Source organism: Phyllostomus discolor, chromosome 9 (assembly GCF_004126475.2).
Source record: "Phyllostomus discolor isolate MPI-MPIP mPhyDis1 chromosome 9, mPhyDis1.pri.v3, whole genome shotgun sequence".
Taxonomy (NCBI): Eukaryota; Metazoa; Chordata; class Mammalia; order Chiroptera; family Phyllostomidae; genus Phyllostomus; species Phyllostomus discolor.
The window spans coordinates 60146819-60207766 of record NC_040911.2 but is presented as its reverse complement, the minus strand read 5'-3'; the positions used below and the strand labels follow the sequence as shown (position 1 = coordinate 60207766).

At 40.8% G+C, this 60948-nt stretch overlaps 1 protein-coding gene and 1 pseudogene across 1 annotated transcript; both read left to right on the top strand.

Annotated features, from left to right (window-relative positions):
* Nucleotides 1–4125: 4125 nt before the first annotated feature.
* CST8 (cystatin 8) lies at nucleotides 4126–28618 on the top strand. The gene is made up of 3 exons (XM_028523578.1): nucleotides 4126–4356; nucleotides 7492–7605; nucleotides 28535–28618. Exons 1-3 carry the CDS (start codon nucleotides 4126–4128, stop codon nucleotides 28616–28618), a joined length of 429 nt encoding a protein of 142 aa, XP_028379379.1.
* Nucleotides 28619–52062: 23444 nt separating this feature from the next.
* Nucleotides 52063–52685, top strand: LOC114506851 (annotated as a pseudogene).
* Nucleotides 52686–60948: the final 8263 nt, after the last annotated feature.

Here is a 60948-nt window from a genome sequence, read left to right as displayed (position 1 = left end):
CTCCAGCATTGTTTCAGGCTTAAGGCATTGTTTCAGGCTTAAGTCAGACAGGGGAGTAAGGCAGCCAAGAGATTAGGATACTTCTTGCAGACAGAATGAGGACTCAGGCTATGTCAAAGTTGAGGGGTGAGGGTCCATCACCCCTTTTTTCTATAGCCCCCCAACTCCTTCCCTCAGGGCCCCTTCATGACCATGCCTGTCTTAGGTCATCCCTCTTTTGAAGAATTTTACCCATCATTGGCTAACCAGTCATCCACCCAGGACCAAGCAGGGTGAAGAGAAAGGGGTCAGAGGTGGTGCCCCTATAAGAAAGATAAGCTTTGTCTCCTAAGTGGCTTATGGTCCCAAGGTCCTTTACTGAGCCTTAGCCATGGGGGATTACAGCTTCTGAAACCAGGCAGGGCAGTTCCCAACAGGGTACCTGCCACCTTAGGAGAAGTACAGGAAGTTTGTGAGATCTGTGTTGTCTGCTCACAAGAGCATCCCCGGAGGCCTGTGGGAACTACTGGGCAGGTGGTGCAGGGATGGGTACCACTGACCTAGTGACAGGTTGATGTAATTGGATCTCTGCCTAGTTCAGAGGGGTATAAGTATGCAATCACATATATGGTCATGACTACTGGCCTTTTAGCTGCTTACCCTGTATGTTACCTGGATGAGAACGCAGTAACCACTATGCTGGGGCATTTATGCACCACTGCTTATGGGTGACCCTTGATCATAGAAAGTGATCAAGGGATGCATTTTACTGGGGCCTTGGTGGAAGAATGGGCCCAAGACATGCAGAATGATGAAAGTTCCATGTGGCCTATCACCCCTAAGCTGCCATAAGGATTGAACAGTACAATGGTCTCTTAAAGCAGGGCCTGTGAGCCATGGCTGCCACCCCTACATTGGGGGGTTGGATGAAACACTTATGGACTGTCCTCCAGACTCTAAGTTAGAGGAGTAGTAGGAGGGCCCATCTTTGATGGAAGCCTTACTCCACTGGACTGCTGCTCCAATTTAGCTGCAGGTATAGACTAAGGATGCTTTGCTGAATCCAGGCATGGGAAAACAAGGAAATATTCTATTACCTTCACCTTAGGGCCTGGAGTGAGGGCAAATAGCCACTTGGACGTGGTATTTGGGAAATAAAAGCCCCCCACATGCATTCGGTGGCTCTTGTTGCCCCTTGGGGACAAGGGGTAGAAAGAAACTTGCAAATAGTGTCCTGGGTGATTGGGACATAGCCCACAATCTTAAAGGTGACATACCCACCAGGGCCAACAGACTATGAAATGCTTCTCTGTGGCACCTTTGTGATATCCTTATGGCCCACTATGAGTCCTCCACTGTTGTTGCAAGTAGATGCTGAACCCCCAGTTGAGGCTTGCAAGGTATGGTATTCATGCCCAGGAAGGCCCCCTCTGCCAGCCACTGTCTTATCAGCTGACCAGAAACTTGTTTGTATATTGCCTGAGGGTTGTGATTTTCCATGGCTAGTTCCAATAACTGCTTTGTTTTTTTGCCCTTATGGTGCAAAGTAAGACTTTAGTGGACTGGGTACATACCTATGCCTCAGTGACTAACCAATCTTCATGCTGGGTCTTCACTGAAAACCCATAAGCACGTCCTCCAGCCTCCAATGGCACATCTCTTCAGCTTCTCTGTCTCAAAATGTACTCGGTTGTACCACCAGTGGAACAGAGCACATCCCTTGTGGAATGAGACCTGGACTGATATCTATGCTGGGGTGAAGCTGTGGTATGACTGGTCCAGGCTGTTGGTCAGCTACTCCACATGGGATGGCTTGGGGTGGCTCATGGCTGAGGCCATGGAGATAGCTGGACTAGCTCTCCTTTGTATTGAGAACCTGAAAGTACATGCCCAAGTGGGCTGGACTCCAACAGGTCTGTGTCAGAATCAGATTCTAAAGCATTCCTGGGAGGTGTGGAATGATTCATGGAATGCAGTTCCCACTGGGGTCCTCTGGGTGTGTGGCTTACATGGATGGCCTTATCTGCCCAAAATTGGATGGGCATTTGTATCTAGGGATGGCCCTATTTGCCTGCTTAAGTTCAGAAAACTGTGGCAATCCAGCCAACCAATTGGGAAACATTTAAGGTGCAACATCAGGTAAAATATACACCCTGCTTGTATTACCCATTAGCTATTTTTTCTACTCAAGCTGCTTCTGTACTCACTGAAACTGAGATAACTGCTTTGACTTTGCACATTGCTCATGTGTTGACTGCAACACATGATTCTTTAAGCCCCTTAAATGAGGAAGTGTATCAATTAAGGAAAGTAGCCTGGCAAAATTGTGTGGCCTTAGACATATTTACTGCCTCACAAGGTGGAGTGTGTGCCCTACTAGGGACTGAATGCTTTGTATACCATTTCTGATGTCCATCACAGTGTTATCCAAGCTCTTTGGATATTACTTTCTGAGACCCATACTATCAAACAGGTGATCCCCTTCAGAAATGGTGGGCATCCCCAACTACTGATTGATGATAGGCCTTGTCTTGGGCAGCAGAGCTGGTGTTTTGGTCACTTGTTGCTGTAGTCTATACCGCTATTGTGGTATATGAGTGCAGGGCTTTGCCTTCCTCTCCAAAGGACCCTTGTGGAGGACACCCTCGAGTAGATTGTATGCAGTAGATTGTGTGCAGTGGATTGCAGGGGAAATGCAAACAATTGCAGGGGAACCTACAATCCATTGCATTTGTATGATTTGTATGATTTGTAGATTGTATGCAGTGGATTTCAGGGGAAATGGAGTCAGTCAGGCTCCCTCACCTACCTGATAAGCAATATTCCCATAGCCTTGAAAATGGGCCCACATGCATAGAATCATGCTTTGTTATATAACATCTTGGCATCATACCAGCTTTGTGTACATTTAGTATATAAGGGAGTTGGTACTTCTGACTGTCCAACACTTGGCTTACACTGTGCATGGATTGCCCCACCCTTGAATAAGGTCATGTCAGGCATTAACACGACTCCATGAAATTTCTTCCATCTGACTGAATCCCAAGTGACCCTGCTTGGCCTTGAAGGGCTGCAAGACACGACAAAAACATCCATCCAGAGGCAGAGAGTATAAACATAATACAGTATGCCCACAGTCCACAGCTTCATACCCATTTGTTATTTCCTACACACTGTCTTTCCTAATGGTCAAGAACCCGTTGATCTTTTCACCCTGGGACTAATGCCCACCTCTCTGTCTCTCCAGTAGTTTAATGGAGACCAATTTAGGATTTTCACAGAGAAACAATTTCTGCGAGCTCAGGGGTTGCATGCACCACACAGGATGAGCTATGTTACCTGCTCCCTGGAAGGACAGTGGAGAGAGTTGCTATTGGCCAGAGGGAATCCAGAGATCATGCATTTAGCAAGCCAGGGTCACAGCACAAGTGAGCAGGGCACCTTTGAGGGACGCCCTCTTGAAGGGCAGAAACAGGAAGCTTGCCTGGACTGAAGGTCAGTGGCCAGAAGGTTAGAGGTGCCCTCCCTAAGGCAGGGTCACAAGTGCTGGATTACATCATAAAGTGTGATCTTCCTGCAGGGGAATGGATTCAGAAGGTGAAGAGAGACCAGAGATCAGGTGTGAGAGAGGCCCCAGACCAGGATATAGGTGTGAGCTGAGTGTGCCAGAGACTCAAGAGAACTACTGGCTGGTACCTGGGTCAGAGCCTGGCTATAAGGAAGAAGAGCCAGCTGGCAGTGGGGCAGGTTTATAGAGGGCCAGAGGCAGTAATCCTTGGGGCAGCAACATTTTAATAGTCACATCTTATAGATCTGAGACACAGAAGCAGGATTGGGTGGTGAGGTGTACAGGGTTGGTGTTGGTGCATCTGGGCTAAATGCTCTCCCTAGAACTGTAGGCCACATCCAAGATAAGGAGAGGGGATGCCTTGGGGCAGAGACTACTTATGGCTTCTTGTGGGTGGTTTTCCGTGGAGGACAAAGGTTGTCTTACAGGTGACCCTAATCACTCTGTCTTGAATCCAGCTGGGCTGATGCTGTCGTGGTAAGATTTTTAACTATAGCACCAGCTGCAGCCACCCTGCAGCTGCAACTCCAGCCCTGAGAGGACAAACAGGCTCACTTGTGACCCTGGATGGAGAGACCATGACAAGACTCTGGGGGTCCTGCATGCTTCTGCTCACCCTTCTGGTGGCCCTGGTGGCCAGCACAGACCCAGACAAAAATAAGATCAAGCTCTTAAGGGAATTAAAAGTTATCGATGCCTCAAATGCCAATGTGAAGCAGTGTCTGTGGTTTGCCATGCAAGAGTACAACAAAGAGATTGAAGATAAATACATTTTCCAGGTGGTCAAGATAGTGAGAGTCCAGCTTCAGGTAAAGGTGTTCTCTCTCAATATATATATTTGCATATGATGGTATAGACTGAAGTCAGTCTGAAATATTGGGAACATGAGAAAAATAGTGATACGTGAAAATCCTAAATATGTGAGTGCTCAAGCTCATGTACACTTTTATGTTATTATAATATAGTATACTTTTCTATATACTTTTGGACTGGAATTCTAAGTACTTTACATATATTAACTAATTTAAACCCCAAACCGCAAATCAAATGTCCATGATTTGTGTTTGCTAAGGTTATTGGGAGATAAACTGAATATTTTGCAATAATGCAGCCACTGGCAATATTTCAATCTAGTCACATAATGTGGAAGTTGAAGAGAGACATGAGGCACACTATCTAACGTATAGTTAGATACTATATGGAGGACAGTATCTACGTATAGTAGATTTCGGAGGACAGATATCTATATGGAGGACAGATATCTATACAGAGGAGACACTAATAAAGTGCCTCCTTCTTTCTTTTAATATAATCTTTTCTTTTTTTTCTTTATATTCTTTCTTTTAATATAACATTTATGTAATGGAAGTAGAGACATTATGATTTTCTGCTTATAGAAATGTATCTGTTATCACAAGGCCATGAATTTATCAACACTAGGGAGTGTCACTGACTTGGATTCTAATGTAGGTGATTCTCCCTGAAGTTTCCAACCATGTTTGAGAAATGGCTCTTAGTGTTGGAATTCAGCCTCAGTAAATGGTTGGTGGTGTGCCATGAAACTTGTGAGAATAAGTTGTATAGAGACCCCACAGATAAGGTTATTGTTGGCAGAGTATTTTTCAGCTTTTATACTTTCCAGTCTGTCTATGTTAGCAGAAGCTGGGCCACTTTACTTGTTCATACTTATGACCTTATCTCTTGGGAACATGAGCACCATGAACACCATATTTGCAGTACATTATGCTGATGGTGCAGCATGATTTATTGATTGGGCACATGCCACAATCCATCTGGAAGCATACTTTTGTAGCATTTTGAGATAAAGGAATGTATCCTAGTTCTTATAATTTCCCTAGCACCCTTCGCAGTTTGTTTGTTTGTTTTTTTTGGTAGCCAAGTAGTGTACACATTTAGCAAGTTTCTCCCAAGCCACTTCTATGCTAGCCACTGTAGATGGATCAGTGAGATGGACAGAAATGATCATAGCCTTAGGGATCCAAAAGCCCAATTAGAAAGAAAAAGTGCTAAACTAGGAATGAGAGTTGCGATGTTCGTTCCAGTGGCATGGTACACAGACAGGGTCTGGCGAGGAGCAGGGCCTTAGAAACTCGGGAGCCAGTGTTACTGGCCAGGAAGTAAACAGTGATCATCATGCCTGTACTTGTAAGCCATGGTAAAAACTTTTATATACTCTATTTTATGAGTACTAGAAAGTCAGAGAACCATGAGGTCGGGGTGCTCAGGATCCAGGTTATTAGCTTTGGGTTTTAAAACTGTCATTCTAGTTTACTTACATTTATTTCTTTTTTCTTTAAATTTTTTTTCTTTTAATTTAATTGTTGTTCAAGTACAGTTTTCTGCCTTTTACCCCAATCCCAGCCCACCCCCAGCCCTCCCCACCTTCCTCCCATTTCCATCCCCCCTTGTTTTTGTCCATATGTCCTTCATAAGTATAAAGAGTTCTTGCAAACTCTTCCTCTTTTCCCCTGAAATTCCCTCCCCTCTCCCCTCTGGTCCCTGTCAGCCTGTTCTCAATTTCAGTGTCTTTGGTTATAGTTTGCTTGTTTGTTTGTTTTGTTGATTAGGTTCCTGTTATTTACTTACATTTAGAAAGAGGTTATGAAAATTCAATCAAGGTGTCCATGTAACTGGATGCCCCCAGCTTTCCCAGAAATCACCACATAGCAATCCTCCGCCCCTCTGGCTGGATGAGCAGAGTGGACAGAAACAAGAGAGGAGGAGTGAAAATGGTGGTCAAAGATGCAAATTCTCTTGCCAGGGCTCCTGTTTGAGCCTTGGATTGGGGGGATTGCTAGATAAATAGTTATTTAGTTCCTCTGTGCCTCAGTTTCTTTACCTGAAAAAAATGGAAGTGACATCCTTACCCCAGAAGTTTGGCATGCAGGTTAACTGAGTTATTATGTGCAGAGTCCTAAGAATGTGTGTGACATAGTGAGCATTGGTGAGGGTCAGCAAGTTTTAAGACAAACAGGAACTCCTGTTGGTGATCAGGTTCACCTCCATGATATTTCTGAGATTCTCTAAATACAAACTTAATTTCCAAACCCAAGGGGCAGCCCTGCTGGTCACTTCTTGATGTTGTCTAACCATCTTCTCCCAGACATGCCATATCCCTTGTGAATTCTTTGTAAAAAAGCCAAATTTAATACAAATTTATCAAGGTTTAGAGATGGCAATGGGAAATGCGATGGAAAAATGGGGAGTCTAGGGGAATCTGGAACCAAGCTGCAGATACCCATTTTCATATCCTGCAGACTTAAATAAACACCATGAGTATCCTTCACCTTCACTGTACTCAATCATTAATAAATTCAGTAAATACTAATGCCTTGCTACAAATTTACCACTGCTCTCCTTAGCAAACACTCAGTAGAGGACAGAAAGATAAATTCCCTTGGCATGGCTCCTTTAGGACTGTTTGCTGAGGTGGTAGGAGGGGCCTTGGGTGGAAAAGCCTCAAGGGGTAGAAGAAATAACCAGATGACAGAATCTTTGGGGATGTCTGTGCAGGAAAAGAGACAGGGAGGGTGTCCAATGTGGTTAAGGTGCCTGTACTCTTGGCTGGCCCACATGAACATGTAACATCTTAAGCCCAGAGGAGGTTCCATTGACTTTAGTTTTCTCCTTTGACCCTTCACTAAGCATGCAGCATGCCTTATGATTTGGGACAGAAAAATGTAATTAGAAGGCCTTGCTTTCCAGGAGGACCCACACTGGAAAGCTCCAGGTATGGGCTTCATAACTAGCTTTAGTGTGCAAAGGAATCCAGGTAGTGGGCATCATAGGAGAAAGAATGTGTAACAGATAGGGAGACAAAATGAAAGTGGGAGCAATTTTTTTAGTGTTTGCTAAAACTTTTTAAAAATAAAACATAAGTTTTTGAATAAAATTGCACAACTGCTACAATTGCTTATTAATAGGTCACTGACCATTTGGAATACTTTATTGATGTTGAAATAGCCCGCAGCAGTTGCAGAAAGCTTTCAAATAATAGTGAAAACTGTGTCATTCAAGAAAACTCCAAACTGGAAAAGGTAAGTGATAAATCAACTTATATGTGATGGCTTTTGTTATTCTGAACCTCAGACAGAAGAACCTGGGGTGCCCAGACTCTCTTTGAAGTCTACATTACTCCTAATATTTAGCCCCAGAAGTTGTCAATCCTGTGGCTTTTAGAACAGAGAGTATAGGGCAGCACAGTGTGGTGGACTCTTCTGAGTCTTTCCCCACCCCTCATCCTCAGGACAGCATGCTGTCAAAGTCACTTGGATTGTGACAGCTCCATCAACTCTGGAGTCTTGGTGCAGGAAAGCTTACTAACACATATTTACTGAAAGTCTGCTCTCTTGAATCTGGACAAGCAACTCTGCTGTTGCTGGCCCAGCAGTTGCTTATCCTGTTGAAGACACCACAGAAAATTCATGAACTCACTCATCTACTCATCAAAGCTTACTTTCAGTAGGTGCTATTCTGGGTACTGTACATTAAGCAGTGTCCCCATCCCAGGCTTATAGTTGATTCTTGCCAAGCTCAGCCATAGTTTGCATGAAGGTCTAAAGACTCCCACCAAAGGGCTGATTGGCCCAGGGGCCTTTGGCCCCAAGCTTATATTTTTTATTTCAGACACAGAAAGAGCCCAGGACTTATCTGAATGCTTAGTATGAGATTGGTGAATGCTCCAGGCTTTCTGCAGATTTTCCCAAGAGGCATATCTTTGCCCCTTTATTTATACCAGTGGTTCTCCACATGAGTGGGCATCAGCATTAAAGGCTTTGATAAGCCCAGATGGCTGCATCCCACATATAGATTTTCTGATTCATTGGTCTGGAATGAGATCCAGGAATTTTCATTCTTGACAAGTTCCCAGATGCTGCTGCTGCTTCTGGTCTTGGGTACAGGAAATTGCAAGAGCCCATTAACAAAGTGCATTCCCATCATGTCTAGAACTGCCTCTGCATGAGCAAACTGAACAAATTTGATCACTTTCAATTAACAATAGTAGCCATCAACAAAAATATTTAAACAGTGAGCATTTTTTGTCTTTTTAGTATTTTTTTTATTATTGTTCATTACAGTTGTCCCCTTTTTGCCTCCGTTACTCTCCCCTGGCCTGCCCAAGCTGCCTCTCTGACATTCAAACCTTCCCCCCATCCCAGTGTCCTTGTCCATGAGTCCTTCATACATATCCTTGACTTAATCCTTCCCCTTTTTTCTCCCATTATCTCTTCCCCCCTCCCCTCTGGTCACTGTTAGTTTGTTCTTTATTTTGATGTCTCTAGTTCTATTTTGTTTTCTTGTTTGTTTTGTCGATTAGGTTCCACTTATAGGTGAGATCATATGGTATTTGTCTTTCACTGCCTGGCTTATTTCACTCAGCATAATACTTTTTAGTTCCATCCATTCTGTTGCAAAGGGTAGGGAGTTCCTTTTTTCTTTCTGCTGCATTGTATTCCATTGTGTAACTGTACCACAGGTCCGCCCCCCCCACATTTTTTAATGTTGTTCAAGTATGATTGTCTTCATTATCCCTCCATCAACTTCCCCCACCTCACCCACCACCACCTCCTACTTTCAATGGTTCCCTCCTTTGGATTTGTCCATGGGTCCCTTATACATGTTCCTTGATGACCCTTCACCTTCTTTCCCCCATTATCACTTTTCCCCCATCTGGTTGCTGTCTGTTTGTTCTTTATTTCAATATCTCTGGTTATATTTTGCTTGTTTGTTGCTTTTGCTGATTAGGTTCTGCTTACAGGTGAGATCATATGGTATTTGTCTTTCACGACCTGGCTTATTTCACTTAGTATAACACTCTCCAGTTCCATCCTTGCCGTTGTGAAGAGTAGGAGCTCCCTCTATCTTTCTGCTGTGTAGTATTCCATCATGTAACTGTATCATAGTTTTTGACCCATTCATTTGCTGAAGGGTACTTAGGCTGTTTCCAGCACATGGCTATTGTAAAATGTGCTGCTAGGAACTTTGGGGTGCATAGCTTGTTTCAAATTGGTGTTTCAGGATTCTAAGGGTATAATCACAGCAATAGAATTGCCAGGCCAAAAGACAATTCCATTTTTAGTTTTTTGAAGAAATTTCATACTGTTGTCCACAGAGGTTGCACCAGTCTGCATTCCCAACAACAGTGAACTAGGGTCCCATTTTCTCCACAACTTCACCAGCACTTTTTTTTTTGTTGATTTGTTTATGATGTCCATTCTGTGAAGTGGTGTCTCATTGTAGTTTTAATTTCTATCTCTCTGATGGCTAATGATGCTGAGCACACTTTCATATGTCTTTAGGCCCTCTGTATGTCCTTTTTGGAGAAGAGTCTGTTTGGGTCCTTTGCCCATTTTTTATGTGTATTGTTTCTCTTCCTGGTGTGGAGTCATGTGAGTTCTTTATATGTGAGTTCTTTATATATATAGAAAATATATATTTTTATAGATCAAACCATTGTGTGAGGTATCATTGGCAAATATATTTTTCCATATGGTTGGTTCTTTTTTGATTTTGTTGATGTTTTCTTTAGCTGTGCAGAAGTTTTTTAATTTTAGGTAGTCCCATTGTTTATATTTTTTCTTTATGTACCTTGCTCTAGGGCAGGGGTGTAAAACTCATTTTCACCAGGGGCCACATTGGCCTCATGGTTGCTTTCAAAGGGATGAAATAATTTAAGGACTGTATAAATGTAACTACTCCTTAACTCTTAAGGAGTTGAAATTACATTCTGCCTGCTCTAGGGGAAATATCAGTGAAAATGTTGCTGCATGGAATATCTGAAATTTTCCTGCCTATGTTCTCCTCTAGGACTTTTATGTTGTTGAAACTTATATTTAAGTCTTTTATCCATCTTGAGTTTATTTTGGTGTATGGTATAAGCTGGTGATCAAATTTCATTTTTTTGCAAGTAGCTGTCCAGATCTCCCAACACCATTTGATGAAGAGGCTATTTTTACTCCATTTTATGCTCCTGACCCCTTTGTCAAATATTAATTGATCATAGAGAACTTGGGTTTATTTCTGGGCTCTCTATTCTGTTCTATTAATCTATGTGTCTATTCTTATGTCAGTACTAGACTATTTTGATTACTATGATCTTGTAATATAGTTTGGTGCCAGGTATTGTGATCTCTCCTACTTTGTTCTTTCTCAAAATTTATGTGGCTTTTCAGGTAATTATTGTTGCATATAAATTTTTGAAATATTTGCTCTATATCTGTGAAATATGTCATTGGTTTTATAATAGGGATTCCATTGAATCTATAAATTGTTTTGGGTAGTATGGACAATTTTTATTATAATCCATGTACAGTTGTCTCCATTCCCCCCCTCCACCACTCCCTTAATCCCAGCCATCCCCACTTCCCACCCTCAATCCTACCTCACTTTAGTTTTGTTCATGTGTCCTTTACAGATGTTCCTGAAAACCCTTCCCCTCTTTCCCCCCCATTATCCTCTCCTACATCTTCTCTTGTTACTGTTTCGATGATGTTAATTCTTTCCATCCATGAACACAGTACCTGCTTCCATTAATTTCTTTCTTCAGTGTTGTGTGGTCTTCTGAGTATATATCTTTAACCTCCTTGGTTAGGTTTTTTTTCTTTTTTAAAAGATTTTATTTATTTATTTTTAGAGAGGGAAGGGAGGGAGAAAGAGAGAGAGAGAGAAATATCAATGTGTGGTTGCTGGGGGTTATGGCCTGCAACCCAGGCATGTTCCCTGACTGGGAATCAAACCTGCGACACTTTGGTTCACAGCCCACACTCAATCCACTGAGCTATGCCAGACAGGGCAGGTTTCCTATAAGTACTTGATTTTTCTTTTTGCTATAATAAATGGTATTTTTTTCCTAATTTCTGTTTCTGATATTTCATTGTTGATGTACAAACATACCTTTGATTTCTGAATATTGACTTTGCATGCTGCTGTTTCGTAAAATTCAATGATTAGGTTGAGTAGCTTTTGGTGGAATCTACAGGGTTTTCTATGTACACTATCATGTCATCTGCAAACAATGATAGTTTTACTTCCTTTTTCTCCTTTCCAGTTTGAGTACATTTTTTTTTCTGGTCTTATTACTTTGGCTAGAACTTCCACTACTATGTTGAATAGACATGGTGAAAGTGGACACCTTTGTCTTGTTCCTGATCTTAGTGCAGCAGCTTTTAGTTCTTGCCTGTTGAGTATAATGTTGGCTGTAGTTTTCTCATATATGGCCTTTATTATGTTGAGGTATGATCCATGGACTCCCACTTTGCTGGGTGTTTTTATCATAAATGGGTGCTGTACCTTATAAAATGCTTTCTCAGCATCTATTGATATGATCATGTGATTTTTGTCTTTCCTTTTGTTTATCCAATGGATTATGTTTATTGATTTGCAAACATTGTACCATCTTTCCATCTGTGGGATGAATTCCACTTGATCAAGTTGTATGATTTTTAAGTATATTTTATTGATTATGCTAGTACAGTTGTCCCATTTTTTCTCCACTTTATCCTCCTCTGTCATGCACTGTCCTCCCTCTAGTATTCCTCTCCAACTTAATCCATGTCCATGGGTCACACATACAAGTTCTTCGACTTCTCCATTTCCTATAATATTGTCAACTTCTCCTGTTTATTTTGTACCTACTAACTATGCTTCTTATTCACTGTACCTCCCCCCCCCATTTTCCTCTCCCATCTCAACTGATTATCCTCCATGTCATCTCAATTTTTGTAGTTCTGTTCCTGTTCTAGTTGTTTACTTAGTTTGTTCTTGTCTTTATTCTTTTTTTTTTACGTTCAGTTGTTGATAGTTGTGAGTTTATTGTCCTCCTATTGTTCATAGTTTTTGATCTTCTTCTTTTTCTTAGATAAATCCCTTTACCATTTCATAAAATAAAGGGCTTGGTGATAATGAACTCCTTTAACTTGAGCTTATCTGGGAAGCACTTTATCTGCCCTTCTATTCTAAATGATAGCTTTGGTTGTAAGTCTTTGCTTTTTATGACTTTGAATATTTCCTTCCAGCCTTTTCTTGCCTGAAAGGTTTCTTTTGAGAAATCAGCTGAAAGTCTTATGGGAACTCCTTTGCAGGTAATGGTCTCCTTTTCTCTTTCTGCTTTTAAGATTCTCCCCTTATCTTTAATCTTGGGTAATTTAATTATGTGTCTTGATGTGTTTCTCCTTGGATCCAACTTCTTTGGGACTCTCTGAGCATCCTGTACTTGCACATGTATTTCCTTCACCAGTTTGGGAAAGTTTTCCTTCATTAATTTTTCAAATAAGCTTTCAACTTCTTGCTCTTCTGCCTCTCTTTCTGGCACCACTAATATTTGGATGTTGGAACATTTAAAGTTGTTGCTGAGGTTCCTAAGCCTCTCCTCATTTTTTTTTTTGAATTATTGTTTCTTTACTCTGTTCTTGTTGGATGCTTATTTTCCCCTTTTGTTCCAAGTTGTTGTTCTGAATCTGATTTCCTTCCCTTCACTATTTGTTCCCTGTATATTTTTCCTTATTTCACTTTGCATAGCTTTTACTTCTTCCTTTATTTTGCATCTGTACTCAGTCATTTCTGTGAGTATCCACAGTATCTGTGTTTTGAACTCTGCATCTGATAGTTGGCTATATTCCTGTCGCTTGGTTCTTTTTCTGAAATTTTGATCTATTCTGTCATTTGGCCTATATTTCTTTGTCTTGGTACAACTGTGATGTTATTAGAGGTAGACCCTTAGGTATTTGATTGAATGTATCAACCCACTTCTCTGTGTTGTGGCACTGTATTTGGGGGAGGGGTCAGAGAGGGAACAATACCACTTCCTAGACTCTTGCCCTGCTTTCAAGAGACTGGCAGTTTTTACTGCTGCTACAACCCCACAGGTTTTTGGAGCTAGAGGTTCTGAAGCTTTACTTTCCCCATGCTGGAACCATGGGTTGTGTGGTCTATCTTGCCCCCTGATTTTTCCTCCTGGTTTATCTACATGGGGGTGTGGGGACACCTAGTTTGCCAGTGCTGCTTTGCTCTGTGTCCTCTCTGCCCTGGCTTCCCATCAGAACAGGTAGGTTCTACCAGTCTGGATGACAATTTCTTCTGTTAACTCTTTGGTTGTCAGTCTTCTATAAAGTTCGATTTTCTGGCAGTTCTTTATTTTAATTATATTTTATTGATTATGCTATTACAGTTTTCCCAATTTTCCCTCTTGATCCCCCCTATAATGAGTACTGCACCCACCAACCTTCCAGCATCCCCCACTTAGTTCATGACCATAGGTTGTAGATATAAGTTCTTTGAGTTCTCTGTTTCCTATACCATTTTTGACCTCCCCCCATCTGTTTAATGCCTACTAATTATGCTTTTTCTTCCCTGTACTTTTCCACTCTATTCCTCCCCTCCCTTTCCCCACTGAAAACCCTCCATGTGATGTCCATTCCTCTGGTTCTATTCCTGTTCTAGTTGTTTGCTTAGTTTTTGTTTTCATGGTTTTCCTTTCTTTTATTTTTTTAGGTTCATTTGTTGATAGTTGTGAGTTTGTTGTCATTTTATTGTTCATATTTTTGATCTTCCTTTTCTTAGATAAGTCACTTTAATGTTTCATATAATAATGGCTTGGTGATGATGAACTCCTTTAACTTGACCTTATCTGGGAAGCACTTTATCTGCCCTCCCTCCCATTCCAAATGATAGCTTTGCTGGAAAGGGTAATCTTGGATTTAGGTCCTTGCCTTTCATGACTTCAAATACTTCTTTCCAGCCCCATCTTGCCTATAAGATTTCTTTTGAGAAATCAGCGGATAGCCTTATAGGCACTCCCTTGTAGGTAACTCTTTCCTTCCCACTTGTTGCTTTAAAGACTGTCTCTTTGTCTTTAATCTTGGGTAACTTAATGATGATGTGCCTTAGTGTGTTTGTCTTTGGGTCCAACTTCTTTGGGTCTCTCTGGGCTTCCTGAACTTCCTGAGTTTATTCAGGAAGTTTATTCCCCTCACCAGATTGGAGAAGGTTTCCTTCATTATTTGTTCAAATAAGTTTTCAATTTCTTGCTCTTCTTCTTCTTCTGGCACCCCTATAATTCAGATATTGGAATGTTTCAGGTTGTCCCAGGGATACCCCAGCCTCTTTGCATTTTTTTGGACTTTTGTTCTTCATTATGCTCTGGGTGGATGTTTATTTCTTCCTTTTATTCCAAATTGTTTATTTGAATCCTGGTTTCCTTCCTGTCACTGTTGGTTTCCTGAATATTTTGCTTTATTTCATTTTGGGTATCTTTCATTTCTTGACCAAGCTCAATTAGTTCTGTGAGCATTTTGATTACCAAGGCTTTAAATTCTCCATCAGATAGATTGGCTACATCCTCCTTGCTTAGCTCCCTTTCTGAGGTTTTGCAGTCTTCTTTCATTTTGGCCCTATTTCTTTGCTCAGAGCCCATGATAAGTTTTAAGGGGGCAGGGATTTCAGTAGTCACCTAGACAGGGCAGACCTCCTTGCTGCGCTGTGGCATTACCTGTAGGGAGGGGCCAGAGAGGGAACAATGCAGCTTGCCTGCTTGTCTCTAATGCATTTTTCAATGAACTCTTGTGTGATACTGGGAGTTTCTTCTACTGTGGCAACCACTGTAGTCCACAACCACCTCTGAGTCTCAGTTTCTTTTTAAGTCAGCCTCACCAGAGCAGCCTGTGGCTGTGGCTGTAGCCGCCCCCACCCCCACAGTCTCCCACCTCACCATGGTTTCTCTCCCTTCACTTCCTTACCAGTCTGGTTGTTCTATTTGACGGTTTTCTTAATTCTGTGGTTGCTGGAGTTCAGTGCAGTTTGATTTTCTGGCACTTCTGTTTTTTTTTTTTTATTGATTTTAGATTGGTGGTTTTTCTCCTTTCAGTTGTGCAAGGAAGTGAAGGGTTTCTGCCTAAGCCTCCATCTTGGCCAGAACTCCTGTTTTTAAATCATTCATTATCCATCTTTTGGTTGTGTGAGGAAGTTAAATGTATCTACCTATGCCTCAATCTGGTACTGCTGGCTGCAGCTTTCATATATATATATATATATATATATATATAATGAATTTGATGTCTATGTTCATCAGTGATATTGGCCTATAGTTTTCTTTCTTTGTTGTGTTTTTACCTGGTTTGGAGAATAGGATGATGCTTGCCTTACAAAAAAGTTTGGGAGGCCTACCTCTTTTTATATTATTCTGGAATAGTTTGAGAATTATGTGGATTAGCTTTTCCCTACATGTTGTATAAAATTCTCCTGTGAATCTGGTGCAGGACTTTTGTGCGCCAGGAGGGTTTTTTTGTTTTGTTTTGTTTTTAATTACTGCTTCAATTTCATTACCTGTTATTACTCTGTTCAAGCTTTCTGCTTCTTGATTCAGTTTTGGAAGATTATGTGTTTCTAGAAATTTTTCAATTTCACCCAAGTTTTCAAATTTCTTGGAATGTAGCTGTTCATAGTAATTTCTTACAATCCTTTGCATTTCTGTGGCATCATTTGTAATTTCTCCTCTTTCATTTCTGATTTTATTTATTTGGGTCCTCTAATTTTTTCTTGATAATTCTGATTAAAGGCTTGCTGATTTTTCTCATCTTTTCAAAGCTCCTGGATTTATTGATCCTTTGGATTATTCTCTTATTTCCTATAGCATTTAATGCCGCTCTGATCTTATTTCCTTCCTTCTACTCATAAACTTGAACACTTCTAAAGCCCACGTAGTCTTTTATGTTATGTTATGTTATTTATTTATTTGTTTGTTTGTTTAGAATTGTTTTTAAGTATCATTGTCTCCATTTCCCCCCATCCCCTCCACCTACTCACCTACTCACACCTCCCAACCTCAGTCCCTCCCTTCTTTGGCTTTGTCCATGGGTCTTTTATACATGTTTCTTTGATGACCCTTCCTCTCCCCGCCCCATTATCTGCCTCTCTTATGGTTACCACCAGTCTGTTCTTTATTCTGGTGTCTCTGTTTACTGTTAGCAGAAGCATGGTCATTTTATATTTATATTTTCTACTGGGCTCATTGGAGATATATCGAAAGTTGTTGCTTTTTACCTGTTTGTAAAATAATATTAATGAGTATTAAAAAGAATTTTCCTCAAGGAGCTCACTTTTTTTATCTAAAGTTTCCATGCACAATCTCAGTTTTAAGGTACATGTTTTTAAGTACATATTTATCAACAATGAAAAAATTGTTTCTTTTTTTCAAGTCTTTGGGATAATGCTGAAGCATAACAATGGTGAGCAGTTGTTCTTATTCCTGCTTTGATGGAAATTTTTTTTTCTATTTTTTAATTTTAATCATTGTTCTGATGGAAATTTTTTCAGTACTCATGTTCTGTTATATATTATATCAGGTGCTGATGCCTGAAGTTCATCCAATTTCCTTTATATGAAGTGGTATTATTTTTGCTGTTTTGATAGCTGTTTGTTTGTTTAGTGCTGTTCAAGTACAGTTGTCTCCATTTTCCCCCCACTACTCCCCACCACTGGTGCAGCCACTGTGGAAAACAGTATGGAGTAATCTTGGAAAACTAAAAATGGAACTGCTTTTTGACCTGGCAATTCTACTGCTGGGATTACATCCTGAAGTGTTATTTTTTAAGCAACCTAAGTGCCCATTAGTAAATGAGTGGATTAAAAAAACTATGGTACATTTACACATGGAGTACTACACAGCAGGAAGAAAGAAGGAGCTTCTACCCTTCATGACAGCATGGATGGAACTGGAAAGCATTATGCTAAGTGAAATAAGCCAGGAGGTGAAAGAGAAATACCATATCGTTTTGCCTATAAGTGGAACCTAATCAACAAAACAAACAAGCAAGCAAAATACAACTAGAGGTATTGAAATAAAGACAAACTGGAGATCTAAGATGGCGTCGGAGTAGGAAGGAGCAGATTTGGCTTTCATCTGCTCAGGGGAGAGAGTCCTGACCGATCTTTGGAGTGGAAAGGCAAGCAACCAACATATTTCAGCATTTTTGAGAACGGAGGACCAAGGATTGTGGCAGAACCAAAAGAACAAAGAACAGATCGCTGCATCAAGCTGTGAGCGCGCAGGCTGCGGACAGGCCGCGCCCGCCCGCGCGCCCGCCCGCGGGGGCACCGGCGTGCGGCAGACGGCCGTGCAGGCAGCAGACAGGCCGCGCCCGCTCACCGGAGCGCGGGGAGCGAGGGTCGCGCCGGTTGCGCCGGGCAGCGGATGGGCCGCGGAGCCAGTGCGAACCCCACGGGCCTAGGAAGAAAAGCCAAACAAGTCATCCTTCAGACTGCCTCAGCCACCAAGAGCAGAAAAACCGGTTTGGCCACTTTGAAATCAAGAGACTTTTTAATTTGATTCTATTTTTTTAACAATTTTTAATTTTTTAAGTTTTATTGTTTTTATTCTCTCTTGATTTCTTTTTCCTCTCTTACCTGATTTCTTGTTTTATTCCTTCCTCCTTCCTGTCCTCCAATTTTATCTCTTCTTCCTGACTTCGTCTGCCTTTTCTATTTTTTTTTCTTTTTTAAATTTTTTCCTAAATACCTACAAGTGAGACAAAATCCTGGAACGGTGAAAAGACCAAAGTTGAACCCAAAGAAGGGGCATCACAACAGCTGGGACAGTGAGATAAATGTCACTCTGCTATTACAGAGAACCTGCAAGTTATTGCAAATTTGTATTATTATTATTTTTCCAGTGTTCCTACATTTTTTTTAACAATATTTTTATATCCCTCTTATTTTTGTATAGCCTGCTTTGCTAGGCTGGTTTTATTGTATGACCTGACAGCTTTCCCCTGATATCTCTTTCTATACCGTATTACTAATCTACTGTCCATTAACTCACCTGTGTCCTATCAGCATACTACTCAATGTTCGGTACTCCATATCCTTATTACCTAGATTTCATAGACTCTGCCATATGAATGTTGCCATAATATTATTGTAAATAACTGCTGTTCCATGCAAGTGTAATTACTTCACAACCCCCCCCCCCCCCAGATCATAGCCCATTTCAAAGTTTCCTGAACTCTATTACTGTAGTGGTTAACTCTATTCTCTCGCACACTACACCTATTTACTACCCTTTACTCTCACCTTACCCCAGAATCTGACCGCCCACAACCTCTCTGCTTTATAGATCCAACTCACAATCCTTCCTTCCCCAACAAGAGTCTTATCTTCTTTCCATCCTTTCTAAAAATCAGCTAGCTGGGTGAAAGACCACAGTTAACACTATACATAGTGAAAGGATCTCCTATATCTTCCCTACTTGCTACTACTGTAAATAGCATAGAATTCTCGGTTGCTGTCTTAAACCATTTTGCCCTCCCCTCCATCTGATGACAAAAAAGAATAGGTGGAGGAGGTGAACACCAGGATACCCACTGGAAGAGGAAACCCAACAACTAAGGAACCACTAACAGATAACAGCAGAAGAAGGTGAAGGAGGGAGTAGTAACCACACAAACCTCAATCCAGGGCTTATCTGGAAATACAACTAAACAGTAGAGACAGTACCCAATACAAACAACTGAACAAGATTTCTTTAAACCTTGTACACACAGAAGAACCAGCCTCAACACAACCTGCCCTCACCAGCACAACAAAATATAGAAGGTGGTGGACAGAGTGACCCACATTTAACCAGCTGGCGGGAAGGAACCACCAAAGAAAGACTCAACAACAATCAGAACCCAAAGGCAAACACAAAGCCAACTTAAACAACAGCCCAAGACCAGCGAGCTTGGGGGGTCAAGGAAACAGTACCACTGAAACTCACTGCTACTCTACTAAAGAAGTTCACATCATAAACCCAGGGAGCCAGAACAGATCAATATAAGAAGCTGAGGTGAACAAGAAGAGTCTCACAAACAATGGGAAGACAAAGAAATACTCCCCAAATGAAAGGAAAGGAGGAAGCCTCAAAAAGAATGCTAAATGAAACAGAGGCAATTCAACTATCAGATATTGAATTCAAAGCAGTGATTGTCAGGAAGCTCAATGAGCTCACAATGAGCTACGAGAAACTACAGGGAAGCTACAATGAACTCAATGAAAACTACATCAGCATAAAAAAGGAAATAGAAACTCTCAACAAGGGCCAAGAGGAAATGAAGAATACAATCTCTGAAATGAAGAAGACAGTAGAAGGAATGAAAAGCAGGATCGATGAAGCAGAAGATCAGATCAGCGAGCTAGAGGACAAAATAGAAGAAAACACCCAGAAAGAGCAAGAAAGGGAAAAGAGGTTCAGAAAGAATGAAGAGGGATTAAGAGAAATGCAAGACAATATGAAACGTAATAATATCCGTATAATAGGGATACCAGAAGGAGAAGAAGAAGAACGAGGGATAGAAAACCTAGTTGAACAAGTGATGATGGAAAACTTCCCTAATCTGATGAGACAAAAAGTCACACAAATACAGGAAACACAGAGAGTCACAATCAAGAGGAACCCAAGGAGGCCCACCTCAAAACACATCATAATTAAAATGGCAAAATTTCAAGACAAAGAGAGAATCTTAAAGGCAGCAAGGGAGAAGAAGGAAGTAACATACAAGGGGGCCCCAATAAGGCTAACAGCTGACTTCTCAATGGAAACACTCCAAGCCAGAAGAGAATGGCAAGAAATAATCCAAGTAATGAGAACCAGAGGCCTGCAACCACGACTACTTTACCCAGCAAGGCTCTCAATTAAGATAGAAGGCCAAATAAGAAGCTTCTCAGACAAAAGAAGTCTAAAAGAATACACCTCCACTAAACCAGCTCTGCAAGAGATGCTGAAGGGACTGCTTTAAGGAAAGAAAGGAAAAGAGAGAGTGAGAGAGGATCACACGTACATAAAAGGCAATGAATAAGTACCTATCAATAATAACCTTAAACGTAAATGGACTAAACGCTCCAATCAAAAGACATAGAATAGCTGATTGGATAAGAAAACATGACCCACACATATGCTGTCTACAAGAGACCCACCTCAGGATAAAAGATCTGCACAGGTTGAAAGTGAAGGGCTGGAAACAAATTTTCCAAGCAAATGGACAGGAGAAAAAAGCCGGGGTAGCAATACTCATATCTGACAAAATAGACTTCCAAAGAAGATCCATAAAGAGAGACCCAGAAGGTCATTTCATAATACTCAAGGGAAGAATTCACCAAGAAGACATAAACATAGTAAATATATATGCGCCCAACATAGGAGCACCTAAATACATAAAGAAAATCTTAGAGGACTTCAAGAAAGATATGGACAGCAACACAATTATTGTGGGGGATTTCAACACCCCTCTATCAAAAATGGACAGATCTTCCAAACAAAACATCAACAAAGATATTGTGGCATTGAACAATACCCTAGACGAGCTGGGCTTTACTGATATTTACAGAACCCTCCATGCCAAAGAAGCTAAATACACATTTTTTTCAAATGTACATGGAACATTTTCAAAGATTGACCACATGATAGGACACAAAACAAGCCTCAACAATTTCAAAAAAATTGAAATCATACCAAGCAATTTCTCGGATCACAAGGGACTGAAACTAGAAACCAACCACAAGGAAAAAACCCCAAAACACTCAAATTCATGGAGATTAAACAGCATGCTATTAAACAATGAATGGGTCAAGAATGATATTAGGGAAGAAATCAAACGGTTTTTGGAAACAAATGAAAATGAACTCACAACAACCCAAAACTTATGGGACACAGCCAAGGCAGTCCTGAGAGGGAAGATCATAGCGATACAGGCCCACCTAAAAAAGTTAGAAACATTTCAAACAAACAACCTAACCCCACGTCTACAAGAACTCGAGGAACAACAACAAAGACAGCCCAGAGCAAGCAGAAGGAAGGAAATAACCAAGATCAGAGCAGAATTAAATGACATAGAGACTAAAAGCACAATTCTAAAGATCAATGAATCCAAGAGTTGGTTCTTTGAAAAGATAAACAAAATCGACAAGCCTTTAAGCAGACTCATCAAGAAAAAAAGAGAGAAAACCCAAATAAACACAATCAGAAATGAAAGAGGAGAGATTACAACAGATACCACAGAAATACAAAGGATTGTAAGAAATTACTACAAAGAGCTGTATGCCAAGAAATTTGAAAACCTAGATGAAATGGACAAATTTCTAGAAAAATATAACCTTCCAAAACTCAATAAAATGGAAGCAGAAAGCCTCAACAAACCAATAACAGCAAAAGAAATCGAAGCAGTAATCCAAAAACTCCCAACACACAAAAGCCCTGGACCAGATGGTTTCACAGGAGAATTCTACAAAGCATTTAAGGAAGAACTAACACCTATCCTTCACAGACTATTTCAAAAAATCCAAAAAGATGGAAGACTCCCAAACTCTTTTTATGAGGCCAACATCATCTTAATCCCCAAACCAGATAAAGACACAACAAAGAAAGAAAACTACAGGCCAATATCGCTGATGAACATTGACGCTAAAATCCTCAACAAGATACTGGCAAACCGCATCCAACAGTACATTAAGAAGATCATACACCATGACCAAGTTGGATTCATTCCAGGTATGCAAGGATGGTACAATATACGCAAATCAGTAAATGTAATACATCACATAAACAAAAGCAAAGACAAAAACCACATGATCATATCGATAGATGCAGAAAAAGCATTTGATAAGGTACAGCACCCATTTATGATAAAAACACTCAGTAAAGTGGGAATAGAGGGAGCATTCCTCAATATAATAAAGGCCATATATGAGAAACCTACAGCCAACATTATACTCAATGGGCAAAAATTAAAATCTTTTCCACTAAGAACAGGAACAAGACAAGGATGTCCACTTTCACCACTTCTCTTCAATATAGTACTGGAGGTTCTAGCCACAGCAATCAGACAAGAAAAAGAAATAAAAGGAATCCAAATCAGAAAGGAGGAAACAAAACTGTCACTGTTTGCAGATGACATGATAGTGTACATAGAAAATCCTATAGACTCCACCAAAAAACTGCTTGACCTAATAAATGAATTTGGTAAAACAGTGGGATACAAAGTCAATATCCAGAAATCAAAGGCATTTCTGTACACCAACAATGAAACAGCAGAAGCAGAAATCAAGAAAAAAATCCCATTTGAAATAGCAAAAAGGAAAATAAAATACCTAGGAATAAACCTAACCAAAGAGGTAAAAGACCTGTATTCAGAAAACTACATAACACTGAGGAGAGAAATCAAGGAGGACACAAACAAATGGAAACATATACCGTGTTCATGGATTGGAAGAATTAATATCATTAAAATGTCCATACTACCAAAAGCAATATACACATTCAATGCAATACCGATTAAAGTACCAATGGCATATTTCACAGACATAGAACAAACACTTCAACAATTTATATGGAACCATAAACGACCCCGAATAGCTGCTGCAATTTTGAGAAAGAAGAGTAAAGTAGGAGGAATCACAATACCTGACATTAAACTATACTACAAGGCCACTGTAATCAAAACAGCCTGGTGCTGGCATAAAAACGGGCACATGGACCAATGGAACAGAACAGAGAGCCCAGAAATAAACCCAAGCCTCTACGGTCAATTAATATTTGAAAAAGGAAGCAGCAACATAAAATGGAATAAAAATAGCCTCTTCAACAAATGGTGTTGGGAGAACTGGACAGCTACGTGCAAAAAAAATGAAACTCGAGCACCAACTTACACCTTATACAAAAATAGATTCAAGGTGGATAAAAGACTTAAATATAAAGCGTGACACCATTAAAGTCCTAGAAGAGAACGTAGGTAGGAAAATCTCAGATATTTCACGCAGAAACTTTTTTACTGACTTGTCTCCTAGAGCAAGGGACATAAAGGAAAGAATAAACAAATGGGACCTCATCAAAATTAAAAGCTTTTGCACAGCTAAGGAAAACAGTATCAAAATAAAAAGAGAACCAACTGTATGGGAAAACATATTTGCTAATGATACCTCAGACAAGGGTTTAATCTCCAAAACATATAAAGAACTTACGCGACTCCACTCTAAGAAGACAAGTAACCCAATTAAAAAATGGGCAAAGGACTTGAACAGACAATTCTCCAAGGAGGACATACAGAAAATCCAAAGACACATGAAGCGATGTTCAATATCGCTAGCCATCAGAGAGATGCAGATTAAAACCACAATGAGATACCACTTCACACCAGTCAGAATGGCCATCATAAACAAAGCAACAAACAAGTGTTGGAGAGGATGTGGAGAAACGGGGTCCCTAGTGCACTGTTGGTGGGACTGCAGACTGGTACAACCATTATGGAAAGCAGTTTGGAACTTCCTCAGAAAACTAAAAATGGATCTGCCTTTTGACCCAGCAATTCCATTGCTGGGACTCTATCCTAAGAACACTAAAACACCAATACAAAAGAACCTTTGCACCCCGATGTTCATAGCAGCACAATTTACAATAGCTAGGTGCTGGAAGCAACCTAGATGCCCATCAGTAAATGAATGGATCAAAAAACTATGGTACATTTACACAATGGAATTCTATACAGCAGAAAGAAAGAAGGAGCTCATACCCTTTGCAACAGCATGGATGGAGCTGGAAAGCATTATGCTAAGTGAAACAAGCCAGGCAGTGAAAGACAAATACCACATGATATCACCTTTAACAGGAATCTAAACAACAAAACAAAACAAAAAAAACCTAGCAAAATATAACCAAAGACACTGAAATAGGGGATAGTCTGACAGTGTCCAGATGGGAGAGAAGAGGGAATTTCAGGGGGGAATGGGTAGGGATTACAGGAACAAATTTGGAGGACACATGGACAAAAACTAAGGGTGGGGGGTAATGGGGGGAAGGGGGGAGGGTTGGGTGGAGGGGCTGGAACGGGAGTAGGGGGGAGAAAACTGTACTTGAACAATGATTGAAATAAAAAAAAAGAAAAAAAAAAGAAATAAAGACAAACCCACAGTAACTGGAGAGGAGAGGTAGATGATAATAGGGGATAATAAGGAAAGGGCCATCAAGAAACATGTATAAAGGACACACAGACAAAACCAAAGGGGTACATTCAAGGGCTGGAAGTGGGGATGGGTGGGGTGAGGTCATGGTAGGGTGAAATGGAGACAACTGTACTTGAACAACAATTAAAAATAATATTTTTCTATGTATTATTCTTTCAGTATCTACCAAATATATTGAATACTTTTTCTTCTGTGACCCACTAGTGTAGTAAACTAAGGTAATATATTTCCTACTGTTGAATCATTTATAGATTCCAGACTATGGTGCAGTTGTATTTTTTGTGGTTCTATAACATTATTTGGTTATTAGTTTTCACCCTCATTTACTGTAGGTCTTTGAAACTGGTGAGAAGTACATAGATGGCCAATGTATAAACTTGTTTGGTGAATCTTCATGTTCATTATATTTTTACATTTCTTATTTGATTGACAGCTTTGCTGAGCCTGGTGTTGATGGACACATCTGGCTTTCCTATTTCTTTCACTGCAAATTTCCAGCTCTCTCTGAGTGCTCTGGTTGGGAGGGTGGGAACTTGTTGAAGGACACTCCACAGATGTGCTTGTAAATATTGATGGTGTATTCTTAGTCATCACCACATTGATGGCATAAAGCCTCTTCTCTATCAACTCCAGGTTGGAAAGAAAGAGTACAACAGATTGTGTCTGTACTCATCTGTTAGAATGCAGTGGGAATCAATATACCAATTCTTTTGAAAAAATAATATTTTATTGATTATGCTATTACAGTTGTCCCATTTCCCCCCTTCACTCATCTCCACCCTATACACACTCTCCCACCCATATTCTCCCCTTTAGTTCACGTCCATGTGTCATAAGTTCTTTAGCTTCTACATTTCTCATACTATTCTTAGCCTCCCCCTGTCTATTTTCTACCTACAATCTATGCTACTTATTCTGTGTACCATCCCCCCGCCACTACCCTGTTGCTAACTCTCCATGTGATCTCCATTTCTGTGGTTCTGATCATGTTCTAGTTGTTTGCGTAATTTCTTTTGGTTTTGTTTTACGTGTGGTTGATAATAATTGTGTTTGCTGTCATTTTACTCTACATGTTTCTTTTTATCTTCTTTTCTTAGATAAGTCCCTTTAACATTTCATATAATAAGGGCTTGGTGATGATGAACTCTTTTAACTTGACCTTATCTGAGAAGCACTTTATCTACCCTTCCACTCTAAATGAAAGCTTTGCTGGATAGAGTAATCTGGGATATAGGTCCTTGTCTTTCATGACTTGGAATACTTCTTTCCAGACCCTTCTTGCCTATAAGGTCTCTTTTGAGAAATCATCTTGCAGCCTGATGAGAACTCCTTTGTAGGTTACTGTCCCCTTATCTCTTGCTGCTTCTAGGATTCTCTCCTTCATTTTTACCTTGGCTAATGTAATTATGATGTGCCTTGGTGTGTTCCTCCTTGGGTCCAACTTCTTTGGAGCTCTCTGAGCTTCCTGGACTTCCTGGAAGTCTGTTTCCTTTGCCAGATTGGGGGAGTTCTTCTTTATTATTTGTTCAAATAAGTTTCAATCTGTTGCTCCTCCTCTTCTCCTTCTGGTACCCTTATAACTTGGATGTTGGAACGTTTAAAGATGTCCTGGAGGTTCCTAAGCTTCTCCTCATTTTTTTTGAATTCTTATTTCTCCATTCTTTCTTGTTTGGTTGTTTCTTTCTTCCTTCTGGTCCACTCTTCTATTGTTTTGAATCCCAGTTTCCTTCCCATCACTATTGGTTCCTGTGCATTTTCCTTCATTTCTCTTATAGTAGCCTGCATTTGTTCATCTAATTTGCAACCAAAATCAACCAATTATGTGAACTTCCTGATCACTAGTGTTTTGAACTGTGCACCTAATAGGTTGGCTATCTCTAGGTTGCTTAAAAGGATGGGTTCTCGGCCTTTGATTTGGTCTTCTGTTTAAGCCATCTCTCTCTCTCTCTCTCTCTCTCTCTCTGTCTCTCTCTCTCTGTCTCTCTCTCTCTCTCTTTTTTGTCTGGTCGCACTTGTTATGGTGAGGGGAGAAGCCTTAGGTGTTCACCAGGGTGGGGCACCCCGGTGACTGGATTGTGATGTTGTATGTGGTGGTGGGGTCAAGAGTGAACAATGGCAGTTGCTCTGTTCTCCATGGGACCTCAGTCCCTTCTGCTGCTTCCCCCAAGCAATCTGGGCCTCTCTGGTGCCAGTTCTCATGTGAGTGGGCTTGTGCACACCGTGGGACCTTCCAAGGACCTCTCCTGTGAGGCTGGGTGTCTCTCTATGTGCCTCCACTCTCATAGGTGTCCTCCATCAATGTCCCAAGGCTCTATTTCCCAGCGCTGGGATCCTAGGTTGCGTGCACTGCCTTGCTTTACAATCACTGCCTTACTGCGTCTGCCGGTTGCCACCCCTCGGCTGAGGTCTGCCAGGTGCCGCTTGTGCACTCAGGGTCCACCCGCTGTGGTCTTGCTTGCTCTGGATGCCATACATGCCCAACTCTCTCTGCTCTCCACGTGGACCGGCACCTGGCTGCTTGTCTCTGCCCCTCCTACTGATCTGGATGAAGGGGTCTATTTCAATTTCTTGGTTGTCTGACTTCCATTCAGATCAATTTTCTGTCAGTTCTGGATGTTACTCTGTTTCTAAATTGTTGTTGTTCCAATCTTGGTTGTGCGTGGAGGTATTGTGCATCCACCTAGGCCTCCATCTTGGCTGGAAGTCTCCCACTTCTTAGAACTTTTGCTTACATATATATTAAGTATTCTCAAGCTTCTTGGCTCATACTAAACCTATTGAATCAGAATTTCCAAGTAAAGGCACCCCATACATACTTCATATCACTGAGAAAGTATGAAAAGCATTTCATTAGAGATGTGAAAGTCTGTGGCCTCCATGTAGCAGTAATTGTTTCTATGCAATTGCATTTAACTTGCTAGTATTTTTTAAAAGGATTTTTGTTCTATTTACTAGAACAAACATTTAAGCACTAAGAATGTCTTAATGCTACTTCTGAAGTCCCATGGTGATACTGCTGCTGCAGGCCTTGGTCCCAGTATTTTTATTTGTAATTTGTTTCAGGGTTCTTCTGTTCTGGTACAATTAAAATGCAGGCTTTCTATCTTTTTGTGTCCTGATCAGTTTAAAAATTGAGGGAGTTTTGTTTTCCAAGGTTTGATGTAATTTGCCTATAACCATCTTGATTTTGTATTTTGGTGGGACTGTGGGGTAAAGAGACCTCCACTATTTCCTTTTCATGTGTCTAATACACAGCAGAGATCAATCTTTCTTCTCTCTGACTCCATTTGCCTCATAACACCTGGAAGTACCTCCATGTTTTCAGTCAGATATTTAAGATGCCTTTTGTTGTTTTTCCAGGACTGCCATCTGTCTGCTTGTCTGCATTTGACCATCTATTTATATTTATCCATTTATACATTCATCTGTCTGCCCACTTATGAATTTCTTGATCCATTTATCCATCCATCCACCAATCCATCCCTCTATCTAGCCATTCATCCATCACACACAGATAGAGTATTTTATTTCAAAGGTATTTTAAAAGGGAGAGAAGGGCTCTTTGAAAGAAAAGTTATGTTAGGCCCTAGAGCCTTCTAGATTTCTCTTATCCTCACTTATTTGTTATTAGAACAAAAGGCATAATTTGATTATTAATGTACCATATATTAGTTTATATTTGACATAGCATCACTTTATTTACTTTGTAGAAAATCTGATGTTCCACCAAAATATGATGATTGTTCTTACATGCTATCAGTGGTTGGTATGGAAACATAGACTCTTCTGAAGTCATTAGCAGATGTTGTTCACTGTAAAAGTCTGCAGCATCTAGCTCTCAGATTCCTGGCATCATTTCTTGATGAATGATGACCACCTTCAGTACATTTCTAAGTTGATACCCAACAGCAGCATAATGGTTCTTCTCTTTTGGCACACAACTGATTTTTTTTTGTGTGTGTGTGTGTTGGGGGTCTTTTTCAGAAAGTAATGTGCAGATTTTTGGTTGGAGCACTCCCTTGGAATGGAGATTTCACTGTGATGAAAATGCAGTGCACAGATACCTAAGGGATTCTGGAGCATGCCCCCATCATCTCTGCAAAAGGAGCCATTAACAACATGCTTTCCTCATGAATGCCTCTTTGCTTCCAATTTTGTTTTCTAGTTTCATATTAGGTGCTAATAAAAGATGGGCATGTCTGATTCCTCTTTCCTGGCCTCAAGGGTGGGGGTGCCCTGGGCTGTTTTCCAGCCTGATGGCCCACCACCAGGAATAAGTTTGTCACTGACTACAAAGGATGGAGTGAAGTCTAATTCTGTCCCCCACTGCAAGTCTGAGGAGGAATCATTTTTTGATTGGGTAACAACCCCCAACAGAGGTTGGATTCCACTGGGTGCTAAGTCAACAGGTTCCTTTTGGAATCCTCCTTTGGCCTGGGATTCCTCCCTCTCCCCCCAGGTCCTGAGTGAATGGATCATGTAGGCTGGGAGACGCCCTGGCAGAAACAGACCTCCTCTGTAGGGTCTCAGTGAATTGTGGGTAATTGTGTTTCTTCTTATGTAAATATCAACAATGGTTACAGAGAGAGGTGAAGACAGTAAAGTCTTAAGAGTAAGCTTCTGGCCCTGACTGGTGTAGCTCAGTGGATTGAGCGTGGGCTGCGAACCAAAGCATCGCAGGTTCGATTCCCAGTCAGGGCACATTCCTGGGTTGCAGGCCATGGCCCCCAGCAACCGCACATTCATGTTTTTCTCTCTTTCTCCTTCTCCCTTCCTTCCCTTTCTAAAAATAAATAAATCTTTAAAAAAAGAGTAAGTTTCTTTGTTCACATGTATGTGGATGTACATGTGTGCATGAATGTGTGTGTGGGAGAGAATCGGGAGAAGGAAGTAGGCAAACATGCATGAAAGCAAGAGATAAAATTCTCTTGAAGAAAATAATCATTAAAGTTAAATGTGTCTAGCCCTGGCCAATATGGTTGGGAGGGTTGTTCCATAACCAAAAAGCTGTGGGTTTTATCCCTAGTTAAGGCACATACCTAAGTTTTGGGTTTGGTCTCCAGTGTGGACACATATGGGAAGCAACCAATCCATGCTTCTCTCTCATATGGGTGTTTCTCTCTCTCCCTTTCTCTATCTCTAAATAAAGCAAAGAAAAAATGTCTTTGGGTGAGTATAAAAAAATAGATGTGTCTAATGGGGGATTATTTAATAGAGAGTTTAAGTTTTGCAAGATAAAGTTCTGGAGATTAGTTGCACAACAATGTAAATATACTTAATACTACTGAATTATATATTTGAAATGGTTAATATGGTAAATTTTATATGTATTTACTGCATTTATTAAAAAATAGGTGTGTTTGTTTTAAATGTGGTGTTGGGTATGATTAAGGAGGCCAACTATATTTCAAATGCATGAGCCAGGTTTTCTTTCACAGAGCATGGTAGGAGGTGGAGATCTTACTGTTTCTGCCCCAGCCAGATGAGGCCATGATACTCAAAGGCTATAAATTTTGTCTTTGGTTCCTCTGATTTAGCCAAATGATGTTTCATAGTTAGGAATACCATACCATCTGGAGTAGCAAAGGACAAGTGGCATTCACCTTCAAAAGTTTTGCTTTTTCTCTGGCTGTCTCTCTCCTCCCCCTATCAAGCATCTCTGATTCTTTCTCCCCCCCCCCTCAAGAACCTCTCCTAACTAAGAAACCAGGATTTGGATCTGAAGCATATTTTTGCAAGTACATTACTTAGACCTAATACACTATTACTGATTTAAAAATTTTCTTTTCTGTGGGCTAAGTGGACTCCATCAAAAATTGCCTTCTCAGACACATCGATGGAATGCCTCATATGGGAGCAGTAGATACACAGCCAGCCTTTGAGCAACTTGCAGGACCTGGGTCAATTTACAGTTATGTATGTCTTTTCTGTCTGTGGGACAGTATAAAGCACAGTAAGTGCCTTAAGAAAGATCATGCTCTTGGATTGATACCTTGGAACTGTCTTTCCTTATGGATAGTTGAATGGGAGCCACAAGGAATCAAATTCTAGAGCAAGCAGGTATCAAACAGTACAGGACCATCCTGGACGTACTGGAGCTAGGGGTGACTGTTTGCCTGTACTCTGCACACGTTTGCTTCCTACATGGGCACAGAGACATGTCATGTGCATGTTTAATCCTAGCTACCCAAGGATATGTTTATTGAGAGACAGAGAGAGCGAGAGAGAGAAACATCAATTGGTAGCTCCATGTATGCACCTCAATCAGGGACTAAACCTGCAAACTTTTGGTGTATGGGATGAAGCTCTAACCAACTGAGACACCTGGCCAGGGCTTAAGTATATTTTAACTTACATTAAAATTTGATTTAATTTAACCTCGTCTCCTTATAAACTATCTCACCAAATCTCTTTCATTTTCTCTGTCTACACTTGAGATAAAATGCAAGGCAGGCCTCAATTTCCCCTCTTTCCCCTTGCTAGATTCCATGCCTATTGTGCTGTTATAGGTGCACTTGTTCTCTCTCTCTCTCTCTCTGTCAAATACACACACACACACACACACACACACACACACTTTCCTCACAAAGGAGAAGGGAAAAGGAGAGTCCCATGACTTGCAGCCTCTGCTAGATTCTCCTGAAGCCCTACCTCTGGGCCCTGGACCTCAAGTGCTGTCTGTCTCAGTCTGGAACGAAAGAGCACTGAGGTCATGGGAGGCCACAGAGGTCAAGGAATGGGACATGACAGATAAGCTGTGTGTCCTCTAATGTTGCCCAGGGTTGGGACTAAAATGAAGGGCCCCTGCCCTTTGTCCTGACCCCATCCTTTTATGGACACATGGCCTTTTCATCTGGTGCCACCCATGGCCATGCTGTGTGTGAAAGTAAGAAATCCATTTAACTCTTAACCTGGGCTGTACAGGTCCTACAGGCTACTGGGAAATGAGGACAATATCAGAAGCCTGTAAAACCCAGGTGTGGGTACTGTGGGGACCACATAGGCAATAGCAGCAGGGAGCTCAAGGCTTTGGACCTGCCAGAGCCAGGTGGGCTGTGCAGAGTGCTGTCTGGTCCTGGACTCAGAAGACATGAGTCCTATCCCAACTCTGCCAATTTCTGTTTTTGGCCCTTGAACCACTGAACCTACTACTCCTGGTCTGCTCACGGTGACCTCAGAAAATGTCAGGATTGCATGGCCACCTAAGGTCTGTGAGGGGTGGATGTGCAGAGTCATTTTACATGGGCATTCCTGGAGAGGAGATTTCCCCTCCTGTGTGGTTGCTACATTTAGATCAGTAGAAGCATTTTTAGTGTCTCCAAAGAAGTCAGGAAAAGTCAAGACCTGGGGAAAAATGGTGGCTATGAAAGTGCCAGAAGTAGAGTGGTTATCGGCTTCACCTCCACCCTGTGTAGTAAGGGCTGCATAGAGGTACACTACAGTGGGCAAGCTCTGGGAATGGACCTGCATCTCAGTGAATGGGGCTGCTCCATTTACCACATCTCCAGTGCCACATTCTTTACTCCTTGTTCTTCTCTGAGTCTCTGTTAAGAAAAAAAAAAATTACACCATTTCAGACATTGCTTAACAGATCAAAAAATTATTGTTGAATTATCTAGGGAATGCATTTCTATTTGACATGCTCTTTATTATTGATTAAAAGCCAGACTCTAATGTTATGTGTTAACTTGTGGGGCTTTTTGACCAAGTGATGTGCAAATGAATTGTGTGTAGCAGAAAAGACCATGCCAGAGGGTATGGTTTTATTTCTTCCTAGAATATGAACCAATTTTGTAACCTAAGAATTTCCCCTTGATATTTTTTCTCCATGCCCAACAAGGTTATTCCTTAAATCTCCTTTAAGGAAGATATAAGCATTGTTGGTTTTCTTCAGAGTTGAACAAATCAGGTGTTTACCTTATATTTGCAAATAAAGCAGGTTTGTAACTTTATGACAATTATCCTTTCACAGTTTCTACATAGACCCCAAAAGTTCTCCAAACTCAGTATATCAGGTGTGTCCTATGAGATTTAGGACCCCTGTTCACCCTTACTGTGCCCATCTAACACCAGCTTAACTTGAGGAGTCTCTGGGATGGGCCTCCTCATATACCTATCACTGTATGCATGAGAGCGGGATCAATAACATGAGTGATACACACAAAAATATCAGTTGGCAAGAATTGTCTTGGATGAATATAAGCATTGCCCCTGTTTTAGGACAATAGAAGGTATCAGAATGCCTTGGAGTCAGCTGGGAGTCCAAAAAAAGCACAAAGATGCCATCTTTGGTCCTTGCTCAGGGGACAGTGAGCTATCAAACTGATGACTGCCACCTGTTACCAGATGGGAACTCCACATGTGAACTTACAATGCCTGAGAACAAAAAATAAGAAACATGCCTTCATAGTAATAAAATTTTCTTGTGTTCTGTTTCCAAACTCACAAGAGTTCCTTGCTTTAAATCACACAAATCTTATTCCCAAAACATAAACATTCTGAGGAAGAAAATGGGGCCCTAACTCTATCTCCCATCAGTTTGGACAAGTCAGTTTTGTTCCTTGCTAAACAGGTTCCTAGGTAATTTGTCACCTGCCCTATGGCTGGAGCTGGACCACCCAGGTGAAGCTGATAAAAGTCCAGATATGATGATCAAGACATAGGGACCAGGCCCTGTACTGGAGGTAAATTGGCAAAATTTCAGGGACCCTGTAAAAGCCATGTCTGATTGAGCCATGATCTTGGTTTTGAGTAAAACCAATAACATTGGTGTACCTGCATAAACAACCAGAAAGCAAATATTTGCTGTAGAAATTGTCCAGGAAATAAATCTAGGGTGGAGAGAAAACCAGAGTAAATATATAGAAAATAGCATTTACACATGTTGCTATTTTTTGCACTTAAATATATTTTCAGTTTTTAAACTAAAATTACAGAATGGGTGATGGAAGAATGCACTAGTAAACTATTAAATATCATTATACTGTTTTTTATAATATAATTTACCAAACCATATTTTGGCTTCTACTAAAAATGGAATCATCATCATCTGGAAAAAAATAGCTTTTGTGGAGGAAAAAAACGCAAAAATCATGAAGAAAGGAAAATTTTTAAAAAAGACAATCTCCCATGGCAGGTATCAAAGGGGAAAAAAGATCAGAGTAAATACAGTTTATGAACTTTAGGAGTGATTGTTATTAGAATAGAAATATTGGCAGCACTTACAAAGCCATAAGAAGGATACCCAAAGGAATGGCAATTCACGCAAGCTCAAACCAGGAAATAAAGCATGACAAATAGGAGCAACAAATTAAGACCAAAGATGTAGTTTAATTTTATAAACTGATAAAATGGAGACATTTGGATTTTTTAAGATTATCAAACCCATAGGATATTTGTAAGAGACATATCTAGCACAAACTAATATTGACATGTTGAGAATTTGTTGATGGATGAAGATCTACCAAAAAATCTTCTACTTAAAGAAAGCAGGAAAGAAATATTAATTTTGAGCATAATAAAATTTAGGCAAAGGGCATTAGATGGGGCTGAATAATTCTCTTCTAGAAAGCTGATTCTAAAATACTAAAAAAAAAAAAAAAGCAAATAAAATGGCACATAATCCAAATGCTGTGTTAATGACAATATCACAAATAGAGTGCAAAGACTGAAAAATCTCTGTCAAAAGTTGACAGATCCAGTAGAAAATAAAAATTAAGGGACTAGGTGAGGTGCATAAAATAAATAATGAAGCCATTTTGTTTCTGAAGTAACTACAGATGAAGCTTTAGCTCTGCTCCAGGAGATGGTGAAATCAACAGGGGAAGAGGGAAAGGGGAAGAGGGAGAGAGTGTGAAGCCGAGGACTACACCCAGCAGGATGGCTGAGACAGCATGAGGGATAGTCTTCTGGCTGAGGGGTGGGAATATTAGTTGATTGTGGGTCCTTTGTCTTCCATGTTGGTTTTCCTTGGTAAATGGCACTTCCATGAACTCTTCTCAAATCTTCTGTGGAATGTGTCCCCAATTTCCTGGTAGGACCTGGACTGAGGTAGACAACTGGACATGGCATGTTCAAAATGGCTCCTGGTCCCCCTCCCTAGCATCTTCTGTCTCAGCCAGTGACAACTGCATGATTATGGTCACAAACAAACAAACAAACCTTCTCCTCAAATAATCAAAGGGCCATAAAGTGCCCTTGAATATAACTGATACCATTTCTGTTGTTACTTAGTGCATGCTCCTTACTTTCAAGATTGGTTGTTCTTTTCTGTAGACCAAAGGGAAGTGACAGAAGTCCATTTTTTGCCCCTCTTCATCAGCCTTCTTTTGGATATTCTGGGGCCAGGTCAGCTCACTGCTGTTCACTTTGCCCAGGGCCAATGAAATGCTCTTCAGATTCTCCCTAACGAACTGATTCTCTCCTGTGAACCAACTGGTGTGGATTGTCAGGAAGGACAGGCAACTTTCAGTGCCTGGACAGGCAGGCACCTCTGCACACCTGATGATGCTCCTTATGGTGGGGACTGAATGGTGATTTTTGTGCTCCCACCCCTTCCCAGAGCCCTTTTGTTCCCTCCCCACTAGGCTCTCCTCTGCTCCACACCATGACCCAGTCACTCAGGAAGCATTTCCACCCGTGTTCTGGGATCCATGGCAGAGACTTGTCATACATACCATTGTCCCTGCCCTCGGTCAGGGCCACTGCCCAGTGGCTGGCAGCCTCCTGACTCCTCAGCCACATCCCTGGGGACCCAGCCTGAGCCATAGAAGGATCAGAATCCCAGGGAGCCACAGGAAACAAAGGAGAGAAGGGCACAGGGCCATGGGAAATGAACAGGGGAGCTACATGATCTGGGTTGCCACCCTTGGCTGTGGGGACAGGTTCAGGGGAGGGAGGTGGAGGGCGGGTGGAGGAGGGCCTTCTCCCGACAATGTTTTATAATCAGGCAGGCAGTGCCTGGCTTCCTGGTGACCAGTCCCAGTTGATAGCTTTCCTTCCCAGGCATGACCTTAACCTTATCCCACCAAGGATTTAAAAACTGTTAGTTGTAAGGTCACTTTTATTTCTGAGCTGACACAGTGTTTGATCATTGCAAGTTCAAAGTAGGTCAGGGACAAAACAGACTGCAATGCTCTTGCCCAAAGAGCAGAAAGTTCTTGGACTGAATATTTGGAGAGCTCGAGTTTAGCAGCGTTCCTGCTTTCATCTAGACACAGGGGCACAACTACAGTATGCGAGCTCCCATCTATGTAAACAAGAATGCAAATCCGTGGGCCACTCTCAGGTTGCAAGAGGGTAATGAACTTGTCCACTGCCCCAACAAGCCCTCCACCTTAGACACTACAGACAGGCCTCTGAAGCTTTCCAACACAGAGGGCACACCCCAATATGTGCACATGTGCAGGTGATCAGTTCTCTCTGCTTCCAGAAACTTGTCTGCCTCTCCCTTCCAAGAACTCAGGGCCTACACCTGGCCCCTCAGTGCACAAGAAGGCTCATTTTAAGCCCCATGGGCAACCACTCACTCAGCCTCATCTTGCGGGTGGGAAAAGAACAGGACAATGGGACCATGCCCATTGCCAACATGGGGAACTTGACCTGTGGCAAAACTAGCTTTGACTTGCTGAGTGTTATAGCAAACTCCACCCATGGAGGAAGGCCCTGAGCCAGGCTGCAGATCAGGGACTTGGTGAAACGTCCTGGGGTTCAAACCCCAACTCTTCCTCTTTACAAAGAAAGAGTTGTGATGAAATAAGGGTAATTTCTGCAGGACATTTCCCAATTGTGCCAACCCTGGTGCAAGACTTAAGGGCATTGCTACAAAAACAATCCCTGAACCAGACTATTCTAGCTAAAATTACAAGTCATAAAAGACTATCTGCTCCATAGAGACAGATAATGCCAGTGAGGACATGCAACTTTCTCAATCTAGGACAAGAGCCAAGGTTTCTTGACTGCTGGGCTTGTGTCTCAGATGAGTCTTGATGGGCTTGGCAACATCCCTAGCTACTGCTGCCCTTGCATCTCAGTGTCTGCTTTGGCTAATGGGACACAGCTAAAACAGTGCCAAGAGAGAAAAACCATAGCACTAAATGCACTCATGAGAAAAGGAGAAAAGGTACAAATCAATACTCAAAACTCTCACCTCAAGAACGTAGGAAAGGAAGAGCAAAATAAACCCAACATAAGCAAAAGAGAGGAAATAATGAAGGTAAGAAAAAAGTCAATGGCATTGAAAATAGAAAAACAGAAAAAAATCAATGAAATTGAGTTGTTTCTTTGAAAAGATCAACAAAATTGACAAAACTCTAAAAAGACTGACAAAGAGAAAATGAGAAGACACAACTTGCTAATATCAGGAGTGAAACAGAGGATATTACAACAGACACAATCATGAAAAGGATAATAAGGAAACACAGTGGACCTTTGAGCAGCATGGGGGTTGGGGGACTCACCCTTTGCACAGTCAAAAATATGCTTATAACTTTTGACTTCCCCAAAACTTAACTACTAACAACCTCTTGTTCACTGGAAGCCTTACCAATAACATACAACTGATCAACATATTGAGTACGTTATCTGTGTGTGTGTGTATAGAATTCTTATCAATACTGTCAAAGGCTATGGTTTGTGAGTTTTTTCAAATTGGTGATTGAAAAAGTCTGTGTATCACTGGACCCATGTGGTTCAAATTCCTGTTGTTCAAGAGTCAACTATACAATAAACACCTTTATTCACACAAATATGACAACTTAGGGGATATGAATCAATTCCTCAAAAAAAACAAAACAACCCAAACTGTTACAACTAAACCAATACGAAATAGATAATTTGCATAACCATATTTAACTATTATGGAATTGAATTTATATTGTACTTCAAAAAAGAAATCTCTGGGCTCAGATGAAGAATTTTACAAAAATTCAAAACAGAATTGATGCCAATTGTATATAATCTCTCCCAGAATATAGAAGAGGAGGAAATATTCCCCATTCATTGTATAAAGCCAGCATTATTTGGATAACAAAATCAAAGATAATACCAAAAAAAAAGAAAGAAAACGATGTTAGCACAGTATTTCTTATGACTTAAGATGCACAAACAGAATTCATTAATATATTTAAATAAATTGTTAACCTAATGTTAACGAATAGAATTTAGCCATATATATATGAATATATGAATATACATACATATATTCATATGTGTATATGAATGGGAGAGGTGCCATCTCCCAACAGCATTGGCCTGAGAAGATGCACTATCTCCACCCTTCTGATGAACTGTGGCTCTGCCCTGACAAGCTCTCAGGATGTAGAGGAGTCTGCTAGCTGTGGCCAGTCTAGGCCTGCATTTTGGTCTTTCTTGGAAGGCTCTTGAGGAAGGCTGGGCAGACTCAGAGGGTGTCAGAGGTGCACACTCGGAGACTGAATTGTGTGGCTTTGGGGTGAGGTACACACCCCCCTGCACCAGTGCCACCAGTCCTGTGCCAAATCTTAATCTGTTTTAACCAGATAAACTCTACTGGCCTCATCCTGATGACTCCCTGAGACCCTGCCTCCTTGCAAAAGTCTGTAGGCCACAGGATTGTGGTGGCTGACCTTGATGCACCCTGAGACATTTAATGAGTGGCCTCAGAGCCAGCACTCTCACTGAGTTTGAATCTGCATTAATCTGGTGAATCACACTCACCCTACCAGGTGGCTCGGAATCTGCCTCACACAATGTGTGCACTGCCAGAGGCTCCTTCAGTGGCTGAGCCTGAAAGGTAGTCGGCAGGTGGAGGTGGATCTTGGGGTGCCTTGGGCCCTTTACTGACCTGTACCAGGCTCATTGTTGGTGGAAGCAGGCCTGGGTATGCAGATTGGTTCCTCCCACATGCACCCAGGCCCAGAAGAAGAGGTCACCAACTGTGGACCACTTTTCAGCTCCAAACACATAACCCAAGGCCAGTCATAGGCAGCATCTGACATTGACCTGCACCAAAGTCCCTCACAAAAGGCCCCCAAACCAACACACCTGGTGGCTGGCTTCACCACATCATCACATGACCTGGTTAGTTCCACAAGCAGCACAACAAAAGGGAGAGCTCAGTAGGCATCCAAGCCTGCTGAGGCAAATTCCACTTCAAGAGGTCAGCACCCACACAGCAGCTCCTACGTGGTGGTCAAAGTCAATCCTCGCAGTCAGCCAGCTAAAGAGCCAACCCCATCCAAAGATGAGCCAATGGCAGTTAAGACTATTAAGACTAACTTAAAACAGAAGGGCCCACATAACCCCATAAGGGGCATCCTGGAGCACCTAGCTTAGGTGATCCGAGAGACCGCACTACTGACACCCATAGGAAGCTTCCCTGAGACCACCCTACATAAGACCAGCCTACTAAGACTAAGAGACATAGTAGAAAATCTACCTAATACACACAAAAAAATGCCAAGAGGCAGCCAAAATGGGGAGACAAAGAAACATGACCCAAATGAAAGAAAATAACAAATCCCCAGGAAAGGAATGAAATGAAATGAGGGCAAGCAATCTACAATCTACTAGATACAGAGGTCTAAACAATGGTTATAGGATTCTCACAGGGCTTAGTGAGAACTTTGACAAAGAGATAGCAAGCATGAAAAAACATGCAAACCAAGAAAGGTACCAGTCAGAAACATAGAACACACTTTCTGAAATAAAGAATACACTAGAAGGAATGAAGAACAGACTAGAAGAAGCAGAGGATCAAATCAGTGATTTGGTAGACAAGGTAGCAGAAAACAAAAAATCAGAACATCAAAAAGAAAAAAAAAAGAATTTAAAAAAATGAGGACAGTTTAAGGTATCTGTGGAAAAACATCAGGAGTAACAACTTCTGCATCAAAGGGATACCAGAAAGAGAAGGGAGAGAGCAAGAAATTGAGAGCGTATTTGAAGAAATAATAACTGAAACATTTCCTAACCTGCTGAGGAAAAGGACACAAAAGTCCTCTTATAGTGCCTCTTAAAAGGTCTTGAGCACAGACAAACTAGGACTCACTCCCTCTGAGCTCCAGAGCAGTGTCAGCAGCTTGCAAGGCACTGGAGACATATGGACAAGAACTGAATTGTTCAGCATAAGGGTCGGAGCTGGGGCAACAGCTTTCTCTCAGGCAGAAGTGCTGGCCGAGGCTATTGTTCCTTTGATGAGCCCTCCCCCCACAGAGCTGGCAGGCAGGTGCAATATCTGAGAGTCCATCAGCCTGGCTCACACTGTTTGCCCCACCCTGGTGATTCCAACACTCCAGCCCATCCCACACAACATTAGGGCCCACCCAAGCAGTTTGCAGTGGTTTCCCCATACAAGTGGCCTGTCTTGGCTTATGTTTCAACCCTTCTTAAAAGTCTATCAGACAAGCAGGATTTTATTTCAGTAAGCCCCATACATCTCGCTCAATGGCCCCAGGCCCAGCACTAGCAGCAGTTGGCTTTGGTTTATAGTTCAGTTTCACCTGGACACCTCCAAGCCCAGCACAAGAAATAGCCATTGGCAGGTCACATTGCAGCACATGCTGGGCGGCCCCAAGCACAACACAGGCAATGGCTGACCTTGACCTGTACCTCCTGGGAGGCTCCAAAGCCAGCACAACCAGTGGACAGCTTCAGACCATGTAAACACACCACCACCTGCCACCTCTACAAGCAACACACTCACGGACACTCAGCAAGCACCAGAGTCCCACTGAAGTAAGCCCTTCTCTGTGGGCTGGGCCCCTGCACAGCTGATACCCATGGTGGTCAGGGCTCGGTGGTCAGTGGCAGCAGCCAGTCCTTGCAGCTGTTTGTTAGGGGGTAAATCCCTCCCACTGATGTGCCAAAAGCAATCAAGGCAAAGCTACAGAAGAAGGGCGTATACAGCCCACAGAGCAGGCACATATTGAGTGCCCAGCTTGGGTGATTGGGGAGGCTGTGTCACTGGACCCTACAGGACTGCGATAATATCAGGCGACTCTACGAAGCCTGGGAGAAGTAGCAGCTTCACCCAATACATAGAAACCAAAACATGTAGGCTGCCAAAATGGGAGGGGTGGGGGTTGGATGGCCCAAAGAGAAGAACAGAACAAAATTCCAGGAAAAGAACTAAACAAAATGGAGACAAGCAATCTACTAGATGGAGAGTCCAAAACACTAAATATATGGATGCTCTATGAGCTTATTGAGAACTTCAACAGGACAGAAAAGGATGAGTCTGAAATGAAAGATACACTAAATGAAATGAAGAAAAATTTATAGGGAATCAACAATATAGTAGATGAAGCCAAGAATCAAATTTTCAATTTGGAATATAAAGAAGAAGAAGATGAAGAAGGAGGCAAAGAAGACAGAGAAGAAGGAGAAGGAAGAAGAAAGAAGCAGGAAGAAGAAGCAACAGGAGAAGAAGAAGAAGAAACCCCAATGAGAACAGGGAAAAAAATCCAAAAGAATAAGGATAGTGGAAAGAGTCTGTGGGACAACTTCAAGCACAATAACATTCACATCATGGAGATGACAGAACAGAGAGAGCAAGAAACTGAAAACCTATTTGAAAAAAATAATGATAGAAAGTTCCCCTAACCTAGTGAAAGGAATAGACATAGGAGTCCAGCAAGTGCAGAGTCCCAAACATAATGAGTCCAAAGAGGCCCACACCAAGACACATCATAATTAAATTGCAGAAGTTTAAAGACACCAAGAGAATCTTAAAAGCAGCAAAAGTAAGTCAGTTAGTTACCTACAAGGGAGCTCCCCATTAGAATGTCAGGCAATGATTCCAGGATGGCTGCAGAGTAGCTAGAAGCCCTGCTCACTTGCTCCCAGACCCAGACAGAACTTGCCCCTGAACTGCAGAGCAATCAACTTGAAAAACCAGTTGAAGTGTAGCTGACCTAAAATTTTATAAACAGGAGCATGGAGGAAGATGGAGGAGACAAAGAGAGGGTGAGCCCTGTCACACAGGTGTGGTGACTAAGAAGATGAGGTGATATAACAGTAACTAGAGCTCCTTCCCCTGGAGAGTGTGGGGTCTCGACCCCATGCAGTGGTTCTCAATCCACAGCAACGCAGGCAGAAAAGGGAGCTGGCATAGCATGGGATGGTGGGACTCAGTGGGGATTTTATTTGGTCCACCAGGGAGACTCAAAGTGCACCATTCTCAGGAGTGGGCGAGGACATTTTTACACTAGCTGGGGAAGTTTTCTCTAATCTGTGACAGGTGGACGGGACATGCAGCAGTCGGGAACAGATGAGGGGTTGTTTGATACACCCAGACATGACTTTGAGCGGGCTTTGGGTAGAGAGTCGGTTAGAGTTCAGACCATGTGGCTTGAGGAAGAGGACAGGTGTAGGAGACCATTGTGCATGGCATGGGCCCAGCTCCCACTCAGAGGTGCACTGGACCCACGTCCACGAATAGGTTTTCTTGTGGGGAATCAGGCCTGCTATGTACCCAGGATGCTTTGAGTCTTGCTTTTGCTAAAAATTCTGTCACCCTGAGTTGAGACAGCAAGTGCTTACCGTAACTTCCTAAAATCCATGCTAAACCTTCAACTACTTTTGCCTTTTCATTTGCAAATATCCCTCTTCGGTGATGTGATTAGCAGCATTGGCTCCTTTGTTTTCTGTAAAAGGTAACCACCTAAAGCCAACTGGGACATAGTAAATGAGGACCATCATGTAATGAGACCAGAAAAAGAAATAAAGGCCTGTCGTGGCAGAGGCCGTGGCTTTCTGCTCCCCTTGAGAGCTAAGCTGCCTGCCCTTTTCCCCCACAGGACTTGGTAGTCTGTGTTAATGTCTCTCCCCCATCCACAATGTCGAGGACCCCACAAGCTGGGGTCCGCATCAGACAGGTCTTGACAACCTGGAGTGCATGGGTGGGTGGCACCCCTTCCCCCATCTGCTGAATCACTGGGTCTGCCTGCAGCCTGCCAGTGGTCACCCGAGGCAAAGGGGTATGGTAGTAGGCCAAAATTTTGCCCCCTTCTTCTCAGTCAGAAGCACGGTGGAGTGAGACATTTTGCCAGTTCAGAGACTGAGCAGAGCTGGGAGTTTCTTCCCATCCCTGCTGTCACAGGCCACCCAAGGAGAGATTGGAGTTCCAGGCAGGACTGATTTTTTTTTTTTGCGATCCCCCTTCTGCTTAGTTAGTCATTGTGGAGTTGTGAGAGAGCCATGAAGAACTGTGTTTTTGTGACTGGCTCCCAGGAAGGCTGCTATCTGAGAGTCCGATGGGTTTGTGCTGCCCTCCCAGCTGCATTGAGGGGAAACAGAGCAAGCCCCCCAGCAAGTTCAGCCCAGTGCAGCCATGGAGAGGAGAGCGAGTGCCTGCACCTGCCCCAAAGTGTGCAAGCACCACCACTGATACTGTTTGAATCACCCTTGCCAGATCCCAGATACCCCTGGTGACTGCACTTCCAAGGGGGAAGGGAAGGGTAAGCACCTAGGAGCAGAGGCATTCAAAGGGCAAGACCTGATGCAGACCCAACCTCTGGGCTCTGGAGGCCCCACCAGCCAGGCTATTAGAAGCTCCACCTTGATAAACACGCCAAGCACCAGGCAGAGACAGTCTGGCACTGGTTGGCAACAGAGATCCTCTCAGGAGACCTGTGACCAGCACAACCAGTGGCCAGCTTTCGACAACACTGGTGCAAGACCCAACGGGCTTCACAAACAGTGTATCCAGAGAATGACAGCAGCAGGCACAACCATCTGGTGAGAACCACATTTTTCTTTCTTAATCTTTTCTTTGTTTTCTCTTTTAGTTTTTCTTTTCTTCTCTTTCTTTGTTCTGTCATATCTCCCATTCTCTCTTTCCTTTTCTTATCCTATTTTTCTCTTTCTAATTTATTTTCCTGTTTTTCTTTTCCTATTCCTCATTTAATTTAATTTGATTGTTTCCATATATACTTTATTATTATTATTATTTTCTTTCTTCTTCTATCTTCTCACATTCTCTTTTCCATTTCTTTTTTGCTCCTCTAATTGTTTTTGTTTCTTGTCTTTTATTATATATTTTACTTATTATTTTTTGTAGTTGTTTTTGTCTCTTTTTTTATTTTCTGATTCTTTGTTGTTGTTTTTGTTGAGTTGTTTTTTGTTTTGTTTTGCTTTTTTTCTGTTCTGTCAGCACCTGTACAATAGTTTGTACAACATGGTCGAGGCTGAGCCTCACAGTCAACCATCCCAATGGTCAAGCCCATCCATGAACATGACAGCATCAATCAAGAACCAGTTACAACAGGACTGTCCACATAACCCACACAAGTGTCCTTCCTATAGTAGCCAGCTCAGGAGGTGAAGGAGACTGCACCCACTGAGCCCCAAAAGACATGTACCGCAGAAGATCACCCCACGAAATCTGGGAGTCACAGCAGTAATGTTTATAAGAATGCTCAACAACATGAAAAAAAAAAACAAACCATAGAAACCCTGAATAATAACCAATAGGAACTGAAGAGTAACTTATCTGAGATAAAGAATACACTGGGAGGAATAATCAGTAGATTGGATGAAGTAGAAGATCAAATCAGTGAACTGGAGGAAAAGATAGTAAAATTCATTTAATCAGAGCAGCAAAAGGGAAAAAAAGGATTAAAAAGCAGGAGATAGTTTAAAGGATCTTTGGGACAACATGAAACATAACAATATCCAAATCACAGGGGTACCAGAAGGAGAAGAAAGAGAAGGGACAGGGAACCTATTTGAAGTAATAACGACAGAATACTTCCCTTACCAGGTGAGTTTAAAAAAAAAATCACAAAAGTTCAGAAAGCACAGTGAGTCTCAATCAAGATGAACCCAAAGAGACTCACACCAAAACACATCATAAGATTAAAGACAAAGAAAAAAAATCGTAAAGGCAGCAAGAGAGAGACAGGTACCTACAAGGGAGTTCCCATAAGGCTGTCAGCTGATTTCCCAACAGAAACACTATAGCCCAGAAGGGAATGGCATGAAGTATTCAAAGTAATGAAAAGCAATGATCTGATGCCAAGGTCTTCAGCAAGTCTATAATTTAAAATTAAAGATGAAATAAAGAGCTCCTCAGACAAAAAAAGGCTAAAGTAGTTCATTACCATCAAACAAGCATTGCAACAAATATTAAAGAGACTGCTGTAAGAAGAAATAGAGGGAGGAATATAGGCATAAAAAATGAAAATGGCAATAAATATTTGCCAAAAAAACCCTTAAATGTAAATGGATTAAATGCTCCAGTCCAAAGACACAGAGTAGCTGAATGGATACGCCTACAAGTGACCTACGTCAAAACAACAGATTCATACAGGCTGAAAGTAAAGAGCTGGACATTATATTCAAAACAAATGAAAACAAAACAAAACAAAAGCTGGGCTAGCAATATGTACAGCTGACAAAAATTGGCTTCAAAACACAGGCCATAACAAGAAATAAAGAAGGTCACTATGTAATACTGAAGGGAGTATATCGATCTAACAAGATGATACAACCCTGGTAAACATATATGCAGCCAATGTAGGTGCATGCACACACACACACACACACACACACACACACACTCACTACTCTTGGTAGACTTTAAGGGAGAGATTGACAGCAGTAGAGTCATACTATGGGATTTAACACCCCAGTGACATCAGTGGATAGATCTTACAGACAAAAAACAAACAAGGAACAAACAAGGAAACAATGACTTTTTATAACTCACTAGATCAAATACATTTAATTGATATTCACAGAACATTTTATCCCAAAGCAGCAGAACTTACATTTTTCCAAAGTGCAAAGGTAACATTTTCAAAGATAGACCAAATGTTAAGACACAATAAGTCTTAGGAAATTCAAGAAGATTGAAATCATATCAAGCCTCTTCTCAGATCACAGTGACATGAAACTAGAAATCAACTATAGTAAACAAAACCTCAAAAACACATGGAGGCTAAATAGCATGCTATTAAACAATGAATGGATTACCAATAAGGTGAAGGAAGAAATTAAACATGACCTGAAAACAAACAAAAATGAACAACAACAACAAAAAAAACCACAACAAAATTCATGAACAAAGTGAAAGCACTCCTTAGAGGAAAGTTCAGAGCATTACAGGCCTACCTCAAAAAGAAAAAAAAAATCTCAAAAAAAAACCCCTCAAAACAATCTAATGCTATGCTGAAAATAATTAGTAAAAGAACAAAGAGAAAACCCAAGTAGATGGAAAGAAATACGTAATAAAGATCAGAGTGGAAATAAATGATATAGAGACTTAAAAAACAAAATATCAATGAAACCAAGAGTTCCTTCTTTGACAAGGTAAACAAGACTGATGAACCTTTTGCCTGACTCATCAAGAAGCAAAGATAGAGAACCCAAATAAATAAAATCAGAAATAAAAGAGGCAAAGTAACAATGGACAGCACAGAAATACAAGACTGGAAGAAAATACTATGAACAACTGTATACTAACAAATTGGAAAACCCAGGCAAGAGGGACAATTTCTTAGGAACATACCATCTTCCAAACTCAATGAGGAGGAATCAGAAAAGCTGAATAGACCAATAATGAGTAAAGAAATTGAAGCTTGGTGGGGGGAGGAGCAAAAACAAAACAAACCAAACCAAACAAAACAAAAACTCCCAGCAAAAAGTCCTGGACCAAATGGCATCACATGCAAATTTTACCAAACATCCAAAGAAGAACTAATACCTATTCTCCTCAAACTATTTCAATAAATTCAAGAGAAGGGAATGTGACCCAGGCATGTGTCCTTTTTACAAGAACAGCATTATTCTAATTTCAAAACTGGATAAAGACACTATAAAGAAGGAAAATTGAAGGCCAATATCCATGATAAACATAGATGCTAAGATCCTCAACAAAACATTGGCAAACTAGTCCTGCCTGGTGTGGCTCAGTGGATTGACTGCCAGGCTGAAAACTGGAAGGCCATAGGTTTGATGTGCAGTCAGGACACATGCCTGGGTTGTGGGCCATGTCCCCAGTTGGGGGTGTGTGAGAGGCAATGGATCGATGTTTCTCTCCCTCTCTTTCTCCCTTCCTCACCCTCTCTAAAAATAACAAACAAAGTCTTTTTTAAAATTATTAAACCTACTGCACTGTTGGTGGGAATGCAGACCAGTGCAGCCTCTGTGGAAAACCGTATGGAATTTCTTCCAAAAACTAACAATGGAATTGCCTTTTGACCCAGCAATTCCACTGCTGGGATTACACCCTAAGAATCCTAAACAAACAAACAAACAAAAAATAAATTCTAAAGAACCTATGCACCCTAATGCTCATAGAAACACATTTTACAATGGCTAACTACTGGAAACAGCCTAAGTACCCATTCATAAATGAGCGGATCAAAAAGCTATGGTACATTTATACAATGGAAGACTACAGAGCAGAAAGAAAGAAGGAACTCCTGCCCTTCACAACAGCATGGATGGATCTGGAGAGCATGATGCTAAGTGAAATAAGCCTGGCAGTGAAAGACAAAAACCATACAATCTCACCTAAAGTGGAACCTAATCAATGAAACAAACAAGCAAGAAAACTATAACCAGAGATATTGAAATAAAGAACAAATGAACAGTAGCCAGAGGGTAGGAGGGACGGTGATAATGGGGAAAAGAAGGTGAAGGGTCATCAAGGAACATGTATAAAGGAGCCATGGACAAAGCCAAAAGGGGCTAGGATTGAGGGTAGGAGGTGGGGGTGGGTGGGGCAGGGGAAAGTGGTGGCAGCTAAGTGGAGACAACTGTACTTGAAAAACAATAACAAAAAGTATCTTTTTTAAAAAGAAGATCTTATTTGTTTATTTTTAGAGAGATGAGAAGTGAGGGAGAAAAAGAAGGACAGAAACATCAATATTTGGTTGCCTCTCACATGCCCCCCACTGGAGACCTGGCCCACAACCCAGGCATATGCCCCGCCTTTGGTTCACAGGCCAGCACTCAATCCATTGAGCCATACCAGCCAGGGCAAAACAAAAACAAAAACAAAAACAAAAACAAAAAACCCTCTATGAAATTCCAGTTTAATCTCATTAAAGGTCATTATTCATCCTAATTTGTTTGCTTCTCTCTAGATATACTAGATGTTCCTATATTTGTCTAAACTCTTTGATTACCTTATGAATATTTCACTGTCATTTGAATCTGTTATTCACTATTAGGGAAAAATACCAAACGGATAAAGCAATACATTAAAAAGTTCTTACAACATGGCCAAGTGTCATTTATTATGGGGATGCAAAGCTGGTACAACACTATATTTGCAAATCAATAAATGTGACCCATCACACAAACAAGTCACATGAACATACAAGTAGATGCATTCAATAAATTTCAGCAACCATTTATGATAAAAACTCTCAGCAAAGTGGGAGTAGAGAGATCATAGCTCAACACAATAAGGCCACATATGACAAACGTACAGCCAACATAATACTTAATGGGCAAAGCTAAGTGTTTCTCTTAAGATCAGGAACAACATGGGATGTATGCTTTCACCACTCCTACTACTCAACATAGTACTGCAAGTCTTAGTCACAACAATCAGACAAGAAGGAGAAGCAAATGGCTTTCAAATTAGAAAGAGGGAAGTAAGATTGTCTTTATTCGCAGAGACATGATCTTTTATGTAGAAAACCCTAAAGACTACACTAAAAAACTCCTGGATTTAAATTAAGAAATGAATTTAGTGAACTAGCAAGATAACAACGTAATATCTAAAATCAGTGGCAATTTTATATACCAATAATAAACTCTCAGAAAGAAAAACTAAGAAAGCAATCCCATATACCATTCCAGAAAAAAAAAAAAAGCTACCTAGGAATAAATTTAACCAAGGAGGTAAGAGACCTGTACTCATAAGGCTATAGGACATTGAAGAAAGAAATAGAAAAAGACACACCAAGTGGAAGCATATGCTGTGTTCATGAATTGAAAGAATTAACATCATTAGAATGTCCATGCTATCACAGCAATTTATAGATTCAATGTTATTCTTATTAAAATATCAATGGCCTGTTTCACAGATCTCAAACAAATATTGCAAAAATCTATATGGAAATGCAAATGACCACAGATAGCCTCAGAAATGTTGAAAAAGAAGAACAAAATTGGGGAGATCACAATACCTAATATCAAACTATACTACAAAGCCACTGTAATCAAACCAGCCTGGTACTGGCACAAAAACAAACATATAGACCAATGGAACGGAATAGAGAGCCCAGAAATCAACCCACATCTTTATAGTCAACTAATATTTCAGAAAGGAGGCAATGACATATGATGGAGTAATCATAGTCTCTTCAAAAAACAATGTTGGGGAAAATTGGACTGGTACATGCAAAAACAATGAAAATAGACTACCATCTTGCATCATACACATGAATAAACTCAAAATGGATGAAAGACTCAAATGTAAGTCACGAAACCATAAAATTCATAGAAGAAACCATAGGCACTATAGTCTCAGACATCTCGCATAGCAATACGTTTGCCAATGTATTTCCTAGGGCAAGAGAAACAAAAGAGAAAATAAAGAAATGGACTACATCAAACTAAATAGTGTCTGCACAGCAAAGGAAACCATCAACAAAATAAAAAGGAAATCCACTGTGTGGGAGAACATATGTGCCAGTGATATATCAGATAAGGAGTTAATTTTCAAAATATATGAAGAACATATACAACTCAACACAAGGAAGAAAATCAATCCAATTAAAACTCGGGCAAAGGACCTAAATAGACACTTCTCCAAAGAGGACATACAAATGGCCAGTAGACATGTGAAATAATGCTCAATGTCACTAATCACCAGAGAGATGAACATTAAAACTACTATGAGCTATCACCTCACACTTGCCAGAATGGCTACCTTTAATAAATCAACAAACAACAAATACTGGCAAGGATGTGGATAAAATGAAGCCTGTGTGCAATGCTGGTGGGAATGCCACTGTGGAAATCTGTATGGAATTTCTTCAAAAAATGAAAACATAATTTCTGTTTGATTCAGCAATCCCACTTTTGGGAATATATCCTAAGAATCCAAATACATCAATCAGAAAGAATATATACACCTCTATGTTCATAGCAGTGTTACTTATAATAGCCAACATCTGGACAAAGCCCAGGTGCCCATCAGTAGATGAGTGGATAAAAAAGATGCAATATATTTACAAAATGGAGTACTACATGGCTATAAAAAGGGAAGAACTCTTACCCTCTGTGACAACATAGATGGACATGGAGATTATTACATAAGGAAAATAAGTCATTCGGAGAAAGGCAAATACCATATGATCTCACTTAAATATGGAATCTAATGAACAAAATAAAACCAGAGGCATGAATACATGGAACAGATTGACAAATCTCAGAGGGGACGGGGGTGAAGGAAACTGGAAGAGATTAACCAGATAACACATATGCACATATGCATAGCTCATGGGCACAGACAACAATATGGTGAAGGCTGGTGGAGTTGGGTGAAAGGGAGCAAAAAGGGGGGGGAAGAGGGGAACATCTGTAATAGTGTCAACAAATATAAAAATACCGTCAGCTGACTGGCCAACAAAAACTTTGCAGGCTGGAAGGGATTGGCATAAAATATTCAAAGTGACCAAAACCAAGGGCCTACAGCCAAGATTACATCACCAAGCAAAGCTATCATTTTAGCATTGAAGAGCTTTCAAGGCAAGAGAAACCAAAGGATTTCATTATGCCAAAACCAGTATTATATGGAAGGTAGACAGCTTTCTTTGAGAAGAAGAGGAAAGAAGATGAAAATATAAACAATAAAGTGGCAATAAATACGTATCTATCAACAATTGAATCTAAAAAAAAAAAAAAAAAACAAAATAAACAGGCAGAACAGAAAGATACTCAAAATACAGAGAACATTTTGACAGTTGCCAGGTGGCTGCGGGTTTGGAAGGGGAATGGGTGAAAAAAAGGGAAGGGATTAAGAAGTACGAATTGGTTGTTACAGAATAGTCACGGGGCTGTAAAGTACAACATAGGAATCACAGTCAATAATACTCTAAAAACTATGTGTGGTGTCAGATGTGTGAGATTTATTGGGATGATCACTTAGTGAGTTATGTAACGTCGAATCACTGAGGATACACCTGAAACTAATATAATAACATATGTCAACTGTAACTGAAATAACTGATTTTAAAAATAAAATATTCTTCAGTAACAGAATCCAAATGTACTCTGCCTGTGAGAGATCTGCTTCCGACTGAAACACAGATACACATACTGAAAGTAAAGAGATGAAAGAAGATATTTCATACAAATGAAAAAAGAAAGAAAGCTAGAGTAGCAATACTTATTTCAGACAAAATAGACTTTAAAACAGAGACTACAATAAGAGAAAAAGATAATGACAAAGGGAGTAATCTAACAAGAGGATATAAGATAAGCCTTGTAAACATTTATTCACTCAACATAACAGCATCTAGATATACAAAGCAAATATAGATGGATGTAAAGGAAGAGGCTGACAGTAATACTGTCAGAATAGGGGACTTTAAAAGCCCAGTGACATCAATGGATAAATCTTCCAGACAGAGAATCAACAAGGAAGCAGCAGCCTTAAATGACACACTACAGCAGATGGATTTAATCGACATTTTCAGACCATTTTATCCCAAGGCAGCAGAATATACATTCTTCCAAGTGCACATGGAACATTTTATTTGTAGAAGACATGGTACTGTATATATAGAACCCTAAAGTCTCCACCAGAAAACTACTAGGACTGATAAATAAATTCAGTAAAGTAGCAGGGTACAAAGTAAATACCCAGAAATTAGTTGCCTTTGTATACACCAATAATGAACTATCAGAAGAGGAAATGAAGCAAACAATTCCATTTACAATGCTTCAAAAAATGCCTTGCAATAAATTTAACCAAGAATCTAAAACTCTTGCACTCAGAAAAGTATAAGTCACCGAGTAACTGAGGAAGATCCAAATAACCAAAAGCATATGCCATATTTATGGACGGGAAGAAATAGCATCCTTTAAATGCCCATACTACCCAAAGCAATCTATAGATTCTAGGCAATTTCTATCAAAATACCAATGTTGTATTTCATGGAACTAGCATAAATATGACCCAAATGTATGTGAAACCAGAAAAGAACCTGAATAGCTGCAGTAATATTGAGAAAAGGGATGGAGGAATCACACTACATAATATCAAAATATAGTACAAGGCCATAATAATCCAAACAGCATGGTACTGGTATGAAAACAGACATATAGATCAAAGGAACAGAATAGAGGGCCCAGAAATAAGCCCATGCCTTTATGGTCAATTAATATCTGGGAAAGGAGGCAAGAACATACAATGGAATCATGACACATAGTCTATTAAAAATGGTGTTGGGAAAATTAAACAGATAAGTGCAAAAAAGTATAGTCCACCTCCTTGCACTCTACACAATACACACAAAATGGATTAAAGAATTAAATGTCAAACTCAAAACCTTCAAAATCAGGCGCGTACGGCGGCGATACGGTTTGCTACTAAAGTTCGGTCTCGGTGGCCCTTCGCGAGCCATGGAGAGTGACTTTTATTCACAAGGGCAAGTTCAGCCACAAATTACTGGAATTTGAGTTCCGACCAGACGGGAAATTGCGATATGCTGACAACAGCAATTATAAAAATGATGCCATGATCAGAAAAGAGGCTTACGTACATAAAAGTGTGATGGAGGAACTGAAGAGAATAATTGATGACAGTGAAATTACCAGAGAGGATGACGCTTTGTGGCCTCCTCCTGACCGAGTGGGCTGGCAGGAGCTTGAAATTGTCATTGGAGATGAACACATTTCTTTCACAACATCAAAAATTGGTTCCCTTATTGATGTCAATCAATCCAAGGACCCAGAAGGCTTACGGGTATTTTATTATCTTGTCCAGGACCTGAAGTGTTTGGTCTTCAGTCTTATTGAATTACACTTCGAGATTAAACCAATCTAGGTTGAATGCTGGTGTGGACCCAAGGGGGTGGGCGGAGCTGTTTTTTTCATTACCATTGTCAGGACATTTTTGTGTATATGAAGCCAATATTTTTTAATAAACTATAAATGATGTCTCTAATAAATATGTAACAAAAAGCAATGAAAAAAAACCCTTAAAAATCATAGAAGAAAACATAGGAAGTAAAATCTCAGACATTTCTCACAGCAATATTTTTTTCTGATATATCTCCTGGGCAAGGGAGACCATAAAAAAAATAGACTAATGGAACTACATCAAACTAAAAAGTTTTTACATAGCAAAGGAAACCATCAGCTACATGAAAACACAACACACCAAATGGGAGAATATATTTGCTGATACATCTGTTAAAGAGTTAATATCCAAAATCTATAAAGAACTTACAAAACTCGACACTAAAACAAAATCCAATTTAAAAATAGGCAAAGGACATGAATAGACACTTATCCAAAGAGGACATAGGGATGGCTAACAAACACATGAAAAGATGCTCAAGGTCATTAATCATCAGAGAAATGCAAATTAAAATCACAATGAAATATCACCTCACACCTGTCAGAATGGCTATCTTCAATAAATCAACAGCAACTGTTGGCAAGAATGTGAAGAAGCCAACACTGGCTGGTGTGGCTCAGTGGATTGAGCACTGGCCTGCAAACCAAAGGGTCACCGGTCTGATTCCCAGTTAGGGCACATGCCTGGGCTGTGGACCAGGTCCCCAGTGGGAAGCATGCAAGAGGTAACCTCAAATTGATGTTTCTCTCTCTCTCTTCTTCTCTCCCTTCCCCTCTGTCTGGAAACTAAATAAATAAAATCTTAAAAAAAAAGAAAGAATGTGAAGAAAGGGAACCCCTCATGCACTGTTGGTGGGAATGCAGATTGGTACAGCCACTGTGGAAAGCAGTATGGAGTTAACCCCAGATATTAAACATGGAACTGACTTATGACCCAGCTATTTCACTTCTGAGTATTTATCCAAAGAAACTCAAAACACTAATTCAAAAGACTACATGCATACCTATGTTCACTGCAGCATTATTACAACAGCCAAGATTTGGAAGCAACCCAAGTGCCCATCAGCAGATGACTGGGTAAAACAGCTATGGTACATTTACACAACTGAATACTACTCAGCTGTAAAAAAAAAAAAAAAAAAAAAAAAAAAAGAGGAAAATTTTACCTTCTGCTTGCTACAACATGGATGGACCTGAGGAATGTTATGCTAAGTCAAATAAGGCAGTTAGAGAAAGACAAATATTATACTATCTCACTTATATGTGAAATCTAATGAGCAAAATAAACAAAAGAGAAACAAACTCATAGCTGTCAGAGGAAAGGGGGTAGGGGTTTCAGGCTGAAAAATGTGAAGGGATTAAGCCAAAAAAATGTATGGAAGTTTACAAATTAATTACTAATGTTTTTTAACAGTTCTGAAAAACATCCTGGAAGTTCATAAGTCACCACTCCATCCTAACAACAAGTAAAATGCTGAGCAGACTGGCAAATCAACATTTCTTCTTGGGCTCATATGAGATGAGAGAGAGCTCTTCTCGGGTAGCTCAGTAGGTTAGAACATTGTCCAGGTATGCCAGGGTTTGGGGCTGGTTAGGTCACAAATGAGAATCAACCAATGAGAATCAAGCAAATGAGCGAAAAAAACAAATCGATGTCCCCTCACTCTTCCTCCCTTCCTCCTTTTCTCTTCCTGTAAAATCAAAAGAGAAAAACAGAAAAGAAAAGAGATGGAGTATACAGGGCCAACTGTGGCTTACAAGATCAGGGACAAGCAGAAACCACTGCAGGACCCAGAGCTGGGATAGGAAATTCATCAATTAGATGAATTGCAGACAACTCAGAGTCATCTCAAAGTAGACAACTCTGAGAGTAAAAAGCTCCAGGAAACCCAATCATGGTGGGGGTGGGAGACACAATATTGTAAGATTTACCAACAGGAGATTCCCATAATAAGTGTCTGAGAAAATTCCCCTCCGGCTTCTGACGGGAGGAAGGGAGAAGGAACCATTTTGAAATATGCTAAAGGTGCTACTCTTCTTGACAAGACCTGCCCTCAAGGGGAAACTAGTTAACCAAATCCTAATCTGCTGGGCTATTATTAGAGTCTAACTGATTTTGGGAAGCAAAATATTCAACTCTGTCTCTAGCATCTCTTCCAACCTAAGGGGAGCAGGGAGAAAACCTGAAACACTTGTGAAGTGCACAGTCCAGAGGCATAGATAGGCTCAGTAAAAGATTGAGACCTAACCATAGAACCATAGAATGCTTCCGCTCCCCCAAACCTCACCGCTACATCACTGAATTACCACAGTTCATTATGGTACATTATGTTTGGCTATCAGGAAAAAAAAAATTACAGAGTGATGGCTCCAAGACAGCAGTACAAGAGACCCTGGAAATCCATCCTCCTACAAAGATCAATGGTAGGACAGCTCTCCATAACAGAAACAGCTCTGGGAGTACACATATGCCACTTAAGAAACTTCAGCAGCACATCAGAACACAAAAACTGGACAGTAACCACACAAAAAGAGAAGGAAGACCACTCATGCACCTCCTACCCCATGCATCACCCCTCCCCCCACTGCTCAGCCCCATATTGCTCAGCACTGAGAGGGAACTCTCCAGCTAACAAGAGTCCCCCTTGCTGAGAAAGAACAGTTTGAAAGACAAAGTCAAAAGAGAATATAACAAGGTCTCCTTAATATACAAGAAAATGCTCAGTTCAACTCAGATGCAGCAGCTATCAAAGTGGCCAGCACCAACTATATTTAAATCAATATAATCACCACAAATGTGTCAAAATTTTAAATTACTTATAAAGAGACACAATGATTTCCACAAAAGCTGTTAGACTTGGTTAGAATGATGGGTTAGCAGAATGAGTAAAACCTCTTTAAATTTCTGATGTTTGAATCAACACCAGAGCTATCAATAAAAATAGTGGTGAAGCAGAAAGCATATGCAAAGTTATATTCTTTTTGGCTTAAAAGAACTTGCATTTATTTCCTTATAGTTCTAGGGGTCAGGAGTCTAAAATGGATGGGCAGGGCTTTATTCCTTCTGGAGCCTCTAGAGGAGAATCCATTTCTTTGTCTTTTCCATTTTTTAGAGGCCACCTGCATCCTGCTGTGGTTCTTTCATTCTCAGATAAATCTCTCTCTCACCTCTGTCTTCTGTCACATCTTCTCATCCTCTTGCCTTCCACTTTCACTCATAAGAACCCTTTGTGTTTACTCTGGCCTTGCCTGGAGAATCCAAGAGATCTCCCATTTCTCATTCCTTAGAAGTTATGTTTATTGACACATAAAACCAGTAAAAATAACCATGATGAGGAACTACTTAAATTCATGATTAAAAGTAAAGAAAATAAATTGGCTGTCTTATATTTAAAGTGTGTGGATCAGTGATCAGAAAATGTGAGTGGATTAAGTGCTCTCACTCAGAGGCAGGTAATTTCATATTGTCAAGCAACCAACACTTAGAAATATAATGTTTATAACTGTAAAACAAATGAGTAAGAAATATGTGACTAGATAGACAAGAGTAGGTCCCAGGAATGAGAAAGGATGCTGGTCTGGAACATATTGGAAAATGCAATGAGTCAAGAAAATGGAATAACTGGTACACAATCTATAAAAGAGGAGAAAGGGCTTTTTTTTTTTGTATGATTATTCACCTGGAGAATTCAAGAGAGTGTGGTGAAAAGCACACTAAGTCACTGGACCCACATGAGTTACCTGAGCTGGTGTGCTCACCACCTTCCACACTGTAGAGCGCAGCCTAACCACCATATTTAGAGCACAACTGGCTGCACAGTAGGACTCAGAAAATACCTCTTGAAACCTAAATAAAGCCACTACTTTATGTAATAAGGAGTGATTCACTATGAAGGTGTAATAATTCTGAACCCAAGTGCACCTCAAATTATACATATGCCTTAAAATAGAGCAAAAGTGGAGAGAACCACCAGATGACACAGATACCTCCCCACTGGCAGTGGAAATCTTTGCAGGCACCTGTCACAGTACATGAGAGAACATGCTTCAACATGCTTCCTAACTGGGAAGGCTAGAAGGGGAGACAGGCAGGTGAGTCTGCCACAGCCCAGGGCAGGTTTGCAGGACCCGTCTCAGCAGGCTCCAGCCAGACTGGGAATTGACTGTGGGCTCAGAGGAGGAGGAGAATGAAGAGCAAAGCCCAGTCTCCCTGACCTCAGATAGGGGACAAGGAACATCCAAAACCTTGGAACCTACAGGGGATGTGTCAGTTCCTCATCCTCTGTCTTCACCTACAAGAGCTCATGGCCCTCATGGGACCCCTTGCCCCTTCTCAAACCCAGCTTCTTATTTCTACTTTTCTTCCTGCTTCCTTCTTTGTTTCTCTTTTTTTCCCCTCTTCTTTGATTTCCCTTTTCACCTTCCTCTGACTGCTCCACTGGCCTTCATATGGAAATAAGGTACATGCCAATCAGTAAGCTGATAGTAATAGCAAATGATACAAATAATACATGTTCAGAATAAGGGCTAGACTAAATCAGGTATGGGACATTATTCAGCCATTACAGGTGGAAAGGTCCATGTCACATGATGGGGAACGAGGGAGGGGTCAGGCATCAGAGCAGTAAGCAAATGAATAAGACTATTTCCATATTTGTGAGTGCTGATAGAATATAAAATGGGGTGGCAGGCTAGACATTGATTGGCAAAGGAGGGTAGGATAAAAACTACCTGAGACAGGTGTATCTTGCAGGTAGGTGACACTCCATTTGCCCCTGATTCAACTCTGCACATTTCCTGCCCAAGCCTGCTTTTTCTCCATTCCCCACTCTAGCACATGCCACCACCACCTGCTGGTTAAGCCACTTATCTGGGGTCACCTTTGACTTTTTACTCCTCCTTCTCCAGGCCAGGTTAGTTAAACCAGCCTATGGCTTTGGACATGACTTACTTTCCCCTCTGTCTTGCTTATACCACAGCAGCAGCCACCTTCTCACATATGCAGTATTCCAATAGCCTTTGAACTGGGCACCCCACCTTCACCACTCTTGATGCTTTCCAATCCACCATCTGCCATTTATACAGATAATCACATTTAAAAGATTCAAAACCTTAAAATGCTAGTCTTCTAGACCTTCATGTTTAAGCAACTGTTTTTTAGTTTTCATTTTTGGGGGGTCACCCAATGGGCAAAGTATAATTGTGAGAGGAGGGGACAAAGAAGGATATGGATAACAGATGGTGGGACATAATTATAAAAGGGGTGATGGAAAAGGCCTGGTTTCCAACATGCCACAGAGAAAAGTTCCAAATTAACTCCTAGGAGGTGATGAATCAGAAATAGAAATTTAATTATATTTGTTAAACTTATAAAAATAACTAGTGAAATGTCTGTCCGTCCATCCATTCATCCATCCACCCATCCATCCATCCATCCACTCACCCACCCATGCATCCCTGTAAACATAAGAAGAAGGACAAAGATAAGAAGGAGCAGAAGGAAAGGATAAAGAGAAGGAGGAGGAGGAAGAAGAGGAGGAGAAGAGGAAGAGGAGAAAAAAGGAGAAGGAGAAGGTGAAAAGATAAAGAGCTAGCATGTGAACTAAATCCTCATATCAAGGACCCATAATATCTTCCATGAGCCCTGGGGAATGGAACCAAGTGGTAAAGAGTAGGGGTGAGAACTTGCTGTTCATCATCTGAAGGTCTTCTCTACATTTGACTTCTGCTTTGAGACTTCAAAATTTTTATAAAATTAATTATATTTATTAAGAGGTAGAGTATTACAGAAATAATTAACTTAGAAAGTACATTTCAGACTTCCATCCAAGATGGAAGCATAGGTAGATACACTTTGCCTCTTCACACAACCAAAAGAAGGACAATAAGAAATTAAAAAAAAAAAATGACCAGAACTGCCAGAAAATCGAACTGTATGGAAGTCTGACAACCAAGGAGTTAAAGAAGAAACATTCATTCAGACTGGCAGGAGGGTTGGAGGCCAGCAGCCAGGGTGGAGAGGTGTGGCAAAGCAGAAGCTGGAGGACTGGGTGGGCAAGGTGGTGGCTGGCAGACTGGGTGGTCCCACATTTGTGTGCAGAGAAGCCAGGAGGAACAACTGGGGAGCAGGACAGATAGTGCAACCCAGGGTTCCAGCGTGGGGAAATAAAGCCCCAAAACTTCTGTCTGTAAAAACGTGTGGGTGTTGCAGCCATGGGAGAAACTCCCAGCCTCACAGGAGAGTTCGTTGGAGAGACCCAGAGGGTCCTAACAATGTACACAAGCCCACACACCAGGGAATCAGCACCAGAAGGGCCCAATCTGCTTGTGGGTACTGGGGGAAGTGACTGAAAGCTGGCCGAGAGCCAAACAAGCCACATTGTTCCCTCTTGGACCCCTCCCCCACATGCAGCTCCACAACACAGTGAGTGGGTTGCCTCACCCTGATGAATACCTAGGTTTCCACTCCTTAAATGGAACAGGTATGCCAAGACCAATCTATCTATATCACCTATATCTATATCTATCTATATATCATCTATATCTATATCTACCTATCATTTATATCTATATCATCTATATCTATGTATGTATGTATCCCAAATGAAAGAACAGATCAAAGCTTTAAAAATAGAACTAGATGATGAAGAGTTAGCCGGCTTTTCAGATGCGAAGTTCAAAACACTGGTAAATCAGTGTTGCTCACAGAAATGGTTGAGTATGCTCACAAAATAGAGGAAAAAATGAAGGCTATGCAAAGTGAAACAAAAATGTTCAGGGAACCAACAGTGAAGGGAAAGAAACCAGGGCTCAAATCAATGATTTGGGGAAGGAAGGAAAAAGCTTTCAGCCGGAACAGAGTGACGAAACAAGAATTCGAAAAAATGAGGAGAGGCTTAGGAACCTCCAGGACAAATGGAGGGAGGCTTAGGAACCTCCAGGAATGGGAGGGAGGGCAGATAAAGTGCTTCCCAGATAATGTCAAGTGCAAGGAGTTCATCATCACCTCGTCCTTATTATGTGAAATGTTAAAGGGACTTATCTAAAAAAAAGAAGATGATCAAAAATATGAACAGTAAAATGATAACAAACTCACAACTATCAACAACTGAACCTAAAACAAAAACAGAAACAAACTAAGCAAACAACTAGAACAGGAACAGAATCACAGAAATGGAGATCACATGGAGGGTTAGCAGTGGGGAAGGGGAGAGGGGAGAATGGGGAAAAGGCAGAGGGAATAAGCAGCAGAAATGGTAGGTGCAAAATAGACAGGGGGAGGTTAAGAATAGTATAGGAAGTGGAGAAGCCAAAGGACTTATATGTACGACCTATGGAAATGAGCAAAGGGGTGGGGGATGCTTGAGGGAGGGGGCGTACAGGGTGGAGGGACATAAAGGGGAGGGAAAAAAATGGGACAACTGTAATAGCATAATCAATAAAACATACTTTTAAAAAAGTGGCATTCCTGTGTAATCTCATTCTGCAAGCACAAGCTTGTGAATGGTTCAAAAGCTCCAAATTTTCTTTTATTTGAGCTTAATAAACCATTATCTTTATTCTCAACAAATCAGGATCTTTCTCTGCTTAGTGTTTCTCTACTTAGTGTTTCTCTGCTTATTCCCTGTACATTTTCCCCCATTCTCCCCTCTCCCCTTCCCCGCTGCTAACCCTCCACGTGATCTCCATTTCTGTGATTCTGTTCCTGTTCTAGTTGTTTGCTTAGTTTGTTTCTGTTTTTGTTTTAGGTTCAGTTGTTGATAGTTGTGAGTTTGTTATCATTTACTGTTCATATTTTTGATCATCTTCTTTTCTTAGATAAGTCCCTTTAACATTTCACATAAAAAATTTATATAGAGCAGATAGCTTTCCTTGTCAGTATGAGCACACACTTTTGTTGATTTTTAAAATCCTACTTCAAAGATATTACATATCTAATTTAATAGTCTACTTCGAGACATATTTGGGCTAATTTCCTTTTTTTTTACTCTTAGAAATATTGTCTCACTATTGAAAAGAAATTATTTTTCAGTCAACTTTGTGCACACAGGCAAATATTTATGTGGGATACAACCCTAGATGTAGAACATCGTGTTAGGGAATATGTAACCTTCAAATGTTCAATGGAGATTGCTAAACCATTGTGAACAAAGACTGTTGGATTCCCACTCAGCCAATGTTGATGAAAGAACCTTACTTAGAAGCCATTGTTACTGGGTTAATTTTTTTTTTTCCAATGTGTAGGATAGTATTGAAGTTTCATTGTCCGGGTAAGTTGAATTTTTATTGTGAGGAAGTTAAGTATATTTTTACATGTGTAGTACAGATACTCACATTTTGTTCTGGGGTTTGTGTATTCACGACTTTTA

Excerpts from the sequence above, each read along its gene's own strand:
- CST8 (XM_028523578.1), top strand. The coding sequence starts at position 4,126 with ATGACAAGACTCTGGGGGTCCTGCATGCTTCTGCTCACCCTTCTGGTG. Across the intron at positions 4,357-7,491 it reads TAGTGAGAGTCCAGCTTCAG|GTCACTGACCATTTGGAATA; the intron begins GTAAAGGTGTTC and ends GCTTATTAATAG. Across the intron at positions 7,606-28,534 it reads AAAACTCCAAACTGGAAAAG|AAAGTAATGTGCAGATTTTT; the intron begins GTAAGTGATAAA and ends GGTCTTTTTCAG.